This window comes from Phyllostomus hastatus, unplaced genomic scaffold (assembly GCF_019186645.2).
Source record: "Phyllostomus hastatus isolate PE091 unplaced genomic scaffold, TTU_PhHast_1.1 phas_contig_260, whole genome shotgun sequence".
Classification (NCBI taxonomy): Eukaryota; Metazoa; Chordata; class Mammalia; order Chiroptera; family Phyllostomidae; genus Phyllostomus; species Phyllostomus hastatus.
This window is the reverse complement of record NW_025333815.1, coordinates 19,969-90,017: the sequence shown is the minus strand read 5'-3', so window position 1 is coordinate 90,017 and position 70,049 is coordinate 19,969. Positions and strand designations below refer to the sequence as shown.

Sequence of the window (70,049 nt, the reverse complement as noted above, 5' to 3'; positions counted from 1 at the left end):
ACAGTCAGGTCTCCCCATCATACAGTCACCATTTGGTGTTAGTCATTCATCAGTAATTTACGGGGAGATACTCTGAGATTGTCCTGCTGTGCTCTTCACCACTTCTACACTCACCCTCCTTAGCCCCTCTCATACCTTCCACCCCAGTCAGCGAAAATATGGTGGTTGTCCTGTACTAGCCCTGAGTAGTTTTCACACGGATGTACAGTACAGCACAGGCAGTACAGTCAGTAATATTGTTGTGAATATTTATGGTGTCAGATGGGTCCTAGATTTATCACACAGATTATTCAATAAGCTATGTAAATGTTTAACCTTTGTGCTTTCCAGCTGAAACTAGTATAATATTGTATGTCAACTGTAATTGAAAAGTAAAAAAATATTCAAAGTTAAAAAAATTATAACTTGGACTTCATGCCCAATATTCTGAGAGCAGTTTTGGGGAGAAATTTGAGTATTTTGTGACAAGCCCACGAGCCACCCTGGTCTCGAGTAGACTTGGATGCACACAATCCTGTGATGCGGTAAGACCCGGGTTGGGAAAGGCCTTGAATCCACATTTCAACGTTCTTCCCACCCTCGGGAAGGAAAGGTAGTTCATAATTTGTCATACGAGGGTGGAAGGTACGTGCTGTTTTCTCTACCATGGGGTAAAGTCAAGCAGAGGATTTAGAAAGTGGCTCTCAGTTCAACATAATGAAAATCTCCAAATGCTCGCTCTCTGCGATTAACCCTCTGACTGATTTTTTTTTGGAAGAAATAATGGAATCCAAAAATTTCTACTTTAAACATAGAAGGATTTCTATGTGGGATATTGGGAGCTCACTTTATTTCAGAAAAAGCTACAGACAGACCTGAGGCCATGAGCAGCCAGAGCTGTGGAACTAGAACCCACAGAAAGACCAGTCTGGGTCACAGGGATGACGGTGTGAGGGACTTGGGGACAAGCTCTGACAAGAGAAGGAGCTGAAGGAAAGGGCCCAGCAGGAAACACCAAGATGGGAGCTGCAGGCACAGATGTCCCTGCACCCCAATGACATGTGATCTAAAGCTCAAGTTCTACCCAGGGGACAGGGGACACTTTCTGTGTCTCCTGCCCACTGCTCCTGAGGGCATCTCAGTCATTGCCATCTCTATCCATGGTCACCAGACCTGCCTGAGGGTGCCATCCTGTGGTCATGTCCTGTGTCACATGCACTGTCCTCAAGGTCTTGCCCAGCATCTCCATGGTGCTTCACCTGCACAGACACCACCAGAGGCTGCAGCACATTCACACTCCACAGCAGCCACCAGTGCCTTCCAGTGACCAGAGCCACCCACACCATCCTGATGCTGGTGGTCACCTCTGTCACATCCTACATACTGGAACCCATTTTCACTTGGGTTACATCCCTGTGTGAGTGGGATCCCCATCTCTGGTGGGTGCAGACCTCCCCTAGTTGGCTTCCTGTTCTCCTGCTCTTCGCCCCTCACTGCGGCTGCTCAGGGATCCTAGAGCTCCTGGGGTCATGAACTGTTGAAAGGGACTGTTGACAATCTAATCTGTGGGTGTCTGTTTATAATATTCTTTTTTATTATTATTTTGCAGTATTTCATTTCACTATTTTTTCTGTCTTATTTTTGTTTGAATTGTTGTTCAAGTAATAATATTCTTAATTACACTGTTTAGTGATCCTTCACTGAATGCCAATGTTGTGCATAAAATCCACAGTGAAGTGTATTTGTAACTTAAAATATAACTGACACACAACCTAGTGTAAGTGTAAGGTGCCCAGTGTGTTTATGTGATCACTTACATTCACTCATGTGCCACCTAACGGTGGTGATCCGCCCTGAGAAGCGTGTGGTTGTGTGATGTTGTGGTTGTGTGAACAGCACAGAGGACCCTCACACCTGGATGGTCTCCCTACTGCTCACCTGGACTGCAGGGCTCAGCCTGTTGCTCCTGGGCTGCAAGCCCGCACAGCACGTTACTGCACAAAACAACACAAGATTAAATCAACACGGGAAAATGACGCCCTCAGGAGACTCAGTAAACACATGTAAGAGGCTGCGGCAACCATAAAAAGCACACTGTTTACTGCAAAATGTTTTTTAAATCTTCAACCAAGGAGGTGTTTATTGATGAGAGACAGAGAGAGAGAGAAACATAGATCAGTTGCCTTTACTTCCTTGCGGCCAACTCCTGTTTGCATGTGAGTGGGCTTTAACGTGCACAGATGAACGAATCCCTTTAGTAAGAATTTCTCATTTACAAGGTTAACATTTTAAATTTTTACAGTGAATATACATTCATCATATGAATTGTTTATTATCTATGTTCACATAATTAATTTAAAAAGCATTGTTGACATGCATAAAAGGGAAAACAGATGGGGAGGAAAGTCAAGAGCTCAGCCCAGGGCTGACAGTGCTGGGCTCCATGTCTGGGCTCTGGGCAATGAACTTGCACACCTTCCCCCACTCCTCACTCAGGGCGCTGCCCTCTGTGGAGGACAGCTGGGTCTTTCCCTTCTTTTGAGGCATGGTCATTAGTATCTCATCAACTCTTTGTTGCTTTTAAGAAGTTGGTCTTTTTATTACACATGGCATTTTTAGCTAGTTTCAGGGGGAGGATTTGTCCACACCATCTAGTTCCCTTGTTCAGGAATGGGATTTCTAAGGCAAACCGTTAGTCCTAGAGGACATGGTCAGAATCTGATCTGAAATCACAATCTGAGGATGATCTGTCAGGAGATTTATAAGTGCAGAGATTTGATGTAATTTGTTCTTTAAAACATTATTCATCCCAGCCAGGGTACATGGCTGGGTTGCAGGCCCATAACCCCCCAGCAACTGCACATTGATGTTTCTCTCTCTCTATCTCCCTCCCTTCCCTCTCTAAAAATAAATAAATAAAATCTTTAAAAAAAACATTATTCATGTGCATACAAGAGTTTTCAAAAGACACCCAAGAATATAAAAATTAAATAAGTCACATGTCCCCCTGCTCCCTCAGTCACTGAACTTGTCTACCTACAAATAATCACAGTGAGTCACTTCTGATTTCTCCTCCCAGCAAAAATACATCTGTGCACTGATGTTGCTGTTATGTCTGTGAAAATAGCTCAGGCCACAGACTGGGAGAAAATGTTTACAAACCACTTGTTTTAGACTACACATAAGAATTCTCAAACTCAATAATAAGGTAACAATAACTCAATAAAAATTGATGAAAATTCTTAACAGACACTTCACCAAAGAATTACATCAGCCCTGGGTGGGTGGCTGGGTTGGTTGGAGTGTTGTCCCATGTGGCAAAGGGTTGTGGCTTCGCTGCCTGCTCAGGGCACATTCCTGGGTGTAGTGTCCGACCCCCATCCAGGTGCCCATGGGAAGCAACCTATCGATGTTTCTCTCTCACATCAATGTTTTCCTCTCTCCCTTTTCCTCTCTCTGAAAGCAATGGAAAAAAAGTCCATGCCAGTGGGGAAAAAAATGTCCTTCAGTGAGAATAAAAAAGAGGACAACAGAAAAGAAAATAAGGAAGTAAAGTTTTATTCAAGGAAGTGGCACCAAACCCAGAGTCACAGGAGAGTTGTTGCTCTTAAGACCTGGCTCCCTAATGGCTTCTAGGGGACTGAGGGACTTAGGGCCAAGGTCTCCACTGATTGGTCAGAACTCCAGGGAGGGGTGGGTATCATTGCATCTGGTTCTATGTCACCAATGTGGCCATTCTGTCTGGTTTTACAAGTTCATTCTACTACTCTCCCCAGAGTCTAAATCTTCATGAGCACGTATTTGAACACATTGGTTATTCAACCACCTCCATCTCTGCAGACACCTGTCACAGCCCTCAGTGTTCCCACAGGTGCACTGGCTCCCACACACCTGGAGCCAGGAGACACCCTGGATGTCTTCGCCTCACCCAAGGCAGCCCTGGCCTGTCCTGCTCTGGCTCCCTCGTCACCTGGATCCCACGTGTTCTTTTTTTCTTTTTTTTTCTGGCTTTGCTTCCTCATTTTTCCCAGTTCACCTGATAGTATTTTCCAAAAGAGAACATGGAAACTTAACCATTAAAACTCTAAACACATGAGGAAACTTAAGTCACTTTAACCCTTATTCTCATCTTCACTTGATACAGAACTCTGCATTGGAAATATGTTTTTCTTCAGAAACTGGAAGGAATTGCTTCAATGTCTCCTAGTCTCCAGGCACACATTGGCTGCCTCTTGAAGTTTTCAAAATCTCTCCCACCCTGTTTCTGAAATTCTGTTGTGATGATCCCAACAGGTTTGCTCTGAAGATTACACTTGACCCTCTATGTAGATCTCATGGTAACACTGCCTGAGACACCTTGAGCATTCCTCTGTCCATAGTTACCATCATTCTAGCAATTAGAGCATTTAGATACATGTGATCCTTTTGCTTTTATAAAACTATAATACAAGAAACATTCTTCTATCTGTATATAGATGAGGAGAATGTATGATTATCTTCTTAGGATAAATTCCCAAAAGAGGAATTTCTGTGTCAAATGCAAACACATTTAAATTGCTGAGACCTTTTGCAAAAGCATCTTTCAGGAGTTTTGTCCCTGGTTTTCAACCCCTTCAACCTTCACAACAGAATGTGTTCCCCACCCTCGGGCTGAAACCTCATCATTTGCTTTCATCTTTGCCCAAATGATAGATTTTTATTTTAGCTCCTACTTTTCTTAACACACATTCTCATTTTTATTTATATGTATTTATTACAAATATAGTTGTTTGACATTTGCATTTCTTCTTTTCCAAACTGTTTTCTAATATTCTTTATTTTTGAGTGGGTTGTAGATATATTTAAATGTTGAATTTAAGAAGAAAGGAAAAGCAGCCCCGAACATTAGAATTTGTCTGGCACTTAGAGGGAGGCCCCGTGTTGCCCGAAGCCAGCCTGGTGCTCACTGCTAGGTGGGGTTACTCTCTGGTTGGACATACACGGTCTCATGGAACATCAGCATCAGACAAGGACATCCCAAGAGCACAGCAACAGGATACAAAACAACACCACACTGTGTGTGGTCTCAGCACACATAGAAAGGAGACAATGGTGCAGCTCACACACTACCAAGCAGCTCCCGGGCTGGCCAACAGAAGGGAAGACAGCGTCTTTCCTATCACCCCTCACCCTCATCCCCATCTTCCTCATCCAGTCATCTTCTGTCTGGGACAGAAATACACATGAAGCTGCTGTATAACAAACAAAACTAGGTTTCTGTGGGTCTCGTGACTTTGAGCACAGGCTATAATCAGTTCCAAACAGAAAACACCTGTCCCCCCACCTGCCTTCCCAGACTGAGGACACTCTCTGAAATCTTATTTCCAGGGGGTGAGCTTTCTTCTAGAAGAACCCAGGGGCAATGTTTTCAGCAGAGTGTGGTGATGCACGGCTGCCACCTCAAGGAGAGGGGTTCTAGGAAGTGAGGAGGACAGTGGGGAGACTCCCCATGGTTTATCCAGAACAACCATTCTCAAAGTGTGCTCTGTGGAACCCTTGAAGTTTCTCAGACCCTTTCACGGGATCTATAAGGTCAAAACTATTTTCATAGGTTAAGGACATCCTTGCTTTGTCACTGTGCCCACATGTGCACAGAGGTAAACTTAGCAAGAACAGAGACTGGGACACCCAACTACATTAGCAGGCATTCCTCACTACGACTCCCTCACAGACTAGACAACAAAACCAGTGTCACTTTACAACGACATGGTTGAAGGATTGAAAAATATTACTTTTACTAAATCATCTTCCTTGAATCAACAGTTTTAAAAATCTTGGTTTCCAGTCAAGATGGCTATGAAGATAAATGGAGTGCTTTCATGACCCTACAGCTACATCAGAATCACAACTGCACTGCAAACAACCATCATTCAGAACCATGATCTTCGTCCAGGTGACAAACCCGAGTTAGAGCACTGAGTTCAGCATGCTGGGCAGATTTTACCTCCAGTTGATGAGAGCTCTCAATTATGTCCACCATGGACGTTACTGGATGTTCTGCTCGCTAATGTCCCTGGTCATCTCTCAGATAACATCCCTCTGTAACCAACTTAAAGCAGCAGCATCAATAGGAGTTTTCTGTAAATCATTCCTAGGAAGCAGTAGGTGGTCAGTCAGCACAACACAACTGTCTCCATGCTGTAAAGGGGGTAACAGGTGCAGGGTTAAGGTGATCACACCGAGTTCAAGTGACATCAGGTGCAGAGAGCAGGACACTTCCTGAGAAGCCAAAGGACAGGCGGAGACGTGGTGAGTGGGATGAGAGGTCAGTGAAGAGTCAGCAGAATGAGGAACACAAATACTTAAGAGAACACCACAACTGTCACTTGTGTCTGGTTATGGAGCTTAGAGGTAGCAGACCTGGGTCTCCCCCCACCCCCACACCCACCCCCACAGGGAGGTGGAAAGAGTCCACGAGAAAGGCTCAGGGCACAGTTCTGGGTTCCCCAGCCCTGCGGGCCTCATGAGGCTGACTCAGTTCCCGCCCCCGTGGGCACCTGAATAATAGAGCAACCAATTCTTCTCACTATGGTTTCAGTAACAAGTCCTCAAGATAACGGTTCTCTGTCTCCCAGACCCGCGTGATATGGGTCATGAGACCCAGACCCCTGCTCCTGCTGCTCCTGAGGGTCCTGGCGCTGACCAAGACCTGGGCTGGTGAGTGCGGGGTCGGGAGGGAATGGCCAGGGTGCGGGGCTGGAGCGTGGGGACTCGGAGGGGACACAGCACCCCGGACCCAGACCCCAGGAGCTCGGACTTCTGCCCCAGCCCTGTCCCCTTCCCCCGCCCCTCCTTTCAACCGCAGCCCCCCCTTTCGTTCCGCCCCCGACCCCATGGGGCCCCTGCCCCTGCCGGCCCCACCGGGGACCCAGGACAAACGTCCTACCCGCCCCCAGACCCCCACAGCCTAAGATACTTGCACACCGCCTTGTACGGACCCGGCCGCGGACAGTACCGGTACATCGTCGTCATCTACGTGGACGACTCGGAGATCCTGCGGTTCGACAGCGACGCCGCGAGTCCCAGGCTGCAGCCTCGGGTGCAGTGGATGGAGCAGCCGTGGGTGGAGCAGGAGGGCGCACAATTTTGGGAGCAGCAGACTCGGGAAATCAAGCACAACGAGCAGTGGAGCAGAGCGAACCTGAACGAGCTGAGCGCCCACTACAACCAGAGCGACAACGGTGAGCCACACGCGCCCGGGTTGTGGCGATGCCCCCATCCCCATGGACGGGCCGCCTTCACCCCGAATCTGAGAGTCTCAGCGTTACCCCGACCAGGGATGGGACCCGCACGTGTCCCAACCCCGAACGAACACCACGCGGGGATTTTGAGTCTGTATCACTTTCAGTTTAGGATTACTGCAGGGGGCACTGGGTCAGGAGGAACTTTCCTAGGAGCCTGTTTCATTGGTCGCTGCTGACCTGGGGGCGGGGTCAGTGTCCCCCACTTGGCAGGAAGCGACAGGCTGCGTTGTGGAGTCAGAGGACCGGCGCTTCCTCCACGGATTCAGTCAGTTCGCCTACAACAGCGCCGACTACGTCGCCCTGAACCAGGACCTGCGCTACTGGAATGCAGCTGCCGGGATCAGCTGGAGCAACATTGTGCGGGTCCCTGACGCGGACGTTCAGAGGGTCTTCCTGGAGGACACGTGTGTGCACCGGCTCCGCCTGTTCCTGGAGAAGGGGAAGGGGACTCTGCTCCGAGCAGGTACCAGGGCGCGGGCCTCCCCGAGGAGGGGATCTGAGGGCTGGGGCGGCTTCCTACAAGGAGAGGAGGGAACTGGGGCAGTATCAGAATCCCCCTCCTTCTCCGGAGAGGGAAGAGTCCCCCGGATTTCCTTATTCTGTGACTCCCCCACCAGCCCAACTTTCCCTAAAGGACAATAAGGGACCCAGCCTCTCCCTGAAACACCCCAGAGCAGTTCCCTCACACCCTGCAGCACCTGGTGCACCAGGACACTCTCCCTGGTTCTCAGGCTGAGACCCTCTCTGGAGGCCTGATTTGGGCTTTTCTGAGTCATCAGCCTCCCCCTGAGTCTGTGTCTCCACACAGAGACCTGGACACTCCTACCCTAGGTTCTCACCATGAGTCTGGAACGTTCCAGGAAATAAGAAATGATCCCAGATGACTGTCCAGGCTGGTGTCTGGGTGGTGAGCTCCCTTCACCCACCCCGTGTCCACTCTCAGGGTGGTCACAGGAGCACTGATGGAGTGTCCCATGACCATGCAAAGTTCCTGAATTTTCTCACTGTCCCCCTCAGACCCTCCAAAAACACTCCTGACCCACCACCCCATTTCTGACCATGAGGGTCACCCTGAAGTGCTGGGCCCTGGGCTTCTACCCCTGCTGACATCACCCTGACCTGGCAGCGTGAAGGGGGAGGACCTGACCCGAGGACATGGACCTGGTGGACACCAGGCCTGCAGGGGACGGGACCTTCCAGAAGTGGGCAGCTCTGACTGTGCCCCCTGGAGAGGAGCAGAGATACATGTGCCATGTGCAGCACCAGGGGCTGCCCGAGCCCCTGACCCTGAGATGGGGTGAGGAGGGGATGTGGGCACAGAGCCTCTCCTCAGGGTGTCCCTGAGCAGGGTCAGGACTCAGGCCTGAAGTTGAGCTCTCACCTTCCCCTTGTAGACCCCTCTCCTCAGACCACCATCACCATCATGGGCATTGCTGCTGTCCTGGGTCTCCTTGGAGCTGTGGTCACTGGAGCTGTGCTGTGGGAGGGAGGAAGAGCTCAGGTGGGCAAGGGGTGGGGCTGAGTTCCCTGTCCCCCTGGGGGTCAAGCCCAGGTGGAAGAGAGTTCTGCCTCATTAAAGGGCATCATGTCCCCACACTGGTGCTTGTCCATATGGGGCCTGTTTCCTAACACTGACTCTTTAGTGAGGCCCGTGGGAAAGTGACAGACACATTTATCACCTGATGATTCTAGCAATGAGGACTGATATGCAGCTGTCCCAGGTCAGAGGGAAAGGTCCCTGCTGAGGACAGATGTCCAGAGGGGTGTTATGTTCAGTCCCGGCACATGTACTTTCCCTGTATTTCCTGATCCTACTCTTGCTGTTGAATCACTGTTCTGAAACCTTCCTCATGGTTCAGGAGTGGGGCTCCTTTAGGGTCACAGGACCCAGTCTTTCCTCTGACATCACACAGTAGATTTTCTTCACACAGGCAGAGTCAGGGAGAAAGACGCTCAGGCTGCCTGTAAGTCTGGGTGTTGGGAGGTGACATCTGGGTCCCTTGGGAGAGTGTGGGCTGGATCTGTGAGGTGGGCTTCCCCACCCATAACTCTGCTGTTGTGTCTTCCCCAGGCAGTGACAGTGCCCAGGGCTCTGATGTGTCTCTCACAGCTCCTGACAGTGAGACCCTGAGGGCAGGAAGTGGGATTTGGACCGAGGAGCACAACTCGATTTTGGGGATCCCCACAGTGGGACAATTGAGCCGCGGTGGCTGTGGGAGAATGTGACACTTCTGAGACTGACCTGAGTTTGTTCACGACAACTTTCTTTCCCAGCGTGACAGAGCTGCCTTGTCCTGGTTTGGTGCTAAAACAGCCACTGCAGCCTCCCCTTGGGACTTTCAGGATCCCTCACTACTGTTTCTGCAACCAACATCAGAATGTGTCTGCATTTTCATCAGTATTATGTGAGGAGCAGGTCACCAGGCCACCCTCCCCACAGAGACCTGTGTCCTCTCATCTGGGTCCTGTCCTGTCCTAGCAGAGCTGGAGTGAGACCATCCCCATCCTGGTCATTTCTCATCTGGGTCATCTTTGTTGCTCCTTTGTCTTTGCCATTTCAGGAGAACCTTGTCCCACTAGGACCTGGGATCCCAGGTACTTCAATGTCACCCAGGGCCTTGTCCTCACTCTAGGACTGTGCTCAGTGAGGGCTTCCTGTGACCGTGTCAGCCTGGGCTCAGGCCTGGGTCTGGCCCTCAGCCTCTGTTTTGGGTATTTTATTGTTTCTTTCTTTTTGTACATGTTGTATGTACTCTTATTTTCTTATTAAATTAATGGCACATTTTTATTAGATTATTGGGGTGTGTTTTTATTATATGTATTGGGGTACATTGGTTAAGAGGATCATGTAGGTTTCAGATGCACATTTCTACAATACAGGATCTGTACATTGCACTGTGTGCCCACCTCCCAAGTCAAACCATCTTCCCTCACCAGGTATTAGGCCCCTCCTTCCCCAACCCCCTTCCCTCTGGGGGCCACCACACTGCTGTCTGTGTCCATGAGTTTCAAGTTTATGTCCCACATGTGAGAGAAATCATGGGGTTCTTAGCTTTTTCTCACTGACCTATTTCACTTAGCATGATATTCCCGAGGTCCATCCATGTTGTTGCAAAGGGCAGTATTTTGTCATTTCTTAGGGCTAAGTACCTCCTCCTCAGGGAACTTAGAACATTTTCCCTGTCTCCTGCCCACTGCTCCTGAGGGACATCTCAGTAATGACCATCTCAGTCCCTACTATGGAGACCTGCCTGACTGTGCCTGCCCTCATGGGGTCATGTCCTGTGTCACGTTCACTGTCCTCACAGTCTGGTCCAGCATCTCCACGGTGCTTCCCCGCACAGACACCTCCAGAGGCTTCAGCACATTCATACCCCTGTAGCCACCAATGCCCTCCAGTGACCAGAGCCACCCACATTGTGCTCATGCTGGTGGTCACCTGTGTCACCTCCCATGCACTAAATTCTATTTCCAGTTTTTCCATCACTGTATGAGAGGGCCCCCATCTCTGGTGGGTGCAGACCTCCCCTAGTAGGCTTGCTGTTCTCCTGCTCCTCACCCCTCATGGCAGATGCTCAGGGATCCTAGAGATCCTGGGGTCATGAACTGTTGGAAGTGGCTGTTGACAATCTCATCTGTGGGTGTCAGTGTTTACAATATTCTTAATTACATTGTTCAGTGATCCTTCACGGAATGCCAAAGTTGTACATAAAACCCATTAGAACTTTATTTTTAAGTTAAAATATAACTGACACACAACCTGTGTAAGTGTAAGGTGCCCAGTGTGTTTATTTCATGCACTTATATCACTCATGTGCCCCCTAAAGGTGTTGATGTACCCTGAGAAATGTGTGGTTGTGCGATGTTGTGGTTGTGTGAACAGCACAGAGGCTCTCACACCTGGATGGTCTCCCTACTGCTCACCTGGACTGCAGGGCTCAGCCTGTTGCTTCTGGGCTGCAAGCCTGCACAGCACATTGTTCTATAGAGCAACTTGTACACTTTTACTTTAGTTGTAATTTCTCATTTATAGGTTTTAACATTTTATAATTTTTATAGGGAATATGCATGCATCATAGAAATTGCCTATTATCTATATGCACATAATTAATTTAAAAAGTGTTGTTTACATGTATAGAAGGGAAGGCAGACAGGGAGGAAAGTGAAGAGCTCAGCTCAGGGCTGACAATGCTGGGCTCCATGTCTGGGCTCTGGGCAATGAACCTGCAAACCTTCCCCCACTCCTCACTCAGGGCGCTGCCCTCTGTGGAGGCCAACCTGGGTCATTTCCTTCTTTTGGGCCATGGTCATCCTCAATGATCTGTTGCTTTTAAGAGGTGACTTTTTTTTATTACACATTGCATTTTTACCCTTTTTCAGTGGGAGGATTTGGGCACACCCTGTAGCCCTTTTTGTCAGGAAAGGAATTTCTGAGGCCAATGGTTTGTCCCAGTGAAGAGGGTCAGAATCTGAATCTTAAGTCGTGATGTGAGGATGACCTGTCAGGAGTTTCATAAGTGAAGGGATTTTATGTAACTTGTTCTTTGAAAACATTACTCATGCACATATAGGAGTACTCAAAAGACCCTCAAGAGGGGTAGAAGATATGGAGAATAAATAGCATAGATGGTAGGTAGAAAATAGACAGGGGGAGGGCATGAGTAGTATGGGAAATATAGAAGCTAAAGAACTTATGATACATGGACATGAACTAAAGGGGGGAATGTGGGTGGGAGAAGGTGTGCAAGGTGGAGGGGAGTGAAGTGGGGGAAATGGGACAACTGTAATAGCATAATCAATAAAATATATTTTTAAAAAAGACTCTCAAGAATATACAAAATTGAATGAGTTACACTGTCCCCCTGCCCCCTCAGTCACCTCAGTCCTCTACCAGGAAACCATCTCAGTGAGTCACTTCTGCTTCCTCCCCCCAGGAAAATCCACCTGTACATTAATGTTGCTGTTACGTGTGTAAAAACAGCTCAGGCCACAGACTGGGAGAAAATGTTTGCAAATCATTGTTTTAGAATATACATAAGAATCCTGACACTCAACAAGAAGAAAACAACAACTCAATACAAAGTGATCAGTACTCTAGACAGACACTTCACCAAAGAATCTATGTCAGCCCTGGGTGGGTGGCTCAGTGAGTTGGAGTATTGTCCCATGCAACCATAGGTTCTGGGTTTGACCCCTAGTCAGGACACATAGGTAGGTTTAATGTACGATCCCCAGTCCAGAAGCCCATCGGTGTTTCCCTCACAGCCCAGTTCTCTGACCCACCAGACTGCTCATGACTCAGTGGTCCCAACTCATTTGGTAGCCGACGCTTAATCAAAACTCTCTCACACCTCCCCCAATACACATCTGATGCCAACTCTAATGGCTGGTGCTCAGACAAACCTTCCTGTACCTGGGAGTAGCCTGGCTCTTTAGCTTCCCTACAGCCCTGGCTCACATCCTCCAACCCTGAGAAAACAGCCCAGAAGAACAAGACAATAAATCTTCCCCTACCTCCCTACAACCCCTGTGCTTTCTCTTTTAAAAACCCCATTCTTGCCTCCCTCCACCCCCAACCAGGCTGCAGTCTGGTCCAACTCAGCCCCCCTGTAAATGCAGCATCAAATAAAGGCACTTGGATTAGATTATCCAGCTCCTCCTGCCTCTACCTCTTGCACATGTCTAACAATCTGTGTAGATCCCAGAGTGCTGCCTGAGTCACCATGAGCAATCCTGTGTGTGCAGTTACCATCATTCTGTTGATTGGAGCATTTGGAGACATTACACCCTTTTGCTTCCATAAAACCACAACACAACAATCATCCATAAGTGTGTGTGTGTGTGTGTGTGTGTACATATATATATATATATATATATATATATATATATATATATATATATATATATATAGAGAGAGAGAGAGAGAGAGAGAGAGAGATGTCATTATGTTCTTAGGACAAATTCCTATAAGAGGAATCTGTGTCAAAATGTAAGCACATTGAAATTGCTGTCTCCTTTTGCAAAAGCATCCTTCAAGAGTTTGTCCCAGTTTTCAACCCCTTCAACCTTTTGCAAAAGAATGTGTTCCCCACCCTTGGGCTGATAAGCTGATCATTGGCTTTCATCTTTGCCAAACTGATAGATTTTTATTTTATTCCTATTTTTCTTATTCTGCATTCTCATTTTTGCTTACATGCATTTACTACAAATGTAATTGTTTACCATAGGCATTTATTCTTTTTCAAGTTGTTTCTTAATCTTCTTTATCTTTTGGCTGAGTTGTAAACTTTTTCTTATTTTTAGAGACAGAGGAAGGGGGGAAGAAAACCAGGGAGAGAAACATGAATGTGTGATTCCTTCTTCTGTGCCCCCTACTGGGGACCTGGCCAGCAAGGCAAGCATGAGCCCTGACTGGTACTGAATTGGCGTCCCTTTGCTTAGCAGTCCAGCACTCAATCCACTGACCCTCACCAGCCTGGGCTGAATATCTAAATATTTTAGATAGTCAATTGAAGAAGGACAAAGAAAATGCCAGAATAATAAAGTGCTTCCCAGAACAGAAAAAGCCAAAGGACTTTATCACCACCAAACCAGTATCACAAGAAATGTCAAAGGGTCTTCTTTGAGAACAACAAGAAGAAGAAAATAAAAATACCCATAATGAAATAGCAAAAAATACACGTAAATCCAAATTTACTGTAAGTGAAAATGGATTAATTGCTCTAAATAGGAAAAGAAGACCCTCACCTGTGCTGTCCACAGGAGACTCAGTCTGAAGGACACACACACAGACTGGAAGAGGAGGAATGTAAAGTACATTTCAGGGAAATGGAAACCAAGAAACAAACAAAGCTGGGATAGCAATGTGTACACCAGACAACACAGACTTGAAAACAAAGGTGACATAAGTTGACACAGAGAAGGACCCAGCATTTCCACTTCTGGGTATTTATCTGAAGAAACCCAGATCAGTACACGGAAAAGACATACACATCCATATGTTCACTCTAGCCTTATTTACCACAGCCAAGATATGGAAGCAACCTAAGCGTCCTTCAATAGATGAATGGAAAACACAGAGTGGTTCATCTACACTACAGAGTATGACTCAGCCACAAACATGCATGAAATCTCTTCATTGGCAACAACATGCATGGACGGTGTTGTGCTGAGTGAAATACATCACACAGAGAAAGACAAATGCCAGGTGATTACACTTCCATGTGGAATCTACAAATTAAGTCATCAAGCAGAACAGAGACTCACAGATACAGGGAACAGACTGATGTTTGCCAGATGGGTGGGGGTGAGTGGGCCTGGTAAAAATGGTGACGAGATTAAGCAGTACAAATTGGTCATTACAAAATAATCAGTGGGATGAAAAGTCCAGCATAGGGAATATAGTCATTAATAGTTTAATAACTAAAAATGGTGTCAGATGGGTACTAGATTTATGGGCAACATCAGTTTGTAATTTATATACATGTCTAACCACAGAGTTGTACAGAAACTAATATAATATTGTACATCAACTGTACATGAGAAAGAAGGACTTCTGACCAAGATGGAGGTGTAGGTAGACACACTGTGCCTCCTCCCACAACCAACAGAAGGACAACAACAATTTAAAAACAAGAAACAACCAAAACTGACAGAAAATCAAACTGTATGGAAGCCCCACAGCCGAGGAGTTAAAGAAGAAACATTCATACAAATGGATAGGAGGGGCAGAGATGGGCAGCCAGGGTGGACAGGACTCACAGAAAGGTGGTGGCTAGTGGACCCAGCAAGGCAGCGTATCATGAAGGGGCAAGGCACACAAGGCAGCTGGTGGACCAGGCAGTCACACATTCACATGCAGATGAACCAGGGGAAACTGGGGAGGTGAACAGACAGCACAACCCAAGGCCCCAGTGTGGGAAATAAAGCCTCAAACCTCTGACTGCAGACACCTATGGGGGTTGAGGTGGCAGGGGGAGAGACTCTCAGCCTCACAGCAGAGTTCATTGGAGGGATCCACAGGGTCCTAGAATGTGCACAAACCCACCAACCTGGGAATCAGCATCAGAAGGGCCCAATTTGCTTGGGGGAAGTAGGGGAAGTGACTGAAATCCAGCAGAGAGCAGAGCAAGGGCCATTGTTCCCTCTAGGACCCCTGCCCTACATACAGCATCACTACCCAGCAACGTGGATTGCCCTGCCCTGGTGAACACCTAAGGCTCCACTCCTCATACGTAATACGTACAACAAGACAAAAAAAAAATGGCCCAAATGAAAGAACATATCTAAGCTCAGGAAAAAATACAACAAAGCAACAAAGAGGCAGCCAACCTATCAGATGCACATTCCAAACACTGGTAATCAGGATGCTCACAGAATTGGTTGAATTTGGTCACAAATTAGAGGAAAAAATGCAGACTATGCTAAGTGAAACAATGGAAAATGTACAGGGAACCAATAGTGATGGGAAGGAAATGGGCTCAAATCAGTGCTGTAGACCAGAAGGAAGAAAGGAACATCCAATCAGAAAAGAAGGAAGACATAAGAATTCAAAAAAATGAGGAGAGGCTTAGGAACCTCCAGGACATCTTTAAACGTTCCAACATCTAAATTATAGGAGTACCACCAGGAGAGGAGGGATAGCAACAAGTGGAAAAGTTATTTGAACAAATGATAAAGGAGAATTTCTCAATCTGGCTAAGGAAATAGACTTCCAGGAAGTACAGGAAGCCCAGAGAGTCCCAAAGAAGTTGGGCCCAAGAAGCAACACACCAAGGCACATCATAATTACATTACCCAACATTAAAATTAAGGAAAGAGTCCTAGAAGCAGCAAAAGATGAGGAGACAGTCACCTACAAAGGAGTTCCCATCAGACTGTCAGCTGATTTCTCAAAAGACACCTTATAAGCAAGAGGAGGCTGGAAAGAAGTATTCCAAGTCATGAAAGGCAAGGACCTACATCCAAGATTGCTCTATCCAGCAAAGCTTTCATTTAGAATGGAAGGGCAGATAATGTGCTTCTCAGATAAGGTCAAGTTAAAGGAGTTCATCATCACCAAGCCTTTACTATATGAAATGTTAAAGGGACTTATCTAACAAAAAGAAGATAAAAATATGAACAGTAAAAAGACAGCAAACTCACAGTTATTAACAACCACACCTAAAACAAAAACAAAAACAAACTAAGCAAACAACTAGAACAGGAACAGAACCACAGAAATGGAGATCACATGGAGGGTTAGCAACAGGCGAGTGAGAGGGGGAGAGAGGGGAGAAAGGTACAGAGAATAAGTAGCATAGATGGTAGGTAGAACATAGACAGGGGGAGGGTAAGAATAGTATGGGAAATGTAGAAGCCACAGAACTTATTATATATGTGACCCATGGACATGAACTAGAGGTGAGCAATGTGGGTGGGAGGGGGTGTGCAGGGTGCAGGGGAGTGAAAGGGGTAAATGGTACAACTGTAATAGCATAATCAATAAAATATATTTAAAAAAATAAAAATACTTAAAAAGAAGATAAATATATCTGGAATTCCTTTAGAAATAGATTAACCAATTAATTGTATTTAATGATAATAAAGAATAAAAAAATAATATCTCCCATGATGACTGGGAAAGTGCACAAACACACTTTTGCTACATTCATTCCCAAGCACCATGGGCCCAGGAAAGTGACCTGTGAGGGCTGAGTCAGCCTCTTCTGTGCAGAACAGGAAGTTGACTTAAGAAATGAGAGACATAGAAGCTGTGATGACTGAGGCTTGGTGAACTGCTGAACACTTCTTCAAAAATGAAAGTGTGCTTATCCCTCAAGAAATGTCAACAGGCAGTTGACAACTGACAGAACTTGTTTGGATTACATGCAAGCTCTGAGGAGAAAAAACAGAATTGTGGAAAACCTCTGTGTCACCATGTAAGCCAGACAGCTTCCCAGAGCTGGCAACCATTTCCAGTGGTAATGTTAACAATTGTGATTTTTGATGATGTGCAATTAAATGCAGCAACACTGGAAGATCTCTATCATTAGTGAAATGATGCATTACTTTAAATAATCCTGCATCAGTACAAGAGCCAGTCAAGTAACGTAACAGAATAGGAAATACTCAATGGATTTGTTTCAGGTTCCACTTTCCCAAGAGCTTTTCAGGAACTACCACTTGTGTAGCTTCAGTGAACCATCAAAGATGAATATTCACACTTAATCTAAAAATGTTATTAAAATGCTTCTCCTACATATTTGTATGAAGCTGTGTATTTTTCATGTAAAAAAACCAAAATAGTAAATGAAACACAGCAGGAAATATGAAAATCCAGCAGTCTCCTAGTGATACTGGCAAGCACTGAGACTTGCAAAAAAATGTAATATGTAAGCAGACCCACTCTTCTCACTACTTTTTATTTGGGGAATAGTTATATTTTTGTAAAAATATTATCCCTGTTAACATGTCATAGGTTGTCAAAGTTATTCTAAATAATTTTTTCAAACTATTTTTCCCTATGGTAATACTGACAGCTATAACGCACACAAACACAATTATTCTGGCCGTCCTCCCTATTTTGTAAGGCAATATAGATGTTCTGAAACCAAAATGTGTGAGACGCCATGACTAAAACAGCCCGTGGGCCGGGACTCAGGGAGACTGAGGGACAGAGACTTCTCCATGTAGGAGGGGGCTCAGCGAAAAGTCCCGGGTCCCCAGACCTGGCTGCAGGGTCTTAGCATGAGACCTGGAGGACAGAAATGGGGTGAGGGGGGTACTCACAGGATTGAGGAGTCCCCTTCTCCTCTGGGTTTCACTTCTCCCTCTTACAACCTATGTCAGGTCCTACCTTCAGGATACACATGACGCTTCCACAGTTCTCGCTCACATTGAATGTCAGAACATTAGAGAAGCCAATCAGCGTCACCGTGGTTCTGTGTATAAAGTCTTCACCGACCACGAGAACTCAATTCTCCCCAGACGCTCAGCGTCTGGGTCATGGGGCCCCGAGGCCTGCTCCTGCTTCTCTCTGGTGGGGGGCGGGGCGGGGGTCGGGGCCTGGCCCTGGCCCTGGCCCTGGCCCTGGCCCTGACCAAGACCTGGGTCGGTTAGTGAGGGGTCGAGAGGGATGGACTGTGCGGGGCAGGAACCAGGAGCCCAGACGCAGACACAGGACACGGGGAAAGCGCGCCTCCAGCACCAGCGGCTCAGACCACCGACCCCCCACTCCAGTCTCCCCCCCCCCTTCCCTTCCCCCTCCTCTCACCACTCACCCTCTTTCCTTTCCCGGGACTCGTGCCCTTAACTGCCCGACTGCCAAGGACCCAGGATGAGTGTCCTTCCTGCCCCCAGGGCCCCACAGCCTGAAAATTTTCACCAGCTCCGTGTCTGGACCCGGCCGCAGGAAATCTCAGTTCATAGTCTAGGGCTACGTGGACGACACGGAGACTGTGAGGTTCGACAGCGACGCCACAAGGCAGAGGCTGGAGCCCCGGGTGCCGTGGATGGAGCAGTCATGGGTGGAGCAGGAGCATCCACAGTTTTGGGACTACTACACGCGGGGCATCAAAAAGTATGAGAAGATGTACGGAGGGAACGTGAACAACCTGAGCGCCCACTACAACCAGAGTGAGGACCGTGAGCCACGTGTGCCAGTTACCGGCCCTCATCCCCTCAGAAAGGCCGGGTCGCCCCGACTATCCGACTATCCGGGTCCCAGCGTCACTCAGTGGCTGTGGGGTGCGCGCAACATCCAACCCAGAAGGAATCCATGGGGACTTAACCAGTTTGAATTCTCAGTTTGGGTTCAACATCATGAGTCGGGAGTCGGGTCCTCAGTAGTCTGGTCCCGGGCAGACTCCTGGTTGGGGTGGGAATAAGCGGAGGGACCTCATGCCAGGGCGGTGTCAGGGGCTCACACCTTTCAGGAAATGAGGGGCTGCGTGGTGAGGTCAGACGGGCACTTCTTCCGTGGATACACTCAGTTCGCCTACGACAGTACAGACTTCATCGCCCTGAACCAGGACCTGGACTCCTGGACCGCAACCGACACAGCAGCCCGAATCCCTTAGAGCCAGTTGGTGGAGCGCCCTGCAGCAGAGCGATGGCTGGGAGTCCTAGGGGACCTGTGCATGTGCCGGCTCCGCCTGTTCCTACAAAACAGAAAGGAGACCCTGCTCCGAGCAGGTACCAGGGCAGGGGCCTCCCGAAGAGGGGATCTGTGGGCCTGGGTGGCTTCCTACACGGAGAGGAGGGGGATGGGGCAGTGTCAAAACCTCCTCCTGCTACGAGGTGAAAGAGTTGCCCAGGTTTCCTTATTCTGTTACTCATCACTAGCCCAGCTTTCTCTAATGGACCATAAGGGACCTAACCTCTCCCTGAAACACCCCACAGCGGTTCCCTCACACCCTGCAGCACCTGGTGCACCAGGACCCTCTCCCTGGTTGTGGGGCTGAGACCCTCTCTGGAGGCCTGACTCAGGGTTTTCTGAGTCATCAGCCTCCACCTAAATCTCTCTTTGCTTAGAGGCCTTAGAGGCTCAGGGTGTCCCTGAGCAGGGTCAGGAATCAGGCCTGAGGTTGACCTCTCACCTTTCTCTCCCAGAACCCCCTTTCCTCAGACCACTGTCATCACTGTGGGCATCACTGCTGTCCTGAGTCTCCTTGGAGCTGTGGTCACTGCAGCTGTGCTGTGAAGGAGGAAGTGCTCAGGTGGGCAAGGGGTGAGGCTGAGTTTCCTGTCCCCTGGGGGTCAGCCCAGGTGGAAATGTGCTCTGCCTTTTTAATGGGCATCATATCCCCACATGGGTGCTTGTCCATCACTTACCTATAGCCTATATCCTAACACTCACTCTTTAGTGAGGCCTGTGGGAAAGTGAAGGACACATTTATCACCTGATGATTCTAGCTATGGGGACTGATTCCCAGCTGTCAGATATCAGAGGGAAAGGTCCATGGTGAGGACTGACGTCCAGACAGGCAGTTGGTCCAGTCCCTGCACATGTACTTTTTTTGTATTTCCTGATCCTACCCTGGGTGTTCAGTCAGAGTTCTCAGAACTTCTCTGTGCTTCAGAACTATGCGGCTTCTTTCCAGTGTGTTCCCACAGGCAACTCAGGCTGCCTGTAAGTCTGGGTGTTGGGGATATGGGGTGATACCTGTGACCTTTGGGAGAGTATAGACTGGAGTCTAGGAGGGGAGCTCCTCCACCCCCTAACTCTTCTGTTGTATTCTTCCCAGGGCAAATTTTTTTCATCCAAGATTTTTTGAATCCAGTGGGACCACATGAGTCCCATGACTGTCTGGTCTGGGCTCTTGCACCCATTCCAGGGGCCATGGTTTCGTAGCTAGTTCTGACTGCGTCTGCATCAATATGGACAACAGGCCTGTGGAGTTCGGATGCAGGCAGGTCCCACTGCTGGGTCTGGGCCTGAGTTTCTATAGTCTGTTCAGTCTATTTGTCCATGGAGCTCAGGCCTCACTGTCCTTCTGTGCTGCTTTCCCCTCTTATCCTGCTTCTGGAACAGCACTCCCTCTACAGGACCTACTTTAAGTAAAGGGTCTTTTCTAATGAATGATGTTCTTCATTGACTGCAAGTTCAGCTTGTCCCAAAACACCAAGGCCAGCCCCTAACCCTTGTAGAACCCACATTTTATTTCTTTTAGAGGGCCAGTGGGGTTGGATCCCAGATGGACAAGCAAGCACCTGTGTGAGGATATGATGCCCATTAATGAGGCAGAATATTGGATGTTGTTGCCATTGGGCAGCCATGACCAGGGAACAGCTGGGGTGCACTGAATGCACCCACAACTGTTGAGTTTCCCACCCACAGTTAAATGGGCAGTGGTAACCCCAAAATGAGCTAGAGGTTGGCTATTCCATAGGGCCTCCCACAAGCATCCAGGGTGCAATGAGGCTGGGGTATTTACAGACATATCTGCCCTGTGGTGTTGGGGATGGTTCCTCTGCCAACAGTAATAACAAACATTTTTAAAATGGGGACCCACTGATGTTGGTCCTGTTTCACAGACATGCAGCCACAAGACCATGGCTGCTGACTCTCTTTCCTTCCCCCATAGCTGTCTGTTGAGACTGTAAATGATCATCTTCTGTTGATTGAATACAACATTCTTGGGTCTGGATAACGTGTCTATTCAATGCCACCTACCTAGCTTCTGTGTTGGCAAAATGACTTCCTTTCCCTTCCATGGTGGCAGCTTTAGAATGCCCTGGAATTTTGATAATGGCCCATTGTTTTTGGGTCCTATGTGGCATCTAATAATCCTGCAACCATTTTTCCATTTCTTTGGGGGCTGCCCTGAGGAAGTGAGGAGGCCTCCCCACTTCCACATCATCCCACAGTCACAGCTAGCTACACCAGGTGCACACAGCTCTCAGGTTAAACATTGGCTACTGGACCTTCGTCCAGGTGACAAGTGTGAGTTAGAGCACTGAGTTCAGCGTGCTGGGCAGATTTTACCTCCAGTTGATGAGAGCTCTCGATTATGTCCATCATGGAAGTTAGTGCATGTCCCTCTCAGTAATATCCCCATTCATCTCTCAGATAAGATCCCTCTGTAACCAAATTACAGCAGTAGCATCAATAGGAGTTTCCTGTAAATCACTCCCAGGAACCAGCAGGTAGTCAGTCAGCACAACACAACTGTCTTCATGGTGTAAAGGGGGTAACAGGTGCAAGGTTAAGGTGATCACACCAAGTTAAAGTGGTATCAGGTACAGAGAGCGGGACACTTCCTAAGAAGCCAAACAACTATCAGGGATGTGTTGAGCGGGCTGAGAGGACAATAAAGAGTCAACGGAATGAGGAACATAAATCATAAAAGTGTGACCTGAACCCCTTCCTTTCTAAATAGCAAAGAAAGAGCCGAGCTGGCCTTCCTGCAGGAAAAACGCCCAAAGTTGTCTTTGTGGGAGGATCTGTAAAGTTGCCAAACTCCTGACTGCTCCGTATGCCATTGGCTGAACGGACTCTAGAGCAGCCAATCAGCGTCACGCTGGTTCCCCGAGGCTATATAAAGCCTCACCCACAACCAGCTCTCATTCACCCGTGACTCAAAATTTCTACTAATGGCACAGACAATTCTCCTGCTGCTCTCCGGAACCCTGACCCTGACCGAGACCTGGGCAGGTGAGTGCGGGATCGGGAGGGTACCGCCTCTGCGGGGGAGGAGCCAGCAGACCCCGCGGGGTCACAGGACCCCGGACTGCTATAACCCAGCACCCTCCGCCCAGACCCCAAATCGGACCCTCCTCGGCCCTGTCCCCTCCTCTCATTCACGGAGGGGGGTGTTCCTTCTCCCCTTCCACCCACCCCCAGCAGCCCCCTGTCCCTACCTGACCCACAGCAAACCAAGGACCCGCGTCCTCCCTCTCCCAGGCCCACACAGCCTGAGCTATTCCCACACGGCTGTGTACCAACCGGGCAGCGGGAAGAACCGGTACATCGTCGTCAGCTATGTGGACCACACGGAGATCTTGCGGTTTGATAGTGACCACGCCGCGAATCCAAAGTGGGAACCGCGGGTACTGTGGCTGCAGCAGACGTGGGTGGAGCAGGAGGACCCAGATTTTTGGAAGGACCAGATGGTGGAAATCAAGCACAACGAACAGACCTCCCGGGAAAACCTGAAGAAGCTGCGCGCCCACTACAACCAGAGCGAGGACGGTGAGCAGGCATGCTGGGTCCTGGTACAAGCCCCATCCCCATGGACAGGCCCGAGTCTCCCGGGTCTCCAAGTCTGTGCAACACCCCCGGGCTGCGGCGTGGAAATGGTGGGGCTCAGTAGTGTGGTGATGACAACAGTGGCGGGTGGGGTCAGGGTCTCACACCCTCCAGGAAATGACCGGCTGCGTGGTGAGGTCAGACGGGAGCTTCCTCCGCGGGTACAGCCAGTTCGCCTACAACGGTGTGGACTACATCTACCTGAACGAGGACCTGCGCTCCTGGACCACGGCCGACACAGTGGACCAGATCACCGGGCGCAACTTGGTGCAGGTCCCCGAGGCGGACCTCACGAGATTGTTCCTGAAGGTCACGTGTGCACGCCGCCTCCAGCTGCTTTTGGAGAAGGGGAAGGAGGCCCTGCAAAGAGCAGGTGCCAGGGCGAGGCCTCCCTGAGGAGGGGATCTGTGGGCTGGGGCGGCTTTCTACAAGGAAAGGAGGGCAATGAGATAGTGACAGAATGTCCCTCCTGCTCCGGAGAGGAAATGGTGCCCCAGGTTTCCTTATTCTGTGACTCACCCACCTTCACAGCTTTCCCTAAAGAACAATTAAGGCCCCAGCCTCTCCCTGAAACACCCACAGCGGTTCCCTCACACCCTGCAGCACCTGGTGCACCAGGACACTCTCCCTGGTTGTCTGGTTGAGACCCTCTCTGGAGGCCTGGCTCTGGTTTTTGTGAGTCATTTAGCCTCCACCTGAGTCTGTGTCTCCCCTTAGAGACCTGGACACTCCTACCCTAGGTTCTCTCCCATCCCAGGTGCCTCTGTCCAGGCTGCTGTCTGGGTGGTGATCTCCCTTCCCCCACCCCCACTGTCCTGTCCACTCTCAGGGTGGTCACAGGAGCACTGCTGGAGTGTCCCATGACCATGCAAAGTTCCTGATTTTTCTCACCTGTCCCCTCAGACCCTCCAAAGACACTCCTCACCCACCACCCCATCTCTGACCATGAGGTCACCCTGAAGTGCTGGGCCCTGGGCTTCTACCCTGCGGACATCACCCTGACCTGGCAGCGTGATGGGGAGGACCTAACCCAGGACATGGAGCTTGTGGAGACCAGGCCTGCAGGGGACGGGACCTTCCAGACGTGGGCAGTTGTGGCCGTGCCCCCTGGAGAGGAGCAGAGATACACGTGCCATGTGCAGCACCAGGGGCTGCCTGAGCCCCTGACCCTGAGATGGGGTGAGGAGGGTGCATGGGCACAGAGCCTCTCCTCAGGGTGTCCCTGAGCAGGGTCAGGACTCAGGCCTGAGGTTGACTTCTCACCTTTCCCTTGCAGAACCCACTCCAGAGACCAACACAGACCCCCCTCCTCAGACCACCATCACCATTGTGGGCATCATTGCTGCCCTGGGTCTCCTTGCAGCTGTGGTCACTGGAGCTGTGCTGTGGAGGAGGAAGAGCTCAGGTGGGCAAGGGGTGGGGCTGAGTTCCCTGTCCCCCTGGTCAAGCCCAGGTAGAAGTGTGCTCTGCCTTTTTAATGGGCATCGTATCCCCACATGGGTGCTTGTCCATCTGGGGCCTATTTCCTAACACTGACCCTTTAGTGAGGCCCATAGGAAAGTGAAGGACACATCAGCTGATGATTCTAGCGATAGGGACTGATTCGCAGCTGTCACAGGTCATAGCAGGTGGTCACTGCTGAGGACACACATCCAGACAGGCAGTTGGTCCAGTCCCCACACATGCACTTTCGCAGATTTCCGGATCCTACCCTGGGTGTTCAGTCACAGTTCTGGAACCTTCCCTGTGCTTCAGGAGTATGGGGTTCCTTTAAGGTCACAGGACCCAGCCTTCCCCCTGACTTCTCACAGAACATTTTCTTCCCTCAGGCAGAGGCAGGGAGAGCTACACTCAGGCTGCCTGTAAGTCTGGGTGTTGGAGAGGTGACATCTGGGACCCTTGGGAGAGTGTGGGCTGGATCTGTGAGGGGCGCTCCCCCACCGTGTAACTCTGCTATTGTGTCTTCCCCAGACAGCAACAGTGCCCAGGGCTCTGACGTGTCTCTCACAGCTCCTAAGGGTGAGACCCTGAGAGCAGGAAGTGGGGGGCATTGGGACCTAGGGGCACAAATGGGTTTGGGGGATTGCCACAGTGGCACATTTGGAACATGAGGTGGCTGTGGGACAATGAGACACTTCTGAGACTGACCTGAATTTATTTATGACAACTTTCTTTCCCAGGCTGACAGACCTGCCTTGTCCAGGACTTGGTGCTAAAACACTCACTGCAGCCTCCCCTTGGGACTTTCGGGAGCCCTGACTGCTGTTTCTGACCAGCATCAGAATGTGTTTGCATTTTCATCAGTATTGTGTGAGGAGCTGCTCACCAGTCCACTCTCCCAGAGGGTCCTGGTCCTCTCCCCTGGGGACAGTCCTGTCCTAGCAGAGTTAGGGTGAGGCCATCCCCAACCTGGTCATTCCTCGGCTGGGTCATCTTTCTTGTGATTTTATCCTTCCCACTTGAGGAGAACCTTGTCCCACCAGGACCTGGGATCTCAGGGACTTGAATGTCACCCTGGCCTTGTGGTGGCTCCAGGACTGTGCTCAGTGAGGGCCACAGGAGGCCACATCACCCTGGGTCTGGCCTTCAGCCCCTGTTTTGGGTATTTTATTGTTTCTTTCTTTTCTACATGTTATATGTATTCATTTTCTTAATTAAATTATTAGAGTATTTTTATTAAATGTATTGTGATGTGTTCTTATTAAATATATTGGGGTACACTGGTTCAGAGGATCATGTAGGTTTCAGGTGCACATTTCTATGATACAGGATCTGTACATTGCACTGTTTGCCTACCTCCCAAAGCCAAACCATCTTCCCTCACCAGGTATGAGGCCCCTCCTCCCCCAACCCCCTTCCCTCTGGGAACCAGCACTCTGCTGTCTGTGTCCATGAGTTTCAGGTTTATGGCCCACGTGTGAGAGAAATCAAAGGGATCTTAGCTTTTTCTCACTGACTTATTTCACTCAGCATGATATTCCCAAGTTCCATCCATGCTGTTGCAAAGGGCAGTATTTCCTCAAGGGCTGAGTACCTCCTCCCTAGGGAACTTGCGACATTTTCCTGTCTCCTGCCCACTGCTTCTGAGGGACATCTCAGTAATGACCATCTCTGTCCCTACTGTCCAGACCTGCCTGAGTATGTCCGCCATCATGGGGTCATGTCCTGTGTCACATTCACTGTCCTCGAGCTCTGGTCCAGCATCTCCATGGTGCTTCACCTGCTCAGACACCTCCAGAGACTGCAGCACATTCATACCTCGGCAGCCACCACCAATGACCTCCAGTGACCAGAGCCACCCACACCGTCATGATGCTGGTGGTCACCTATGTCAGCTCCTATGTGTTGAATTCTTTTCACTTTTAACATCCCTGTGTGAGTGGGCCCCCATCTCTGGTGGGTGCAGGCCTCCCCTGGTTGACTTCTCGTTTTCTTGCTCTTTACCCCTCACTGAGCATACTCAGGGATCCTAGAGCTCCTGGGGTCATGAGCTGTTGGAAGCAGCTGTTGAAAAGCTAATCTGTGGATGTCAGTGTGTATAATATTCTTAATTACACTGTTTAGTGATCCTTCACTGAATACCAATGTTGTGCATAAAATCCACAGTTTATTTTTAAGTTAAAATAGAATTGACACACAACATTGTGTAAGGGTAAGATGTCCACCGTGTTTATTTGATGCACTTACATTCACTCATGTACCACCTAGTGGTGGTGATCCACCCTGAGAAACATGTAGTTGTGCGAAGTTGTGGTTGTGTGAACAGCACAGAGGCACTCACACCTGGATGGTCTCCCTACTGCTCACGTGGACTGCAGGGCTCAGCCTGTTGCTTCTGGGCTGAAAGTCTGCACAGCACGTTGCTCTACAGAGCAACTTGTACAATAATCAACACAGCAGAAAATGAAAACTTCAAGAGACTGTAAAGAGGAAGTGTAGGATTTGGTTCAAACTTTGAGCAAACTTTCCTACCTCAAAGGTTTTCCTTTTGGAACCTTAACCTGAAGGTGTGGTTATTGATATGAGAGTGAGAGAGACTGAGAGAGAGAAACAGACCAGGAGCCTTTACTCTTTTTGATGAAAACTCCTAGCAGCATCATATCGGGCTTTCGTGTCACAGATGAACAAACTCCTTTACTTTAGTGATAATTTCTCATTTATAGGTTTTAACATTTTATAATTTTTACAGGGAATATGCATTCACCATATAAATTGCCTGTTATCTATATGGACATAATTAATTTTAAAAACTTTATTGACATGTGTAGAAGGGAAGGCTGATGGGGAGGAAAGTCAAGAGCTCAGCTCAGGGCTGACAGTGCTGGGCTCCATGTCTGGGCTCTGGGCAGTGACCCTGCACACCTTCCACCACTCCTCACTCAGGGCACTGCTCTCTGTGGAGGCCAAGCTGGGTCATTTCCTTCTTCTTGGGCATGGTCACTCTTATCTCCTCAATACTCTGTTGCTTTTAAGAAGTAACTTTTTATTAAACATTCTATTTTTACCCTTTTTCAGTGGGAGGATTTGCCCACACACTCTAGCTCCCCTTGTCAGGAAAGGAATTTCTAAGGCAAATGGTTGGTCCCGGTGAAGAGGGTCAGAATCTGAATCTTAAGTCGTGATGTGAGGATGATCTGTCAGGAGTTTCATAAGTGAAGGGATTTTATGTAACTTGTTCTTTGAAAACATTACTCATGCACATATAGGAGTACTCAAAAGACTCTCAAGAGGGGGAGAAGGTACGGAGAATAAGTAGCATAGATGGTAGGTAGAAAATAGACAGGGGGAGGGCATGAGTAGTATGGGAAATGTAGAAGCTGAAGAACTTATGACACAGGGACATGAACTAAAGGGGGGAATGTGGGTGGGAGAAGGTATGCAAGGTGGAGGGGAATGAAGTGGGGGAAATGGGACAACTGTAATATCATAATCAATAAAGTATATATTCTTAAAAAAGACTCTCAAGAATACACAAAATTAAATGAGACACATTGTCCCCCTGACCCCTCAGTCACCTCAGTCCTCTACCAGGAAACCATCACAGTGAGTCACTTCTGCTTCCTCCTCCCAGGAAAGTCTACCTGTACATTAATGTTGCTGTTATGTCTGTAAAAAGAGCTCAGGCCACAGACTGGGAGACAAATGGTTGCATTTCACTTGTTTTAGGATATACATAACAATCCTCAAACTCAACGAGAACAAAACAATTCAATACAAAGTGATCAATATTCTAGATAGACATTTCACCAAAGAACCTATGTCAGCCCTGGGTGGGTGGCTCAGTGGGTTGGAGTGTTGTCCCCTGCAGCCATAGGTTGTAGGTTTGACCCCTGGTCAGGGCACATAGGCAGGTTTAGTGTTCGATCCACAGTCATGGCACCCATGGGAGGCAACTGGTTGGTATTTCTCCCTCACATCACTGTTTCCCTCTCAGCCCAGTTCTCTGGCCCACCAGACTGCTCATGACTCAGTGGTCCCAACTCACTTGGTAGCCTGAGGCTTAATCGAAACTCTCTCCCACCTCCCCCAAAACACATCTGATGCCAGCTCTAATGGCTGGTGCTCACACTGACCTTCCTATCCCTGGGAACACCCTGGTGTTTAGCTAACTTACTGCCCTGGTTCACATCCTGCAACCCTGAAGCAGCAGCTCAAAAGAACAAGACAAGAACCCCTCCCCTACCCCCCTACAGCCCTTGTGTTTTCTCTTTTAAAAAACCCCATTCTTGCCTGCCCCACCCCCCACACTGCAGTCTGGTCAGACTCAGCCCCCCTGTAAACCCAGCATCAAATGAAGGCACTTGGATTAGATTATCCAGCTCCTCCTACCTCTACCTCTTGCACATTTCTAACAGTCTCTGTGTAGATCCCAGGGTGCTGCCTGAGACACTGTGAGCAATCCTGTGTGCACAGTTACCATCATTCTGTTGACTGGAGCATTTGGAGACATTCCACCCTTTCACCTCCATTAAACCACCACACAACAAACATCCGTGTGTGTGTGTGTGTGTGTGTGTGTGTGAGAGAGAGAGAGAGAGAGAGAGAGAGAGAGAGAGAGAGAGATTATCTTCTTAGGACAAATTCCTAAAGTGGGACTTTGTGTATCAAAATGTAAGCACATTTAAATTGCTCATACCTTTTGCAAAAGCATCCTTCAGGAATTTTGTCCCAGTTTTCAACCCCTTCAACCTTTGCAAAAGAATGTGTTCCCCACCCTCAGGCTGATAAGCTGATCATTGGCTTTCACCTTTGCCAAACTGCTAGATTTTCATTTTATTCCTATTTTTCTTATTCTGCATTCTAGTTTTTGCTTACATGCATTTATTACAAATGTAATTGTTTACCATAGGCATTTATTCTTTTTCAAATTGTTTCTTAATATTCTTTATGTTTTGGCTAAGTTGTAATTTTTTTTTAATTTTTAGAGAGAGGGGAAGGGAGGGAGAAAGACAGGGAGAGAAACATCAATGTGTGGTTGCTTCTTGTGTGCCCCCTACTGGGGACCTGGCCAGAAAGGCAGGCATGGGCCCTGACTGCTATTGAATTGGAAACCCTTTGCTTAGCAGTCCAGCACTTAATCCACCTAGCCACACCAGCCTGGGTTGAGTTGTAAATATTTTAGATATTGAATTGAAGAAGGACAAATAAAACGCCAGAATAATAAAGCACTTCCCAGACTAGAGAAAAGTGAAAGGACTTTATCACCACCAAGCCAGTATCACAAGAAATGTCAAAGGGTCTTCTTTGAGAACAACAACAAGAAGAACATAAAAATACCCATAATGAAATGGCAAAAAATACATGTCTATCAAGATTTATTGTAAATAAAAATGGATTAATTGCTCTAAATAGGAAAACAAGACCCTCACCTGTGCTGTCTTCAGGAGACTCAGTCTGAAGGACACACACACAGACTGGAAGAGGAGGAATGTAAAGTACATTTCAGGGAAATGGAAACCAAGAAACAAACAAAGCTGGGATAGCAATGTGTACACCAGACAACACAGACTTGAAAACAAAGGTGACATAAGTTGACACAGAGAAGGACCCAGCATTTCCACTTCTGGGTATTTATCTGAAGAAACCCAAATTGCTACACAGAAAAGACATACACATCCATGTGTTCACTGCAGCCTTATTTACAAAAGCCATAATATGGAAACAACCTAAGCGTCCTCCAATAGATGAATGGAAAACACAGAAGTAGTGCATCTACACCACAGAATATGAGTCAGCCACAAAAAATGTGTGAAATCTCTCCATTGGCAACAACATGCATGGACGGTATGGTGCTGAGTGAAATATGTCACAAGAGAGAGACAAATACCAGATGATTGCACTTCCATGTAGAATCTAAAAATTAAGTCATCAAGCAGAACAGAAACAGACTCATAGATGCAGGGAACAGACTGATGTTTGCCAGATGGGAGGGGGTGAGTGGGCTGGGTGAAAGTGGTGGAAGGATTAAGCAGTACAAATTGGTCGTTACAGGATAATCAGGGGGATGTAAAGTGCAGCACAGGGAATATAGTCATTAATAGTTTAATAACTACAAGTGGTGTCAGATGGGTACTAGATTTATCGAGGATATCAGTTTATAATTTATATAAATGTCGAATCACATAGTTGTGCAGAAACTAATATAATATTGTACATCAACTCTTCATGAGAAAGAAGGACTTCTGGCCAAGATGGAGGTGTAGGTAGACACACTGTGCCTCCCCACACAACCAAAAGAAGGACAACCACAACTTAAAAAGAAAAAACAACCAGAACTGACAAAAAATCGAACTGTATGGAAGCTCCACAACCAAGGAGTTAAAGAAGAAACATTCATACAGACCACTAAGAGGGGCGGAGATGGGCACCTGGGGCGGAGAGGACTCGTTATAAGGTAGCAGCAGGCGGACCCCTCGAGGCAGCTGATTGTGGAGGGGCTCAGCACAAAGGTGGCTGATGGATTGGGTGTCCCACATTCACTTGCAGATAATCCAGGCGAAACTGGGGAGTGGAACAGACCACGCAACTGAGGGCCCCAGTGCAGGGAAATAAAGCTTCAAACATGGATTGAAAACACCTGTGGGGGTTGAGGTGGCTGTGGGAGAAATTCCCAGCCTCACAGGAGAGTTCCGTGGAGAGACCCACAGTGTCCTAGAACGTACACACACACACACACACACACCAGAATCAGCACCAGAAGGGCCCAATTGCCTGTGGGAAGCAGGGCAAGTGACTGAAATCCAGCAGCATGTAGAACAAGCACCATTGTTCCCTCTCAGACCCCTGCCTCACACACAGCATCACAACCCAGTGATGTGGGTTGCCCCCTGCCCAAAACACCTAACACCTAACGCTCCACCCCTCACTATGTAACAGGCACATCAGGACAAAAAAAAATTGCCCAAATGAAAGAACAGATCAAAACTCCAAAAAAAAAAAATACAACTAACGGATAAAGAGATAGGCAACCTATCAGATGCAGAGTTCAAAGCACTGGTGATCAGGATGCTCACAGAACTGGTTGAATTTGGTCTCAAGTTACATGAAAAAATGAAGGCTATGCTAAGTGAAATAAAGGAAAATGTACAGGGAACCAATAGTGATGGGAAGGAAACTGGGGCTCAAATCAATGGTGTGGACCAGAAGGAAGAAAGAAACATCCAATCAGAAAAGAATGAAGAAAAATGAATTCAAAAAAATGGAGAGAGGCTTAAGAACCTCCAGGACATTTTTAAACATTCCAACATAAGAATTATAGGGGTACCAGAAGGAGAAGAGGAACAGCAACAAGTGGAAAAGTTAGTTGAACAAATAATAAAGGAGAACTTCCCCAATCTGGAGAAGGAAATAGACTTGCAGGAAGTCCAGGAAGCTCAGAGAGTCCCAAAGAAGTTGGACCCAAGGAGGAACACACCAAGGCACATCATAATTACATTACCCAAGATTAAAGATAAGGAAACAAACCTAGAAATGTTACAGTACAAAAGGGGTGGGGCCAAGGGCAGCTGAGGCAATATACTATTACCTGAAAGGAACCCCCCCAGGTTCGTTATGTCCACCGCCAGAGGAAAGACTTCTCTCAATGCCAGAGATGAAAAGGAAAAGGAAAGGAAGTGAAAAGGAAAGGAATTTAGTATTCATTTGAAATAACACGAGCTAAAGTTCCCCACAAATGCACACAGTCCTCCCAGCACCCTCCACGTGGCAAAAGGGAGCACTTCCAAAGCCTCATGGTCCCAACCAAGACACCAAAGCTGCGAGGTCCTAAACAGATGTGTGGTCCCAAAAAGAGAGATGCCCAATGGCTGCTGTGCCTCCATTTAAATCCCAGCACTAATCTTCCTCTGCAGCCCCATTTCTGGCTTTTCTCACAATTGGCCACAGCTGCCAGCATTCTGGGCAGGTGTGGCCCTGTGGTGTGGAGCCAATTACCTCCAAGTTCTTCTGGACTCCGTTACAAATCCCCTCTTGGGCTCCCCTCTTGGCTGCACCCTGCTACAATAGCATAATCAATAAAATGTATTTTTAAAAGAAATAAAGATATTTAAAAGAAGATAAATATATCTGGAATTCATTTAGAAAGGCATTAACTGCTTAACTGTCTTTAATGAAAATGAAGAATAAAAAATAAAATATCTCCTATGAGGACCAGGAAAGTGCACAAACACATTTCTGCTACATTCCTTCCCAAGTACCATGAGCCCAGCAAAGTGACCTGTGAGGGCTGAGTCAGCCTCTTTTTTATGGAACAGCAAGTTCACTTAAGAAATGAGAGACACAGAAGCTGTGATGACTGAGGTGTGGTGAACTGGCAAACACTCTCAAATGAACATGAGCTTCTCCCTCAAGGAGAGTCAACGGGCAGTAGACAACTGACAAAACTTGTTTGGATTAAATGCAGGCTCTAAGGAGAAAAAAACAGATTTTGGAAAACCTCTGTGTCACCATGTAAGCCAGACAGCTTCCCAGAGCTGACAACTGTTTCCAGTGGGATCTGTGGTAATGTTAACAATTGTGATTTTTGATGATGTGCAATTAAATGCAGCAACACTGGAAGATCTCTATTATTAGTGAAACGATGCATTACTTTAAATAATCCTGCATCAGTACAAGAGCCACTCAAGTAATGTAACAAAATAGGAAATACTCAATGGATTTGTTTCAGGTTCCACTTTCCCAAGAGCTTTTCAGGAACTACCACTTGTGAAGCTTCAGTGAACCATCAAAGATGAATATCCACACTTATCTAAAAAGGTTATTAAAATGATCCTCCTACATATTTGTATGAAGCTGTGTATTTTTCATATACAAAAACCAAAACAGTAAGTGAAACACAGCAGCAAATATGAAAATCCAGCGATAAATATGAAAATTGTCTTCTGGTGATAGAGACAAGCTCTGAGACTTGCAAAAAAAATGTAACATGTAAGCAGACCCACTCATCTCATTACTCTTTATTTGGGGAATAGTTACTTGTTATAAAAATATTATCCCTGTTAAAATGTCATAGGTTGTCAAAGTTATTCTAAATAATTTTTCAAACTATTTTTTCCTTATGGTAATACTGGCAGCTATAACGCACACAAACACAATTATTCTGGCAGTCCTCCCTATTTTGTAAGGCAGTATAGATGTTCTGAAACCAAAATGTATGAGACGCGATGAATTAAACAGCCTGTGGGCCAGGACTCAGGGGGACTGAGGGACAGAGACTTCTCCGTGTAGGAGGGGGCTCAGTGCAAAGTCCCGGGTCCCCAGGCCTGGCTGCAGGGTCTTAGCGTGAGACCTGGAGGACGAGATGGGGTGAGGGGGGTACTCACAGGTTTGAGGAGTCCCCTTCTCCTGTGGGTTTCACTTCTCCCTCTTACAACCTTGGTCAGGTCCTACCTTCGGGATACACAAGACGCTTCCGCAGTTCTTGCTCCCATTGGATGCGCGAACATTAGAGCAGCCAATCAGCGTCACCGTGGTTCTGGGCACAAAGTCTCACAAACAACCAGAGCTGACTCTCCCAGATGCTCAGGGTGGGTCATGGGGCCCCCCACCGCTGCTCCTGCTGCTCTCGGGGGCCCTGGCCCTGACCGAGACCTGGGCGGGTTAGTGCGGGTTCAGGAGGGACGGCCTGTGCGGGGCAGGAGCTGGGGGACCATGCACGGACACAGGACCCGGGGAATGCACGCCTCCAGCACCCGCAACTCACAGACTGCAGATCCCCAACTCCCACCTCGGACCCCCTTCCCCCTCCTGTCACCACCCACCCTCTTTCCTTTCCCAGGACTCATGCCCTGAACCACCCGACCGCCTAGGGCCCAGAACGAGTGTCCTTCCCGCCACCAGAGCCCCACACGCTGACAGTCTTCAGCACCCCTACGTCCGGACCCGGCCGCAGGAAGTCCCGGTACCTCGTCGTGGGCTACTCGGAAGACAAGGAGATCCTGCGGTTCGACAGCGACACCGCGAGGCAGAGGCTGGAGCCGCGGGTGCCGAGGACGGAGCAGCCGTGGGTGGAGCAGGAGCACCCACAATTTTGGGACGACTACACGCGGGACACCAAAAACTACGAGAAGATGTATGGAGGGAACATGAACAACCTGCACGCCTACTACCACCAGAGCGAGGACGGTGAGTCACGTGCGCGCAAATACACACCGACCCTCATCCCCACCAAAAGGCCGGGGTCGCCCCGACCATCCGGGTCCGAGATCACTCAGTGGCTGCAGGGGGCGCGGGACATCCAACCCAGAAGGAATCCATGGGGACTTTAACCCGTTTGAATTCTCAGTTTGGTTTCAACTCCGTGAGTCGGGTCCTCACTAGTCCGCTCTCGGGCAGACTCCTGCTCCGGGTGGGAATAAGTGGAGGGACCTGACGCCGGGGCGGGGTCAGGGCCTCACACCTTCCAGGAAATGAGGGGCTGCGTGGTGAGATGGGACGGGCGCTTCCTCTGTGGATACACTCAGTTCGCCTACGACAGCACCGACCACATGGCCCTGAACACTGACCTGCGCTCCTGGACCGAAGCCCACACGCGGCCGGGATCACCTGATGCAAGTTGGCGGAGCTCCCTGCAGCACAGCCACGGAGGCAGTACTAGAAGACCCGTGCATGCGCTGGCTCCTCCTCTTCCTAGAAAACGGGAGAGAGACGCAGCTTCGAGCAGGTACCAGGGCGCGGGCCTCAAGGAGGAGGGGATCTGTGGGCTGCTGCAGCTTCCTACTAGGAGAGGAGGACAATGGGATAGTGTTAGAATGTCCCTCCTGCTCCGAGGTGAAAGACTCACCCAGGTTTGTTATTCTATGACTTACCCGCGGGCCCAGCTTTCTATACAGGGCAGTAAGGGGCCCAGCCTGTCCCTGAAACACCCCACAGTTGTTCCCTCATACCCTGCAGCACCTGGTGCACCAGGACGCTCTCCCTGGTTCTGGGGCTGAGACAATTCTCCAGGAGACCTGACTCCAGCACTGGTGACTCACTCTGCCTCCACCTAAGGCTGTGTCACCACTTAAAGGCCTGGGCACTGTTACCCTGGGTTCTTGCCCTGATTCTGCAACTTTTCAGGACTAAGAGAATATCTGCCCAGGCAGGTGACTGGGTGTTGCTCTCCCTTCTCCCACCCCCTCTGTCCTGTCCACTCTCAGGGTGGTCACATGAGCACTGCTGGAGTGTCCCATGACCATGCAAAGTTCCTGAATTTTCTTACCCTCCCCTCAGACCCTCCAAAGACACATGTGACCTACGACCCCATCTCTGATCGTGAGGTCACCCTGAGGTGCTGGGCCCTGGGCTTCTACCCTGCAGACATCACCCTGACCTGCCAGCATGAAGGGGAGGACCTGACCCAGGACATGGAGCTGGTACAGACCAGGCCTGAAGGGGACAGGACCTTCCAGAAGTTGTTGGCTGTGGCCGTGCCCCTGGAGAGGAGCACAGATACACATGCCATGCACAGCACCACACAATGCCTGAGCCCCTGACCCTGAGATGGGGTGAGGAGGGGGTGTGGGCACAGAGCCTCTCCTCAGGGCGTTCCTGAGCAGGGTCAGGACTCAGGCCTGAGGTTGACCTCTCACCTTCCACTCGCAGACCCCCCTCCTCAGACCACCATCACCATCTTGGGCATTGCTGCTGCCCTGAGTCTCCTTGGAGCTGTGGCTGCTGGAGCTGTGGTGTGGAGGAGGAAGTGCTCAGGTGGGCAAGGGGCAGGGGCTGAGTTTTCTGTCCCCTGGGGGTCAAGTCCAGGAGGAAGTGTGCTCTGCCCCCTTAATGGGCATCGTGTCCCCACATGGGTGCTTGTCCATCTTGGACCTATTTGCCAACACTGACTCTTTAGTGAGGCCTGTGGGAAAGTGAGGGACACATTTATCACCTGATGGTTCTAGTGATGGGGACTGACTCCCAGCTGTCACAGGTCAGAGGGGAAGGAGCCTGCTGAGTGAAGACATGCAGACAAGTGGTGGTCCAGATCCAGCACACATACTTTCCCTGTATTCCTTATCCTACCCTGGGTGTTCAGTCACAGTTCTGGAAACTTTTCTACCCTTCAGGAGTGTGGGGCTCCTTTAGGGTCATGGGACCCAGCCTTCCCCCTGACTTCTCACGGAATGTTTTCTTCCCACAGGCAGAGGCAGGGAGACCTACACTCAGGCTGCTTTTTAGTCTGGGTGTTGGGGAAGTGACGTCTGGGACCCTTGGGAGAGTGTGGGCTGGAGTCTGTGAGGGGGGCTCCCCCACCCTGTAACTCTGCTGTTGTGTCTTCCCCAGGCAGGGACAGTGCCCAGGGCTCTGATGTGTCTCTCACAGCTCCTGATGGTGAGACCCTGAGGGCAGGAAGTGGGGGGCATTGGGTCCGAGGGGCAAGATTGGGTTTGGGGGGTTCTCAGAGTGGGACATTCCGAGCATGCTGTGGACTGTGGGGGAATGTGACACTTCTGAGACTGACCTGAATTTGCTCATGGCAACTTTCTTTCCCAGTATGACAGAGCTGCTTTCTACAGGACTTTTGCTAAAACAGTCACTACAGCTTTCCCTGGGGACTTCTTCAAGGATCCCTGACTGCTGTTTCTGCACCCAGCATTGGAATGTTATTTAGTCATCTCAGTGTGTCTGCATTAATTTAATATTACTCATAAATATATATATAAGTAAATCAGAAGTGATTTAGATTAAAAGCTCCAAGGTGTATTGTTTCTAGTAGGTATTATTCTGCCTACACCTTCACCCTGTTTCTTAACCTGTTCTAAGTCACTTTATGTTCATACACTTACCATGGGGTGTGGAGACAGCACAGGAGGGACAGACTGTGTGCCTCGGGACAGGGGGACCTCACGGCTCCCCAGTAATGTGCCCTGTGACCACCCTGTGATCACCCTGTGAACCTGGTTCTCAGTTCAACATCATCCCAAGTGCTCCCTCTCTGCAATTATTCCCCTGGTTGATTTCTGGAGGAAATAAGAGACCCCAAACATTTCTACTTTAAACTTAGAAGGATTTCTATGTGGGATATTGGGGGCTCACTTTATTTCAGGAGAAGACACAGAACAGACCTGAGGCCATGAGCAGTGAGAGCTGTGGGACCAGAACCCACAGGCAGACCAGCCCCGGGTCACAGGGGTGACAGTGTGAGGGACTTGGGGACGGGGTTCTGAGAAGAGAAGTTGCTGAAGGAAAGGGCCCAGCAGGAAACACCGAGGCTGGAGCTCCTGGTGCAGATGCCTCTGCACCCCTGTGACAACGTGACCCTAAGTCAGCTCCACCCAGGGAACAGGGGACACTTTCTCTGCCTCCTGCCTGCTGCCCCTGAGGGCTTCTCAGTGATGCCCATCTCTGGCCCCAGTCTCTAGATGTGGCTGAGGGCACCATCCTGTGGTTATATCCTGATGCCACGCCCATTGTCCTGGGTCTGGCCCAGGGTCTCCATGGTGCTTCTCCTGCAGAGACACCCCCAGAAGCTGCAGCACATTCTCACCCTGCAGCCGCCACCAATGCCCTCCAGAGACTGATGCTGGAGGTCACCTGTGCCCCCTCCTACATGGTGAATTCCATTTTTACACTGATGTCACTGTCCTTTTACACTCTCATCTATAGTTGTTGCAGCCAAGGTTTTGGTTTCCTGCATCCTCAGTGTCAGCCCCTCCCTGCTGGTCCTCAGGGACCTAGAACTCCTACTGTGCTCTTGTGGTGTGGAAACCACAGCTGAGAAGATAAATCGGAAGTCAGCTTCAATAATAACTTTAATTGTTTTATTAAGTAATTATTTACTCAGTACCATTTCTTAGATAAAATCCACAACGATCTTGGAAGCTGTTTGAAACTGGTGCTTCATGGGAAGATCTTTAAGTCAATCCAGAGTATGATGAGCTTGAAAAAGATCCATAAAATTATAGAAGAAATATGTTTCCCCACTGACCAGGGCAGCTGTTGAAGGGAATCTCCTTTCTTTAAAGACACTGAAGTGTCTCCAGAAATTTCATTTTAACGTGAATGTGGGCAATACCTGTCCAAAAAACAATGCAGATTTTATCCCCTCGATGAAGACAATCAATCCTAGAGAATGGAGATGTGCTTTCTATATGGGAGAAACCGCGTGCTATCTCTCCCATATGCTGGCATGGTACACATAAAATAAGGGTTGTTCCATGGAGATGCTACTTTCCACAGGTGAAGATTTCTTTGAAAATCCTCACTTTAGATATCTTCACCAATGCGGGGGGAGGGGAGAGAGGGAAAGGAGCATTCAACAGTTGCCTCTCACCTGTGTCTGGATGGAGGATCACACTCACAACCAAGGTAGGTGCCCTGACTGAGTCTCTGACCCACAACATTTACTGTAATAAGGATGCTCCTGTGAACTGAGCCACACAGCCAGGATTGAAGGGGTTTTTTTTTGTTTTTTCTTTTTCTTTTTGTTTTTTTACAGTTGATTCTCTATGAAGTTTTTGATTGAATAGATGAAATGCTATTAACCCTCCAAGCACCCCCTTTTATTTCTTTTAGATGGCCCGTGTGGTCGGATCCACCAGGAATATTGTTGCCATTGGGCAGCCATGGCCAGGGAGCAGCTGGGGTGCACTGGATGGACCCAGAAATGTTGAGTTTCCCACCCACAGTTAAATGGGCCATGGTAAAACCAAATGAGGTAGAGGCTGGGTATGCCATAGGGCCTCCCACAAGTGTCCAAGATGCAGTGAGGCTGGGGTATTTACAGACATCTCTGCCCGGTGGTGTTCAGAATGGTTTCTCTGCGAACAGTAATAACAACAACTTTTGAAATCGGGACCCATTGATACTTCTCTTGTTTCACAGACATGCAGCCACAAGACAGTGGCTGCTGACTCTCTTTTCTCCTTCCATAGTTGTCTGTTAAAACTGTAAATGATCATCTTCTACTGATTAAATACAACATTCTTGGGTCTGGATAATGTATCTGTTCAATGTCACCTGCCTAGGTTCAGTGTCGGTAAAATGACTTCCTTTCCCTTCCATGGTGGCAGCTTTAGAATGCCCCAGAATTTTGATAGTGGCCTATTGTTTTTGGGTCCTATGTGGCATCTAATAATCCTGCAACCATTTTTCCATTTCTTTGGGGGCTTCCCTGAGGAAGTGAGGAGGCCTCCCCACTTCCCCATCATCCCACAGTCATGGCTGCACCAGGTGCACACGACTCTGAGGGTAAACATGGGCTACTGGACCTTCGTCCAGGCAACAAGCCCAAGTTAGAGCAGTGAGTTCAGCGTGCTGGCCAGATTTCATTTCCAGTGGATGAGAGCTCTCGATTGTGTCCACCATGGAAGTCACTGCATGTCCCTCTCAGTAATATCCCTGGTCATCCTTCAGATAAGATCCCTCTGTAACCAAATTAAAGCAGCACCATCAATAGGAGTTTCCTGTAAATCAATCCTGGGAACCAGTAGGTGGTCAGTCAGCACAACACAACTGTCTCCATGGTGTAAAGGGGGTAACAGGTGCAGGGTTAAGGTGATCACACCGAGTTAAAGTGACATCAGGTGCAGAGAGCGGGACACCTACTGAAAAGCCAAACAACTGTCAGGGACGTGTTGAGTGTGATGAGAGGAGAGGAGTCAGCGGAATGAGGATCATAAATAGTTAAATGTGCTACCTGGACCCCTTCGTTTTGAATTAGCAAAGAGAAAGCAGAGGTGGCCCTCCCACAGGGAAGAGGCAGGTGGGTCTCTGTAGGAGGACAGGTTAAGAAACAGGTTAAGTCCCCAGTAAGAAACTCCGGACTCTCCTCCGAATACTATTGGGCGAACGAACTCTGGGGCAGCCAATCACCATCACAGTGGTGTCGTGTATATAAAACCCGCACCAAGAACCGGAACTCCTTCTCCATTGACTTTCCATTTCTGGTGATGGCGCTGATAATTGTCCTGCTGCTCTTCGGATCCCTGGCCCTGACCGAGACCTGGGCCAGTGAGTGCGGGGTCGGGAGGGACGGCCTCTGCGGGGCAGGAGCGAGGGGATCCGGCGATAACCCAGCACCCTCCGCCTAGACCCCAAACCCTGACTCCCTCCTCGGCCCCGCCCCCTCCTCTCAATCACCGCCCCCTTTTCCTTGTCTCCTCCCACCTCACCCACCGCAGCCTGCCCCTACTGGACTGCAAGGTGAACCTAGGACCCTTGTCCTCCCCGCTCCCAGGTCCCCACAGCCTGAGCAAATTCCCACACCGCCGTGTACGAACCCGGCGGCGGGAAGAAGCGGTACATCGTCGTCGGCTACGTGGACAACACGGAGATTTTGCGGTTCCACAGCGACGCCGCGAACCCGAAGTTGGAGCCGCGGGTACCAGAGCTGGCGCAAGCGTGGGTGGAGCAGGAGGGCCCAGATTTTTGGAAGGACCAGAGGGTGCAAATCAAGCAAGATCAGCGGATGAACACAGCGAACCTGAACAACCTGCGAGCCCACTACAACCAGAGCGAGGACGGTGAGCGGGCGCGCTGGGTCCGGGTACAAGCCCCATCCCCACGGACGGGCGAGGGTCGCCCCGGGTCTTCGCATCTGTGCAACACCCCCAGGCTGCGGCGTGGAAATGGTGGAGCTCAGTGGTGCGGTGATGACCACAGGGGCTGGCGGGGTCAGGGTCTCACACCCTGCAGGAAATGACCAGCAGCGTCCTGGGCTCCAGCTGGCGCTTCCTCCGGGGATTCAGTCAGTTCGCCTACGACGGTGCCGACTACGTCTTCCTGAACCAGGACCTGCGCTCCTGGACAACGGCCGGCCGCCAAAGTGGACCCACTCTCCGGGAGCAACTTGGTGCAGGTCCCTGAGGCGGACGTCAGGAGGTTGTTCCTGAAGGTCATATGTGTGCGCTGCCTCCAGCTGCTCCTGCAGAAGGGGAAGGAGATGCTGCAAAGAGCAGGTGCCAGGGCGCGGGCCTTGCAGAGGAGGGGATCTGTGGGCTGGGGCGGCTTCCTACAAGGAGAAGAGGGGAATGAGGCAGTGACAGAATGTCCCTCAGTCTCCGAAGATGGAAGAGTCCAGGTTTCCTTATTCTGTGACTGCCCCACGGGCCCAGCTTTCTCCAAAGGACAATAAGGGACCCAGCGTCTCCCTGAAACACCCCAGAGCGGTTCCCTCACACCCTGCAGCACCTGGTGCACTAGAACTCTCTCCCTGGTTCTCTGGCTGAGTGGGTTTGTGGAGGCCCGACTCTGGCTTTTCTGAGTTATTCATCCTCTGCCTGAGTCTGTGTCTCCCTTAAATACCTGGACACTCCTATACAAGGTTATGGATCTGAGTCTACACCATTCAAGGAAATAGGAGATTATCCTAGATGCCTCTGCCAGGCTGGTGTCTGGGTGGTGCTCTCACTCCCCCCTGCCCCCCGCTGTCCTGTCCACTCTCAGGGTGGTCACATGAGCACTGCTGGACTGTCCCATGGCCATGCAAAGTTTCCAAATTTTCCCACCCACCCCTCAGACGCTCCAAAGACACACCTGACCCACCACCCCATCTCTCACCGTGAGGTCACCCTGAGGTGCTGGGCCCTGGGCTTCTACCCTGCGGACATCACCCTGACCTGGCAGTATGAAGGGGAGGACCTGACCCAGGACACGGAGCTTGTGGGGACCAGGCCTGCTGGGGACAGGACCTTCCAGAAGTGGGCAGCCATGGTCGTGCCCCCTGGAGAGGAGCAGAGATACACGTGCCATGTGCAGCACCAAGGGCTGCCTGAGCCCCTGACCCTGAGATGGGGTGAGGAGGTGTGGGCACAGACAGTCTCCTCAGGGGTCCCTGAACAGGTCAGGACTCAGGCCTGAGGTTGGCCTCTCACCTTCACTCCCAGTGCCCGCTCCTCAGACCACCATCATCATCATCGTCAGCATCACTGCTGTCGTGGGTCTCCTTGGAGCTGTGGCTGCTGGAGCTGTGCTGTGGAGCAGAAAGTGCTCAGGTGGGCAAGGGGTGGGGTCTGAGTTTCCTGTACCCCTGGGGGTCAAGCCAAGGTGGAAGTGTGCTCTGCCCCCTTAATGGGCATGGTGTCCTTACACGGGTGCTTGTCCATCTGGGGCGTGTTTGCTAACACTGACTCTTTAGTGAGGCCCATGGGAAAGTAAAGTACACATTCATTACCTAATAATTATAGTGATGGGGACTGATTCCCAGCTCTCACAGTCAGAGGGGAAGGTCCCTGCTGAAGACACGGCAGCATACACTGGGCAGCTGGTCTAGTACCTGCACACATACTTTCTCTGTATTTCCTGGTCCTACCCTGAGTGTTCAGTCACAGCTCTGGAAACTTCCCTCTGCTTCAGAAGTGTGGAGTTCTATTAGGGTCACAGGACCCAGCTTTCCCCCTGACTTCTCACAGAACATTTTCTTCCCACAGGCAGAGGCAGGGAGAGCTACACTAAGGCTGCCTGTAAGTCTGGGTGTTGGGAGGTGATGTCTGGGACCCTTGGGAGAGTGTGGGCTGGAGTCTATGAGGGGGGCTCCCCCATCCCATAACTGCTGTTGTGTCTTCCCCAGGCAGCAACAGTGCCCAGAGCTCTCAAATGTTTCTCACAGCTTCTAATGGTGAGACCCTGAGGGCATGAAGTGGTGGTCATTGGGATCGAGGGGCACAGCTGGGTTTTGGGGATTCTCAGAGTAGGCTGTAGGAGAAAGTGACACTTCTGAAACTGGCCTGAGTTTGTTCATGACAACTCTCTTTCCCAGTGTGACAGAGCTTCGTTCCTTGGACTCGGTGCTAAAACAGTCACTACAGCCTCCCCTTGGGACTTTAAGGATCCCTGACTCCTGTTTCTGCAGCTGGCATTGGAATGTGTCTATGTTTTTATCAGTATCATGTCAGGAGGTGGTCACCAGGCTGCTCTCCCTACAGCGACCTGTGTCCTCTCTCCTGCGGACAGTCCTGTCCTAGTAGAGTTGGGGTGAGACCATCCCCATCTTGCTCATTCCTCGTCTAGGTTATCTATATTCCTCTTTTGTCCTTGCCACTTCAGGAGAACCTTGTCCCACGAGGATCTGGGATCCCAGGGACTTGAGGGTCACGCATCTCTTGTGGTGGCTCCAGGGCTGTGCTCAGTGAGGGCTTCCTGTGGCTGCGACAGCCTGGGCTCAGGCCTAGGTCTGTCCTGCAACCCCCATCTTTTGAGTACTTGTGCTTTTTTTATTTTTGCAGATATTGTACCTTTTCTGACTATTTAAAAATAAGTTATTGCAGTATTTATATTAAATGATAGGGGTATGTCTTTTTATTAAATGTATTGGGGTGCACTTATTCATAGGATGGTATAGGTTTGAGGTGCACATTTCTACAATACAGGATCTGTACATTGCACTGTGTGCCCACCCCCGAGAGTCAAACCATCCTCTCTCACCAGGTATGAGGCCCCTCCTCCCCCAACCCCCTTCCCTCTGGGAACCACCACACTGTTGTCTGTGCCCATGAGTTTCAGGTTTATGTCCCACGTGTGAGAGAAATCGCAGGGTTCTTAGCTTTTTCTGACCAAGTCACTAAGCATAATATTCTCCAGGCCCACCCATGTTGTTACAGAGGGCAGTATTCTGTGTTTTCCTGTAGCAGAATAGTTCTTCTCATCTCATCCTCCTCTGGGTGTCCCCATCTGACAGCAACAGGAGGCATTTTGCCTGTCATTGTCCCCAAGTGGCCAGGGTGGCCCCTGCACTCAGGAATCTGTGGTGTCGAGAGTGGAAGTTTCAGACTCATCCTGCTCTTACCTCCCTGGGGGTGATTATTCTCCCACCTTTCCCCAGCCTCCTCCAGGGAACCGGATTCTGGAATCAGCAGAGAGCAGGGGGCCTGTAATGTCTCATCTCAGACACGTTCCTGCTGCAACTCTGCTCTGCTCGGCCGCCGCCTCCCCCAGCCCTTCGCTCTAGTGGGGGCCCCAGTACAAACTGGGGGATTCACAGAGCAGAGGCCCCTGCAGGTTTAGGGGGGCAGCACTGTGGGGACATGTGGGGGCATCAATGGCAGCATAAGTGCAGGTTGTGCTGTGGCTGCCACAGCAGAGGTGGGGGCTGGGCCACATCAATAAAGACACTGTCACTAGAACAGGGAGCTGTCCTACAGTGATGGGTCAGTTAAATAGTAGTTTTGAGTACCATGTAGATGACACACCATTTTTACATCTGCAATATAGAAATACTTTGAAGATGTTTCTGGTTCAAGTCCAAACCACCACAATAAAGCAAATATCCCACTGAAGTGAGTCACAAAATTTTTTTGGTTTCCTTATGAATATAAGTGTTAGGCTTACACTGTACTGTAGTCTATTATGGGTTCAATACTGTTATGTCTAAAAGGTAATGAACACGCCTTTATTAAAATACATGTTCTTGTTAATAAAAATGCTCACAATCATTCGAGCCTCTAATTAGTTGTAATCATTTTGCTGCTGGGAAATCTTACCTTCAGTTGTAATACAAACATAGCCTGGCTGGGGGGCTCGGCTGGAGCGTCGCCCACACACCAAAAGGTTACGGATTCGATCTCTGTTAAGAGCATGTGCCTGGCTTGCATTTCAATTTGTGTTTGGGGCGGATACATGAGGCAACCGATCAATGTTTCTCTCACATCAATATTTCTCTCTCTCTTTCTTCCTTCCTCTCTCTGTAAAATCAGTAACAACAACTCTCAGGTGAGTGTTCAATTAAAAACTGCAGTATCAGTGAAGTGCAATAGCATGCTGCACCCCTGTATGTCAGTGAACTCAACATAGTCCAAATTGCCGACCTCACAGAACACATGTTGTACTGCTCACCAACCTATCACCCGTTTACTAAGCCATTTCCAGTCACTTTAAGGTCATAAGTGTACAACGAGGTGTGAGACAACCCAGGAGGGACAGACTGTGTGCCACAAGACAAGGGGACCACATGGCTCCCCATTGATGTTCCCTGTGACCATCAGAGCTCCATGGGAAATTAAGGGTTCCTTCCTGCACATCTGAATGTACCTCTTGGAGCTTCTGGCCATGGCTGGTTGAGTGCCCTGATTCTAATGGAGTGCCTCTTTGTAGCCTAGGAGTCACCCCAAGCTTTCCCAGGGCCCCCTGTCTTGTAGACCTCAGGGGTGTCCATGTGGAGTCAGAGAGCTGACCAATCAGAAGGTGAGAACACCTGCTTAAAGCAGGAACTGTTCCAGCATTCACTATCCTTAATCCACTGCAGACACTGTCCTCATTCTGCAGATGCTGAGTCCTGGAAGGCCATAGCCAAGGAGATGAAGTCCTCAGTGGCTTCCTCTGAAAGTTCCTCCCCAACAGAGAGCCCTGGGGCCACCGGGTCAGTCTGGCTGCTGGGCTGAGAACAGAATCAGGAGACAAGGGACCAGCCAGGCAGGAGGGAAAGGTGTGGGGAAGCTCCCATGGTTCCAGGCTGCAGGTGCTGGATGTTCCAACAGGGCTGTGAGCGGTGGAAACAGTGGGAAGGGACTGGACACTGAATGCATTTGGAAGATGGATTTCACAGCATTTCATAAAGATTAAATCTGGGATGTGGGGAAGGAGTCAAGAAGGGTACCCCACATTTGTACTGTGCCAGCAGAAAGGTGGGGTTACATCAGCAGAGAGGGGGAAGACGCTGGCAGGAGCATGTGTGGGGGAGGGGTGGGCATTTCAAGCTTTCAGCTGAAGAGAAGGTCAAGGTGAGATGTGTGTTAGACACACCAGTGAGGTGTCAGTTTGGACAGATGAGTGTGGGAACATTGAGGAGAAATGTCGGCTGGAGACACAGATGTGGAGGTGATGCTACGAGAATGACATTTAAATCTGTGAGCGTGGATCAGGCCACCAAGGGAGCCAGGACTGTGGAAGAAGAAAGAACAAGGACTGGACACTGTACCCACCTGTCCCAACAGTGGGTACATTCATCCTGGTGACTCATCAGGTTGGTGAGGGCCAGGTCTACCCATCATACATTCACCATTTGGTGATTGTCATTCATCAGTAATTTACGGGGAGATACTCTGAGATTGTCCTGCTGTGCTCTTCACCACTTCTCCACTCACCCTCCCTAGCTCCTCTCATAACTTCCACCCAAGTCAATGACAATGTGCTGGTTGTCCCATATCTGTCCTCAACATTTATTACTAGCGTGTAAGTACAGCTTAGGGAAAATAGTCAATAACATCATCATAAATATGTATGGTGTCAGATGGGAGCTAGAATTATCAGGGATATTACTGAATAAGCTATATACATGTTTAATAGGTATATATATTTTAACTCATGGACACAGACAACATATCATAATATGGAGGCTGGGGTTGGTGCAGGTGGGAGAGGGAATGTGGGGATAAATATTGATGGGAAAATAAAAAGAAAATTATTTTAAGTTGAAAAAGGTGCTAACTTGGACATCATGCCCAACATTCTGACAACAGTTTTTCAGGAGAAATTCGAGTAGATCTTGACAAGCCCACAAGCCATCCTGACCTCAGACAGATTTTGAACCATGCAATTCTGTGATGTGGTAGGGCCCAGGGTGGGGAAAGGACTTAAATGCACGTTTAAGGGTTTTTTGGTTTTTGTTTTTTTCTGGGTGGGGAAAGGTCATTCACATGTGGTCACATGATATGAAAGGCACAGCATTTTCTCTACAGTGGGGTAAAGTCAAGCAGAAGATTGAGAAAGTGGCTCTCAGGTCAGCACAATGAAAATCTCAGAATGTGCGCTCTCTGGGATTACTGCCTGAGTGATTTCTGGAGCTTAATGGTCCCAAATGTTTTCTAATCAAAATAATAAAAGGATTTCCATGTGGGATATTGGGGGTTCGCTCTGTTTCAGGAAAAGCCACAGAACAGAAGAGAGGTGTGACCAGCAAGAGCTGTGGGACTAGAACCCACAGGAAGACCAGCCTGGGTCACAGGGATGAGAGTGTGAGGGACTTGGGGATGGGGTACTGAGAAGAAAAGGAGTTGAAGGAAAGAGGCCAGTGGGAAACACCATGACATGAGCTCCTGGCCCAGATGTCCCTGCATCCCAATGACATGTGACTCTAAGCTCAGCTCCTCCCCAGGAACAGGGGAGACTTTCTCTGCCTCCTCCCCACTGCTCCTGAGGACATCTCAATACTGACCATCACTGTCCCCAGTCACCAGATGTGCCTGAGGGGGATCTGCATGGGACAAGTTGCTGTAATTTAGAGACACCCCAGATTCCTCACCCAGATGGTATCACTGACAGAACAAATGACATTGTAGTGGCATATCTGTGGGGAGATCAGGACCACACACTCTGTCCCTGCAACTGGGGTCAGAAGCCACCCTCCCTGAGGAATCCCTGCACAGAGCTGTGGATCTCAGACCAGCCAGGTGAGGGCTGCCTTGTGTCCACTCTCAGGGCAGAACCAGGAGGGGTCAGCCCAAGAGGGACTGGGACCTGTGGGTGGGCAGCACCCTGAGTGGGACTGTGCTGAGCCTGCCTGGTCCTGAAGTATCCCTCCTGCCTGGGCTGGGCAGGTGGGAGATGAGGAAGTGCTGGCAGTGTTTCAGGTGGGGCCAGACTCAGGAGGGTCCCTGCGGGTCTTTATGCCCCAGTTAGTGAGTCCCAGTTAGTGAGAGAAAAGGGATGGTCCCTTGCAACCTGGGTGCAGCCTTGTATGTTAAGAGCCATGGAGCTCCTCCACCCTGAACAAAATTCCACTTTTCTTAGACCTCCCAGGTTTATGGTCAGGTGTGAGGAGAAGAGTGTGAATTGCCATGCAGTATTCAGTTGTGACTTAAAAATCCTGGGTCATGAAATGAGATCCAATGACTGACACACACGCAGCTACAGACAGAAGGACACAGAGAAGTGTCTGCCCTTCAGTGACGCCCCCCCCACACACACACACTTTTCCTGTTTCAAATCCCCCTGCAGGAGGTGCCAGCTTCTCAGGAAGTTCTGCCGGGGCGTCGTCACCTCCTGTGTGATTACTGTGTGTGTGTGTGAGTGTCTCTCATGTTTCTGTCTCTCATTGAATGTGGACGCCTCTCTGACCTCTCATAGCCCAAGGCAGCAGAGAAGGAAAAAGAATTTAGAATGAGATGAAGACCCATTATTTTCCAAGTCTGCCAGAATTGGTGCATGTTATGAAAATAACTAATATATGGGGGATTTTTTAATACAATCATGAATCAGACAATTCCTTCCTCAGTAATTTAACAGGGTGCTTCATATTTGGAAATACGGTGGACCAAATGCACCTTGGGCCATGCTGTGGTCTGTGTGTTTGTGACAATCAGTCCATGTGCTGAATTTATAACCCCCAGCCCTGGCCAGTAGCTCAGTTGGATGCAGGTTGGATCATGGATACATGGATAAGTTCAACAACCAATCAGTGTCTCTCTGTCTGTCTGTATGTCTGTCTCTCTTGCTCTCTTCCCATCTCTGTCTCTTTCCTTCCCTCTCTTTTGTAAAATCAATTAATAAATTGCTTTTTTAAAAATAGATGATAAATCCCACACATATTATAAGAGGTGGGGCACTGGCAGGAGCTCAGATCATGAGAGCGGAGCAGTTGTGAGTGGGATGCGTTTCTTAGAGAAGAGGCTCCAGAGAGACGTCTTGTCCCTTCCCCTCCTGTGAAGTGACGACACAGGAAGGCCCCCACCTGTACGTGGCCGTGCAGGAGCCTTGATCCAGGACTCACAGCGTCCAGAACTGTGAGCCACACACAGTGTTGCCTCCAAGTCACCTGGTCGGTGGTATTTTGTTACAGCGACTCAGAGGGACCAAGACAGGCCAATACTGAAAGGGGCTTGAGGCCCAAGCCCAGAGCTCCCTCAGAGGTCACCATGGGGGACAGGAGGGAAGGGTTGTGCAGGTCCACACTAAAGAAAAGTCCTTCCCCTCATCTGCCGGCTCTGAAGCTGCCCCTCCATCCAGGGCCCGCCTCCTGCGTCTGTGGCCCTGGGCACAGGATGGACTCTGTAGCCGGGCTTTTCTGTTCTCCCAAAGAGGGGAACATCATTAGGTTCTTGGCTATAAATATTATCATTTCCCCTCACCTTCTGGGCAAAGGTAATTAAAATAATCATAAAGAATACTTACAGCCCTGGTGGGGTGGCTCAGTTGGTTGGAGCATTGTCCCTCAAAGCAAAAGTTTGGGTGTTGGATCCCTGGCCAGGGCACACAGCCAGGTTGCTGCTTTGACCCCCAGTCGGGCATGTGTGGGAGGCAAACCATCAATGTTTCTCTCTCACATCCACCTTCTCTCCATGTCTCATTCTCTCTCTCCTCTTCCCTCTCTCTAAAGTCAACAAAACATGTCCTCAGGTGAGGATTAAATGTAAAAACAATGAAAGGAAGCAATACAAAATATGAGGATATTTTGTATTATATTTAAAATAAAGAAACTTGGGGCTTCCCCTACCCCATCTGTAAGGACCAATCACCATCTTCCAAATGAACCTGTTGGCCACAAATTAGAATTACAGAGTTGTTTTTTCTTTTTCCCCACCAGTTGAAGAAAAAACAAAAAGACAAGATCCCGTCAGGTATCACACACATTGCTGATCCCTGGATGGGAGGAGGTTTGTGGGGCTGGGTGGAAAAAGTGAAGGGATTCAAAAGTACAGATTGGTAGTTACAGAGCAGTCACAGGGATGTGAAGGACAACTGCCACGCCCTCTTCCAACCATGTTTTTTGACAAGGTCTGAACATGGAAAGAGGGCATTCAAGGAATCCATCTTCCTGGAAGAGAGCATGGCATACAAAGGGGGGTGGTAATTTTTCTGGGGATTGCTTTTAATAATTTCTTTGCTAAATTAATCATGGTCTTACTTTGTACCCTGATTCGCATAAGAACAGGCTATGAGAAGAAAGAGGCTCGAAAAGAGTCAATGATTGATTTTGAGGGGAATTCTGAAGGGACAACTAGTTCTCCCTAGACTATTGAATTACGGCCAAATTGTTTTAAATGTGTTTATAAACCTGAGTAAGAAATTATCCCCGATTGTTCCCATAAAAAGAATTCATAAATCAGTTACAATAGGTTGAATTATTGGCGGACTTTCCCATGCCTGTTCCTTACCCATAGATACAAAGAGTCTTTCAAGAAAACGAGAAAAAAATATATAGACCCCTACCCACAGTCCAAAGACACCCCTGGGTAGCATATTAGATTATTGGCAAATTATGGTATCCCCCAAAAGGAGCTAATTGTCTCCAGAGGTTTCCAGATCTCCCATTGCCTTATACAGGAGCATATAATGAGGGTGGCATTAGAATGGTCAATAAGGATGAAGTTCAAGTTCCTTATAATAGTCTAAATTTCATGGAAAGGCCAGCTCAAAGCAGACCTCCCTGGTGTTTATTAACTAAGGAATAAAAAGGGTTTATTGTAGCTGAATTTCCTGTTTATCTCTCCTTACATGTTTGTTTTGGAGATTAAAAGGTGGTGGGATTGTCAGATACCTATATCTCAGGTTTATTGATTTGCATAATTCCAATGAAGTTGTATAAAATAATTTCTTGACCAGAGAATAAAATCCCCTCTAATGAAATAGCCCCTGAGTGTCTAAAAGTTGTTGGAGTAACAGCCCTGCCTTTACCTTGAATAGGAATATATATCAAGTAGAATTAGACAGGCAAAGAAATAAGAAAAGCTGGTTAACTATTATAAGTTAAGCACGTAGAAACAGTTACCAGGGAGTTAGAGTCCATGGTACATAGAGAAATATTTTAGACAGAAAAGGTAAATAGGTAAGTTAGACATCACAAAGGCCTTATAATAAATTTCCTATAACCTCTATTCAATTTAGCATATCCTTTTGCCCCATAACAAATTCTGAGAACTTTAATAAACAATAAGACATTTAAACTCTGTACATACAGCTATTTCTAATCGTCTGATTTATGGCTCTTCTGGTTAAAATAATCTTTGTTTAATACAACTGAATCTATGGGAATTTTTGTACTTTTCCTGGTTACCTTTGTATTAATTTTTTTCTGCTTTACCTAATCGCAAATGTCAATCACTGCTAAAAATGAAAGTATAAAAACCTGCTTGTACTTGCAATAAACGGAACAGAGCATCACTGTCCTCTGAGGCGTGTTGTCATCTGTCTCCCATCTCCGACACCTTACCCACCTTTCAGGAAACCCTGGACCTAGCTGAGGCTGGACCGCAGCAGATAACCTAGGGAATATATTCGGTAACATTGTAATAGCTCTGCATGGTGCCAGGTGACAATTAGACCTAATGAGGGGATCACTTGGTAAATTATATAAATATCGAATCACTGCTACACACCTAACACTCCTATAATATTGTGTGACCATTGTAAAAAAAGAAAAGAAAAAGACACCAGGATCCCTTTATTAAAAAATGCTTTAGGCCCTTGCTGGGAAGTTCAATTGTTCAGACTGTCGTCCCCATACGCCAAGGTTGTGGATTTCATCCCAGGTCAGGGCACGTACAAGAATCATCCAATGAATGTAAATGAGTGGAACAACTAATCTCTCTTTCTCTCTCTTTCTCTCCCTCCCTCTGCCTTTCTCTGAAATCAGTTTTTTAAAAAAAGTCTAAAAAAAGAATCAGCTAATGCAGAAAAGAGTCATCTGGCCAAGATGGAGGCATAGGTAGATATAGTTTGCCTCCTCCCACAACCAAAAGAAGGAAAACAACAAATTTAAAAACAAAAAAATAACCAGAACTGTGAGAAAATCGAACTGTATGGAATTCCAACAACCAAGAAGTTAAAGAGGAAATATCCATCCAGACCTTAGTGAGGGGCAGAGATGGGCAGCCTGGCAGAGAGGACTCACTGCAAGGCGGGGGCTGAAGGACTTGAGTGGGAGAGACAGCCACAAGCAGACTGTGGGGCAGGGACTGGAGGAGCAGGAGTCCCACATTTGCACGTAGATACAGCAGGAGGAATGACTGGGGTGCGAGACAGACCAAGCAACCCAGGATTCCAGTGTGGGGAAATAGAGACTCAAAACCTTTGACTAAAAGCCTGTGAGGGTTGTGGTAATGGTGGGAGAAACTCCCAGCCTCACAGGAGAGTTTGCAGGGGAGACCTACGGGGTCCCAGAATGTACACAACCACCCTACCTAGGAATCAGCACCAGAAGGGTCCAATTTGCTTATGGGAAGTGGGGGAAGTGACTGAACGTGGGGTGAGAGCTGAGCAAACAGCACTGTTCCCTCTCGAACCTTTTCTACCTTCCCAGAAGCCTGAGCTCTCCATGCCATGTGAAGTCTCCACTAGATTCCTAAAAATTTACTAACCTCCTGTGCAATTTCTGAAATGAATGCAGGTCTATTATCACTCTGGATGCTGCCACAGAGGCCAAAGCAAAGTATTATTTCCCTCAGTAAGACTTCTACTGCTTTAGAGGATTTCTCTGGTCTGGTAGGATAGGTTTCTACCCATCCTGAAAAGGTGTCAACAACGACCAGCAAATATTTCCACCCTTGGACCCTTGGCATCTGGGTAAGGGACAATTTGCAGGTCCTCAAATGGGCTCTTTCTTTGGTATTGTTTACCTTCTTTCTTTCGCTGGGGATCTGTCTTGGGGTTGTACTTCTGGCACACAACACACCCGGCAATTACTTATTGTGTGGCCTTAGAAATTCCAGGACCTGTGAGCCACAGCTTGCCATAGGTGGTTAATGAGCCCCTTCCCTAGTGAGTGGCCTCGTGCAAATGCTTCATGACTGGCTCTACTAAATGTTCAGGAAGCAGTGTGATTCCTTTCTTAGTCTCTTTCCATCTACTGTGAGGACCTTCTTCATCAAAACCCCAGCTCTTGTCTTTCTCCAAGTCTGCAGTTGAATATTCAGAGTCAAATTGTGACAAGTCCAGAAGAGGTACCAAAGGCATTGTAAGTGTTCCTTTAGCAGCCTCTTTTGCTGCTCCATCAGCCAGAATGTTTCCTCTAGCCACTCCAGTGTCCTCTTTCTAATGTCCTGGGCACTGCATGACTGACACCTGTAAAGGTACCTGAACAGCCCATAATAATTTTAAAATTTCTGCTGCTTGCTTAATTTCCTTTTTATTGGATGTCAATAGTCATCTTTCCTTCCAGATGGAACCATGCACAAGCCAGATCAGGACAGTGTACTTCGAAGAGGTACACCCAATCACTCTCTTTTCATGTGACAGCTCCAGCGTCCTCCTCAATGCAATCAGTGCAGCTTTCTGAGCAGAGGTTTCTGGCAGCAAGTCCTGGGCCTCCACTCCTCCTTCAAAACTCACTACCGCATACCCAGCCTCTGTGTTTCCTGTGTCCATGTAACTGCTTCCATCTGCACAGAGAGTCAAGTCTGCTTCTTCTGGAGGATGGTCCTGTACATCAATTCTACTAGAATACACCTCATCAGTTATCTCAGCACAGTCATGTATTAGCACAGCTGAGTCAGGGTCTGGGAGAAGAGAGGCATAATTCAGCTTAAAGTTTTGAGGGAGACATTGAGACTTTTGCTGCACAGCCTGCACCATACTCAGACTTTTCTGCTCAGGGACTCCTTTCCCCATTCCCTCAAGGAGGCATCTCTTATAATGCCCTAAGAGAGGAAGGCCATCCCCATCAGGGTCCTAGTTTGACTCGGTTGGAGGTGTTGCCCTGGGAGGCCCCAGAGCCCCATCTGGATTTTCTTGGTACAACCTCCGAGCCTCTTCATTTGCCTTATCCAACACTAGTCTCCGCTCATCCCCCATAAGCAAAATGCTTAATAAACTTCTATGTCTGCCCAATTGGGGTGATGAGTGACAAAAACTGATGCAACCAAATCAGTCATTGTAGCAGGATCATGTCCATAAGAAGGGTTTGAGCTTTTCCAGTTTGACAGATCTGATATAGAAAACAGAGTATGTGCCCAAAAATATCCATCAGGCTGGCCCTCTGGCTCTAGTCCCACTGGAAGTCTCTGAAAAGGATATTACCCTGTCCTGGTAGGGGCCTTTCCTCCACCAAATTTGATTCCTTGACCTATTTGAGATGGTGATGCCGGTTCAGGCACACTTTCCCCAGTTCACTCATCAGAGTGGATCCCCTGGGGCTGCAGGAACACTGACCAGCTTGCAGCAGTCATAATATCTAGATCTTCCTGGCTCCTCTCCCAGATCTGAGTTTCTATCTTTCACATGAAAATTCCCTTTTCTCTGAACCATTAACTTATTTCCTTTTAATTTTGCCTCTTTATCATGTAAACTCAAAACAACTTTTAGGTAAGGCATTTTGTCCCACTTTCCTAATTTTTGACAAAACAAGTCTAGTTACAGTATAATACAGTGATTTAAAGACCCATTCAGTGACCAGCACTCTCCTGAGTCTAAATTATACAATACATAAGTCAACCAGTATTACAATAAAACCACACACACACTAGATATATGCTCATAAGTTGACAAATTGGCCAGAACTGGCCCCAAAGTGCTGTTTCCCAGAACAGAAGCTTTCCCCCCACATTCTACCAGATGGAGCTCCAAACAGAGGGTAACCAAACCAGATCAAAAGATGTCCTTTTCCAGAAGGAGCTCCTTCAGACAGAAAGTACCCAAACCAGATCGGACGTCCTTTTACAGACTCAGCTCTGTAACCCAGAAAGGTACCTTTGCCAGATGACCTATGTCATGACCTGGGATTTTAACCTGAACCAGAAAGCACAATGATTCAATCAAATATGATAAACGACAAGAATTGCCGGGAGTTGGGGGGAGAATCCCCAAGTGAAATCACTGGCAGCTCCTTGGAACCCCCAGAACCTCTCAGCCCAGGCAGCCAATGAGACTCCCTGTCACATACCCAGACTTACCAGAGAGTCCCAAAGTCTGTCCCACCAGAGTCACCAAAATATGAAACTGGAAAAGACACCAGAGTTTGTGCTGCCTGTCACTACCAAACTCACTAAGCAGAGACAGGGACTGAATCTTTATGGGTGCTTTATTCAGATGGCCAGTGATCTGAGAAGATGGTGGGTTCATACCCTAACAGACCATCTTGTCTTGTCTTTCCAGGCCAAAGTTTTTATAGCAGGGAATAAACAAGGTGAGGTAAGGGGTTTTGAAATTCAGGGTTTTCCCTGAATTGAATTAGAAAAAAAACAACTTCAGCATTCTCATCCTGAGTGGTGGTCTTAAGCTGTGCCCCAGGCGGTCTTTAGCTGTGTCCTGGGCTGGCAGTCATCTCACCCTGGAGTACAGTGGCTCAGCTATCACCTTGAATTGTTTGCAGTCTTTCTGAGGAACAAAGATGAAACTGCTTATGGTCTCCTGGAGTCATACCTTCAAGTTCCTGGAACAAAAGCCTTTACATGCATTGATTACTAAGCTTATTAGCTTTCATATAAACTAAAATTTTCCAACTCTTATGACCCCTATCAGTTTGACAAGTTCTGAAGCTGACAAGTACCTAGGTACCATTGCACATGGGAGGCCTTGAAATCTACCTGGATGATGAACTTGACTGTAGTCTGATTAGCTAAGGTATGCAACCCCTCGATGTCCTCCTGAGCTCTGAGCCAAGTAGCCCCCTATCACAGAACATTCTTGATCATTGCAACAGTTCACTTGCATGGAGTGCAGAGTCACAATGAGGCAGGATAGTAAGAAGTTAGGAAAAATCCTAAAAAAGTGGAATGGGGGAACTGAGACAAGAAAATTAAGCAAGGCCAAACGATTTGAACTTGGATCCAGCTGGTGAATCACAAGACCTTATCTCCTCTAACCAAGACACTTGAGAGCAAATGGTTTATACCTGTGCTCCCCAACCAAAGAGTACATAGCATATGTCACTCATATCAGGGAAAATAAATGGTGGAGGCCCAATTAATGTCGTTTGTACCATCAAACCCAAGAACAGATGGTGTCAAAGGAACAAATAAGAAACAAAAAATGATTAGAGCCAGACAGACTCAAGATAAAGGTAAAGCAGTGAAGCAGACCAAAGAATATTCCCAAAAGCTCAATACTGTCCTTTTTATGCATCAGTGTATTAAAAAATGCACCTGGAAAAGCAGTGAATATTCTGCTGAAACCCTCTCCTAAGACCCTCACCCACAGCAGAGAGATAAAACCCTCAGAACAAAAACTCAGGGCAGGCTCACTCTACAGCACCCATGCCCCTTCCTGGGCATGCACCTTTTACTTCCTCCTACACTCTAAGGTCCCCATCAGACTTGCAACCAGAAGAGCAGGGGCAGTTCCTCCCAGGCTAACCCACCCATCCAGCTCCAAGGCCCCCTTTTCTCTGATTTCCCAGTGAGGTAGAAGCAGTCCAGCCCTTTTCTGTTTCTGGCCTTAGTTCCCTGGGAGCTGACAGCAGCCACACCTTGGCTCGTTCCTTCCCTTTGTCTTCCCTTGGGAGGCAAAGTATGGCCACACCCTCTCCTATTGCTTTTTGTTTCACTTTCCTCATTTTTAATAAACATCCTCTTAAAGTCCCCTGGACTACAGATGTGAAAACTTTCCCTTCATGAAGTAAGCATTAGTACACTACCCAACCCCACCCCAGGGAGGACTGTTCAGGCTGGGGCACGTCCTGGGACATCAGCTGCCAAGGGACCCAAAGAAAGCAATTGAGTTGTAGATATCTTAAAATATTGAATTTAAGAAGAAGCAAAAAGCAGCCCCAACACTGGAACTGGTCTGGTGCTTAGAGCGAGACCCAGTGTTGCCAGGAGTCGGTCTGCAGCTCACTGATGGGCCGGGTGATTCTCCAGTTGGATGCACTCGGTCTCTCAGAACATCAGCATCAGACAAGGACATCCCGAGACCACGGGGAAGTGAGACAAACCCACGCCACACTGCCTGTGGTCTCAGCACGGACAGAAAGGAGACACGGTGCAGCTCACACACTACCAAGCAGCTCGGGGGCCGGCCAACAGAAGGGAAGGCAGTGTCTTTCCTATCCCCCCTCACCCTCGCTCCTGTCTGCTGAGTCCCTACACATTTTCTAAGATGCCCAGTCACAGATTTGCCCCCACGTCCTCACGACACCAATCCAGAGGGGCCCCTGCATTCACAGATCCTCTTGAGATCACTGTCCAGAGCACATGTCCTGGGCATGTCCTGCCTCATATCAGGATGAAATCAGGACTTTTGAAGAAGCAGAAAACACACAATCAGAACTGCAAAGAAGAAAGGAAAGAAAAAGGAACAGAAAAGGAAAGAAAACAATTCAAAATAATGAGGATAGTATATGGAGCCTCTGGGATAACTTTCTGCACACTAACTTTCGTAACATGGGGGTACCCACAAGAGAAGACAGAGCACAAGGAATTGAAACACCATTTAAGGAAACAATGACAGAGAATTTCCTTAACCTGGTGAAGGAAGTAGACATACAAGTCCAGAGTGCAGAGTCCCATACAAGGGGCCCACACCAAGACACATCATAATTTAAATGTGAAAGGCTAAAGACAAAGAGAGAATTATAAAAACAATAAGATAAAAGCACTGACTTTCCTGCAATGGCATTCCCATAAGATGGTCAGCTGTTTTCTCAAAAGAAACTTTGCCTGCAGGAAGGGACTGGCAAGATGTATTCAAAGAGATGAAAAGCAAGGAGCTATCATTTTTAATCGAAGGACAAATAAAGAGCTTTACAGACAAGAAATAGCTAACAGCAGTTTATCACCACCAAACCAGTATTACAAGAAACATGTAAGGGTCTTCTTTAAGAAGGAGAAATAATTTTTTAAATATGAATAATAAAATGGCAATAACTACATATCTATCAAAATATACTTTAAATGCAGATGAATTCATTGCTCTAATCCAAAGACATAAGGTGACTGAAAGGATAGGAAAACAAGACCCATACATGTGCTGTCTACAAGACTCAATTCAGGCCGATAGACACACAGACTGAAAGTAAAGGGATGGAAAAAGAAATTTTGTGAGAATGAAAACAAACAAGCAAAAAACTAGGGTAGAAATACTTATAGCACACCACACAGATTTTAAAACAAAAAATATATGACAACAGACAAAAAGAACCCAGCCATTCCACTTTTGAATATTTACCTAAAGAAGCCCAAAACACAATCATAAAGACATCCACACCCACATGTTCATTTCAGCAGTATTTACAAAAGCCAAGATGTGGAAGACACCTAGTGTGCCTCAATAGGTGAGTGGATAAAAGAGAGATGGTCCATGTATACCACCAGGTATAACTCAGCCATAATAAAAAATGATTGGTTGCCATCACCAAAACCACGGGTGGAAGGTAGTGTGTTGAGTGAAATAAGTCAGACAGAGAAAAACAAATGCCAGATGATTGCACTTATATGTGGAATCTGAAAAATAAAGTCATCCAGCCCTGGCTGGTGTGGCTCAGTGGATTGAGTGCTGGCCTTCGAACCAAACGGTCAGCAGTTCAATTTCCAGTCGGAACATGACTGGGTTGCAGGCCAAGTCCCCAGTGTAGGGCACAGGAGAGGCAACCACACATTGATGTCTCTTTTTCTCTCTTTCCCTGTCTCTAAAAATAAATAAAGTCTTTTAAAAAATAAAAATAAAGTCATACAGCTGAACAGAAACAGACTCACAGATACAGGGAACAGACTGATGGTTTTCAGATGGGAGGGAAATTAGGGGGCTGGTTGTAAAGGTGATGGGAGTAAGAAGTACACACTGGTTGTTACAGAACAGTCACCAGGAAGTAAAGTGCAGCACAGGGAATAGAGTCATTAATATTTTAATAACAACAAATGGTGCGAGATGGGTACTAAGTTTATTGGTGTAAAAATTTGTGTTTTTTATAAATGTCTAATCACAGAATTCTGCATAAACTAATGTAATACTGTACATCAACTATAACTGAAAAATTAAAAATACATAAAAAGAAGATAAACATATCTTGAGTTCATTATACAAATGGATTAATTTCTTAACTATCCTTAATGAAAATGGAGAAAAATGAATTATCTCCTATGATGACCAGGAAAGTGCACAAACACACTTCTGCTACATTCATTCCCAAGTACCATGAGCCCAGGAAAGTGACCTGTGAGGGCTGAGTCAGCCTCTTCTTCACAGAACAATAAGTTCTCTTAAGAGAATGAGAGACACAGAACCTGTGATGACTGAGGTGTGCTGAACTGGCAACACTCTCTCAAATGAACGTGAGCTTCTCCCTCAGGGAGAGTCAATGGGCAGTTGACCCTGACAGCACTTGTTGTCTGGATGGAGTGGAAGCTCTCAGAGGAAAACCAGGATTCTGGCAAACGTGTGTCTCCCCACGGCAGCCAGACAGCTTCCCAGAGCTGACAACCATTTCCAGTGGGGTCTGCGGTAACGTTAATAAATGTGGTTTTTGGTGTTGTGTAATTAAATGCACCCACACTGGGAGATGTCCATGACTTAGTGAAACAATGCATTACTTTCAAACTATCAAATAATCCTGCATCAGTACAAGAGTTACTCAAGTAATGTAATGGGCGTGGCTCTCAGGACCTCAGCCTGACGACAGAGTCTGGGGCAGTTAAAGATCACTATTGTAGGTCTGCTCAGCACACGGGGCCGGGGGGAGGGGGGCGGGGGGGGGGCGTCTGGGGCAGGTTCTTTCACCCTCTCACAACCTGCCTCAGGTCCTACATCCTGGATACCCATGACGCTTCCCCAGTTCTCACTCTCATTGGGTTTTGGGAGTCTAGAGCAGCCAATCAGCGTCACCGTGCTCTCGGGTAGACAATGCCATCTGTCAACCGGAATGCATTCTCCCCAAACCCTCAGGGTCTGATAGGTAATGGGATTTCAAGCCCTGCTGCTGCTGCTCTTCCAGGCCCTGGCCCTGACCGAGACCTGGGCGGGTGAGTGTGGGGTCCGGAGGGAACAGCCTCCTCGGGGCAGGAACCAGGGGGCCGGCGAGGGCGTAGGAACCCAGCACTGTGTGACTCCAGTGCTGGGGCCCAGACCCGCAGACCGACTACCGCCCCCATCCCGGCCCTCCCCTTTCCACCCCACCTTCCGCTTCTGGACCCTTTACTGTCTCCCGCACCTCCTGCCCCTATGGGATGACCCAGGGCGCGCGTCCTCCCTGCCCGGCAGACACTCACTCCCTGAGATATATCAGCACCGCTGTGTCCGGACCGGGCCGTGGGAAGTCCCGGTACGTCGTCGTCGGCTATGTGGACGACACGGAGATCGTGCGGTTCGACAGCGACGCTGCGAGTACCAGGCTGGAGGCGCCCGCACCGTGTTCCGAGCGGCCATGGTCGGAGCAAGAAAAGCCAAACTATTGGTACCATCGGTCAAGCGTTTGCGCGCACAACGCGCGTATTAACGAAGGGAACCTGAACAAGCTGCGAGCCTACTTCAACCACAGCGAGGATGGTGAGCCACGCGCGTGGGTCTGGGACAAACCGCGTCCCCAAGGTCCGGCTGACGTCGCAGGGAGTCCCCGCATCCTGGCATCACCTGGGGCTGTGGGGCTCATCCTGCCCCATCCCCCGGAGATTTTTGAAAGATTTCCTTGTGTTTAGAGAGAGAAAGGGAGGCAGAAGGGGAGAGAAACATAAATGTGTAGTTGTCTCACGCGCGCCCCCTACAGGGGACCTGGCCCGCAACCCAGGCATGTGCCCTGACTGAAAATCAACCAGAGACCCTTTGATTCGCAGACCTGCACTCAATCCACTGAGCCACACCAGACGGAGCAGATTTTCAGTTTACGTGTAATCACAGTGGGTCGGAGCTGGACAGGTGAGGGCAGGTTAAGTGGGCAGGACTGACCTCAGAGAGGGGTTAGTGTCTCACACTTTCCAGGCAATGAGTGGCTGCACCCTGGGGCCAGACGGGAGCTTCCTTCGCGGGTACACGCAGTTCGCCTACGACGGCACGGACTTCATCGGCCTGAACGAGGACCTGAGCTCCTGGACCGCGGCCCGGGACACCTGGCACAAGTTGGTGCAGGTCCCTGATGTGGACGTCAGGAGGTTCTTCCTGGAGGATACATGCGTGCGCCTGCTCCAACTGTACCTGGAGAAGGGGAAGAAGATGCTCCTACGAGCAGGTAGGGCGAAGGCAGCCCGGGGAGGGGATCTGTGGGCTGGGGCGGCTTCCTACAAGGAGAGGAGGAAAATGGGGCAGTGTCAGAATGTCCCTCTGCTCAGGAAAGGGAAGAGTCCCCCAGGTCTCTTCATTCAGTGGCTCACCCACGGGCCCAGCTTTCTCTAAAGGACAGTAAGGGACCCAGACCCTCCCTGAAACATCCCACAGCGGTTCCCTCACACCCTGCAGCACCTGATGCACCAGGATTCTCTCCCTGGTTCTCCACTGAGACCTTCTCTGGATGCCTGACTCCTGCTTTTCTGAGTCATCAGCCTCCACCTGAGTCTGTGTCTCCCCTTAGAGACTTGGACACTCCTACCCTAGATTCTCACCCTGATTCTGGAAATTTCCAAGAAATAGGGGATTATCCCAGGTGCCTCTGTCCAGGCTGGTGTCTGAGTGTTGCTCTCCCTTCCCCCACCCCCACTGTCCAGTCCACTCTCAGGGTGGTCACATGAGCACTGCTGGACTGTCCCACGACCATGCAGAATTCCTGAATTTTCTCACCCTCTCCTCAGACCCTCCAAAGACACACGTGACCCACCACCCCATCTCTGACCATGAGGTCACCCTGAGGTGCTGGGCCCTGGGCTTCTACCCTGCGGACATCACCCTGACCTGGCAGCATGAAGGGGAGGACCTGACCCAGGACATGGAGCTGGTGGAGACCAGGCCTGCGGGGGACGGGACCTTCCAGAAGTGGGCAGCTGTGGCTGTGCCCCCTGGAGAGGAGCAGAGATACACGTGCCATGTGCAGCACCAGGGGCTGCCTGAGCCCCTGACCCTGAGATGGGGTGAGGAGGGGGTGTGGGCACAGAGCCTCTCCTCAGGGTGTCCCTGAGCAGGGTCAGGACTCAGGCCTGAAGTTGACCTCTCACCTTCCCCTCACAGACCACCCTCCTCAGACCACCGCAGACCCCCCTCCTCAGACCACCATTGCCATCGTGGGCATCACTGCTGCCCTGGGTCTCCTTGGAGCTGTGGTCACTGGAGCTGTGCTGTGTTGGAGGAAGTTCTCAGGTGGGTAAGGAGTGGGGCTGAGTTCCTTGACCCCCTGGGGCTCAAGCCCACATGGAAATGTGCTCTGCCTCTTTAATGGGCATCATATCCCCACATGGGTGCTTGTCCATCTGGGGCCTATTTGCTATCACTGACTCTTTAGTGAGGCCCGTGGCAAAGTGAAGGACACATCACCTGATGATTCTAGTGATTGGGACTGATTCCCAGGTGTCCCAGATCAGTGGGGAAGGTCCCTCCTGAGGAGAGATGTCCACAGGGGTATAGGTCAAGTCCCAGCACATGTACTCTCCCTGTATTTCCTGATCCTACCCTTGCTGTTCAATCACAGTTCTGGAACCTTCCCTGTGCTTCAGGAGTGTGGGGCTCCTTTAGGGTAATGGGACCCAGTCTTCCCCCTGAGTTCTCACAGAACATTTTCTTCCCACAGACAGAGGAAGGAAGAGATGTGCTCAGGCTGCCTGTAAGTCTGGGTGTTGGGGAGGTGATGTCTGGGACCCTTGGGAGAGTGTGGGCTGGAGTCTGTGAGGGGGGCTTCCCCACCCATAACTCTGCTGTTGTTCTTCTCCAGGCAACGACAGTGCCCAGGGCTATGATGTGTGTCTCACAGCTCCTGATGGTGAGACCCTGAGGACAGGAAGTGGGGGGCATTGAGACTGAGGGGCACAGCTGTGTTTTGGGGATTCTCAGAGAGGGACATTCTGAGCATGCATTTGGGCTGTGAGAGAATGTGACACTTCTGAGACTGACCTGTGTTTATTCATGACAACTTTCTTTCCAGTGTGACAGAGCTGCTATGTCCAGGACTTGGTGGTAAAACAGTCACTGCAGCCTCCCCTTGGGACTTTAAGGATCCCTGACTGCTGTTTCTGCAACTGGCATTGGAATGTGTCTGTGTTCTTATCAGCACCAGTGAGGAGCTGGTCATCAGGCCACCCTCCCCACAAAGATCTGCGTCCTCTCCCTTGGGGACTGTCCTGTTACCAGAGTTGGGGTGAGGCCACCCCATCCTTATTATTCCTTGGCTGGATGATCTTTGTTGCTCCTTTCTCCTTGCTGCTTCAGGAGAACCTTGTCCCACCAGGACCTGGGATCTCAGGGACATGAGCATCACCTGGGCCTTGTTGTGGCTCCAGGACTGTGCTCAGTGAGGGCTTCCTGCGGCCACGTCAGCCTGGGCTCAGGCCTGGGTCTGGTCCTCAGCCTGTATCTATTTGCTGTTTCTTTTTTATTGTAGATACTGTAACTATTGTATTTAAAAATAAAGTTATGGGAGTATTTATATTAAATGATAGGGGTGTGTCTTTTTATTGAATGTATTGGGGTGCATTGGTTAAGAGGATCATTCAGTGCCCACTACCCAAAGTCGAACCATCTTTCCCTCACCAGGTATGAGGCCCCTCGTCCCACCAACCCCCCTTCCCTCTGGGAACCACCACACTGCTGTCTGTGTCCATGAGTTTCAGGTTTATATCCCACTTGTGAGTGACATCATAGAGTTCTTAGCTTTTTGCTGACCAAGCTATTTCACTTAGCATGATATTCTCACAGTCCATCCATGTTGTCACAAAGGGCAATATTTTGTTTTTCCTATGGATGAATAGGTTTGGTGTATGAGTTTTCATCTCATCCTCCTCTGGGTGTCCCCCTCTGACAGCAACAGGAGGCATTTTGTCTGTCATTGTCCCCACAAGGCCGAGGGTGGCCCCTGCATGCAGGAATCTGTGGTGTTGAGAGGGGAAGTTTCAGACGCATCCTGCTCTTACCTCCCTGGGCGTGATTGTTCTCCCACCTTTTCCCAGCCTCCTCCGGGGAACTGGGTTCTGGAATCAGCAGAGAGCAGGGGGCCTGTAATGTCTCACCTCAGACACGTTCCTGCTGCGATTCTGCTCTGCTCAGCTGCCGTCTCCCCCCACCCCCCCCCTTCGCGCTAGTGGAAGCTCCAGTGCAAAATCAGGGATTCACAGAGCAGAGGCCCCGGCAGGGTTAGGCGAGCAGCACTGTGGGGACATGGGGGGGGGGCATTGGTAGCAGCGTGAGTACAGGTTGTGCTGTGGCTGCCACAGCACAGGTAGGGGCTGGGGCCATATCAGTAAAGACACTGTCACTACAATAGGAAGGTGTCTTACAGTGATGGGTCACTCAACTAGTAGTTTTTGAGTACCGGGTAGATGACATACCATTTTTACATCTGGAATACCAACATATGGAGATATTTCAAATTCGGGTCCAAACCACCGCAATAAAGTAAATATCGAAATAAACTGAGTTACACAAAATGTTTGGTTTCCCTGTGCACATACAAGACTTAAGCTGTACAGGAGTGTATTAAGTGTTTAATAGTATTATGCCTTAAAAGTAATGTGCACACCTTCATTAAAATAGGCTTTATTGTAAAAAAAAATGCTAACTATCATCTGAGTCTTTAGTGACTTGTTCTTTTTGCTGGCGGAAAATCTCAACTTCAATTAAAAACACACAGAGCCCTGGGCAGGTGGTTCAGTTGTTGGAGCATCGCTTCATACAGAAAAGTTTGTGGGTTCCATCCCCGTTCTGGGCACATACTGGGTCGTGGGTTCAATTTTTCAACAGGGTGCATACAGGAGGCAAACGATTAATGTTTCTCTCTCCCTGTCTCCCTCTCTCTGTCTCTCTCTCTCCTCTCTCAAATCAATAAAAACATATGCTTGAGTAAGGATTTAAAAAAATACATCTGTGAAGTGCTATAAAATGCAGCAGTTCTGTGTATTGGGGAACTAAGAAGGGGCCGAATTGCTAGCCTGCATTAGTTCTCCAATACATGTGCCCTGTAAGGGCACAAGACACTTGTATTGGGGAAACTAAAAACACAGGTACCATTGCAAAATGACAAACTGAACTGTGACCACAGTCAGTGAGAAAAGAGTTCCCATCAGAAGGCAGGAGGTGCTGTGGAGAAGGGGATGCACTGGGGTGTGTTGGGAGAGGCAGGAGGTCTGTTAGAATTCAGGTGGTCAGTGTGGGCCTCACAGGAAGGTGGCCTTGGGGGAGAGATGAGAAGGACACAGCAATTGCCCAGCAGGAGGTCTGGGGCAGGCTCCTTCCAGGCAGGAAGCCTCCCATGCACACGCACTGGGGAGGGAGCCTCTGCATGTGGTTTTGGAACAGCCGGAGCCAGTATGGCTGCAGCAGAGTCCTGGGAGGGGTCAGATTCTGGCCACATCATGCAGACCTGGGAGAGGTTGGAAGGGTTTTGAGCTTGATTAAAACAATTTTGAACAAAGACAAATATGGTGGATTTTTTAAATGTTATTTTATTCATAACAGAAATATTTTAAAATTAGCCACATATATACACATATACATATATATTAGAAGTGATTTAGAGTAAAACTCCAAGGTGTATGGTTATCAGCAGGTATTTTTCTATCTACACCAGCACCCATTCATTAAGCCATTTCAAGTAACTTTAAGTTCATAAATGTGCAATGAGATATGTAGCCGATCCAGGAGGGACAGACTGTGTGTGATGTAACAAGGGGGACCTCATGGCTCCCCACTGATGTTCCCTGTGACCACTTGTGCTCCATGCACAATTCAGGGTTTCTTCCCACACATCCGAATGTGATGTTTTAGGGCCTCTGGCTGTGGCTGGTTAAGTCCCCTGATTCTAACCAAGTGCTGCCATGTTGCCTAGGAGTAAACCCCAAGCTTCCAGGGCCCCCTCTTGTAGTCCTCAGTGTGTCTATGTGGGGTCAGAGAGCTAACCAATCAGAAGGTGAGAACACCTGCTTCAAGTAAGAGCTGTTCCAGTGTGCACTGTCCTTAATCCATTGTAGACATTGTTCTAATTCTATGGATGCTGAGTCCTAGATGGTCATGGCCAATGAGCTGATGTCCTTAGTGGCTTCCTCTGAGAGTTTCTCCCCACTAGAGAGCCCTTGGGCCACAGGGTCAGTCTGGCTGCTGGGCTGAGGACAGAATCAGGAGACAAGGGACCAGTGAGGCAGGAGGGAAACGTGTGGGGAAGCTCCCATGGTTCCAGGCTGCAGGTGCTGGGTGTTCTGACGGGGCTGTGAGTGGTGGAAACAGTGGGAAGGGACTGAACACTGAATGCATTGGGAAGATGGATTTCACAGCATTTCCTAGTGATTCAATCTGGGGTGTGGGAAAGGAGTCAAGGAGGACACCCACATGTGTACTGTGCCAGCAGAAAGATGGGGTTTTATCAGCAGAGAGGGAGAAGACCCTGGCAGGAGCATGTGTGGGAGAGGGATGGGTTTTTCAAAAGTTCAGCCGAAGAGGAGGTCAAGGTGAGATGTGTGTTAGGAACACCAGTGAGGTGTCAGGTTGGACAGATGAGTGTGGGGACCTTGAGGAGAAATGTCTGAGCTCGAGACATAGATGTGGAGGTGATGTTATGAGAATGACATTAAATCTGTGAGCATGAATGAGGCCACCAAGGGAGCCAGGACTGCAGATGAGGAAAGAACAAGGACTGGACACTGCACCCACCTGTCCTGACAGGGGGGATGTTTATCCTGGTAACTCACCCAGGTTGGTGGCAGTCAGTTCTCCCCATTATAAATTCACCATTTGGTTAATGTCATTCATTAGTAATTTACAGGAGATATTCTGAGATCGTCCTGCTGTGCTTTTCATCACTTCTACACTCACCTTCCTTTGCCCCTCTATTAACATCTACCCAAGTCAAGAAGAATATGATGGTTGTACTGTACCTGCCCTGAGTATTTTTTTTACTAGGATGTACAGTACAGCACAGGGAATATGGTCAATAATATTGTTGTGAATATTTACAGTATCAAATGGGTCCTAGATTTATCACTGAGATTACTTAACAAGCTATGTAAATGTTTAACCTTTGTGCTTTCAAGCTGAAACTGGTATAATATTATATGTCAAATATTATTGAAAAGTAAAAAAATATTAAAAGTTAAAAAAGTTATAACTTGCACTTCATGCCCAATATTCTGAGAGCAGTTTTGGGGAGAAACGTGAGTATTTTGTGACAAGCCCCTGAGCCACCCTGGTCTCGAGTAGACTTGGATGCACACAATCCTGTGATGCAGTAAGACCCGGGTTGGGAAAGGCCTTGAATCCACATTTCAATGTTCTTCCCACCCTCAGGAAGGAAAGGTAGTTCATAATTTGTCAGATGAGGGTGGAAGGTACATGCTGTTTTCTCTGCCGCGGGGTAAAGTCAAGTAGAAGATTTAGAAAGTGGCTCTCAGTCCAATGTAATGAAAATCTCAGAATGCTCATTCTCTGCAATTAACCCCCTGACTGATTTCTTGAAAGAAGTAATAGAATCCAAAAATTTCTACTTTAAACATAGAAGGATTTCTATGTGGGATATTGGGAGCTCATTTTATTTCAGGAAAAAGCCACAGAACAGACCTGGGGCTGTGAGCAGCGAGAGCTGTGAGACTAGAACCCACAGGCAGACCAGCCTGGGTCACAGGGATGACGGTGTGAGGGACATGGGGACAGGGTTCTAGAAGACAAGGAGATGAAGGAAAGGGCCCAACAGGAAACACTGTGAGGGAAGCTATTGGTGCAGATGTCCCTGCACCCCAATGACATGTGACTCTAAGTCAGCTCCACCCAGGGAACAAGGGACACTTTCTCTGTCTCCTGCCCACATGCTCCTGAGGGCATCTCAGTCATTGCCATCTCTATTCGTGGTCACCAGACCTGCCTCAGGTTGCCATCCTGTGGTCATGTCCTGTGTCACATGCACTGACCTCAAGGTCTGGCCCGCCATCTCCATGGTGCCTCACCTGCACAGACACCTCCAGAGGCTGCAGCACATTCACACCCCCCCGCAGCCACCACCAGTGTCCTCCAGACACCAGAGCCACCCACATTGTCCTGATCCTGGTGGTCACCTGTGTCACCACCTACGTGCTGAATTCCATTCTTCTGTTCACATCACTGCCTTTTTACACTCTCATCTGTGGTTGATGCAGACAGCTCAGTTTCTGCTTTCCTGTTTCCCCAGCATCAGGCCCCTCCCTGCTAGTCCTCAGGGACCTAGAACTACTGGGTGTGCTCTTGAAGTGTCGAAACCACTGTTGAGACAGTAAATATATAGAATAGAGCTTCAGTAGTAACCATAACTACTCAGTTCAGCAATTATGTCTTCAATACTATTTATTACATAAAATCTGTAATGACCTTAGAAGCTCAGTTTGAACTGGTGCTTCACTGGAAGATCTTCAAGTCAATCCAGAATATGATGAGCTTGATAAAGACCCATAAAATTATAGAGAAATTAGGTTCTCCACTGACCCGGGTAGCTGTTGAAGGGAATCTTCTACCTTCAGGAACATTGAATTTTTGCATAAATTTCATTTTGATGTACATGTGGTAAAATCTGTCCAAAAAATGATGCAAATTTTGTCCCCTCAATGAAGACAGTCCTAGGAAATGGAGATGTGCTTTCTACATGACTCTGTGTCTTTATTTTTTCATATTTCTCCCATATGCTGGCGTGTTACACATAAAATAAGGGTTCTTCCAATGAGGTGCTACTTTTGACATGGGAAGATTTTTTTTAGATTCTCTCCCAAGGATATGTTTACTGATTTTGGAGGGAGGAGGGGACAGAGAGAAAGAGGGACAGAAACATTGACCAGTAGCCTCTCACCTGTGCCTGGGTGAAGGATCACAGCCACAATCTAGGTAAGTGCCCTGAGTGGGACTCTGACCCACAACCTTTAGGTGTACAGACAGCACTCCAGTGAACTGAGCCACAGGGCCAGGGTTCAAGTGGTTTTGGTTTCTTACTTTGTTTTTACAGTCAACCCTCTGTGAAGTTTTTTTGATTGAATGGATGAAGTGCTATTAAGATACCTTAAAGCTGCCATTTATAGATTTGTTGACAGAAGTCTTACTTTATGGATGAGAAATAGAAGTGGACTTTGTTTTCTTTTTGTGCTATTTTTTTCTTTTGTGGCTATCTGGTATTTTTTAATATTTTATAAGTTATTGATGTTAAATTATATCTTTCTCCATGGTTGTTGTAGCCATTATAAAATGCATTTCCAAAGTATTATAATGTAGTTAGAACTGCTGTTGACCATTTCAAAGAATATGTAAAAATTCTACATTAGTGTAATTCTGTATACCTCTTCACAAACTGGGAAATAGATTTTGTGTATTTTTATTCTATGTTATTACCCACAATAAATATTATTTTTGACTTCCGGCCAAGATGGAGGCATAGGTAGACACACTGTGCCTCCTTGCACAACCAAAATAAGGACAACAACAATTTAGAAACAAAAAACAACCAGTACTGACAGAAAATTGAACTCTATGGAAGTCCAACAACCAAGGAGTTAAAGTAGACACATTCATCCTGACAGGTAGGAGGGGCAGAGTTGGTCAGCTGGGCAGCGAGGGGTCTTAGCAAAGCAGTGGCTGGCAGACCAGGCAGTCCCACATTCTCATGCAAATAAACCAGGTGAAACTGGGGAGTAAGACATACCACGCAACCCAGGGTCCCAGTGCAGGGAAATAAGCCTCAAAACACCTATTGAAAACACCTGTGGGTGTTGAGGCAG

At 48.5% G+C, this 70,049-nt stretch overlaps 3 protein-coding genes and 2 pseudogenes across 7 annotated transcripts; all 5 read left to right on the top strand.

Moving 5' to 3' along the window:
• Positions 1 to 4,006: 4,006 nt before the first annotated feature.
• On the top strand, positions 4,007 to 9,891 carry LOC123818213 (class I histocompatibility antigen, Gogo-C*0202 alpha chain-like). Of its 2 annotated transcripts, XM_045838200.1 has the most exons (6): positions 4,007 to 5,911; positions 6,594 to 6,675; positions 6,915 to 7,199; positions 7,456 to 7,725; positions 8,657 to 8,763; positions 9,334 to 9,891. In XM_045838200.1, the coding sequence occupies exons 1-6, from the start codon at positions 5,825 to 5,827 to the stop codon at positions 9,391 to 9,393; spliced, it is 891 nt and encodes a 296-aa protein (XP_045694156.1). In that variant the 5' UTR covers positions 4,007 to 5,824; the 3' UTR covers positions 9,394 to 9,891. The 2 variants fall into 2 exon arrangements, with proteins under 2 accessions (XP_045694156.1, XP_045694155.1); XM_045838199.1 differs by lacking the exons at positions 8,657 to 8,763; positions 9,334 to 9,891 and having other exon boundaries at positions 7,456 to 7,936.
• Positions 9,892 to 22,299: 12,408 nt separating this feature from the next.
• On the top strand, positions 22,300 to 25,646 carry LOC123818211 (patr class I histocompatibility antigen, A-2 alpha chain-like). Of its 3 annotated transcripts, XM_045838194.1 has the most exons (8): positions 22,300 to 22,398; positions 22,648 to 22,935; positions 23,090 to 23,365; positions 23,896 to 24,171; positions 24,269 to 24,397; positions 24,822 to 24,854; positions 24,964 to 25,011; positions 25,173 to 25,646. In XM_045838194.1, the coding sequence occupies exons 1-8, from the start codon at positions 22,338 to 22,340 to the stop codon at positions 25,175 to 25,177; spliced, it is 1,116 nt and encodes a 371-aa protein (XP_045694150.1). In that variant the 5' UTR covers positions 22,300 to 22,337; the 3' UTR covers positions 25,178 to 25,646. The 3 variants fall into 3 exon arrangements, with proteins under 3 accessions (XP_045694150.1, XP_045694152.1, XP_045694153.1); XM_045838196.1 differs by lacking the exon at positions 24,964 to 25,011; XM_045838197.1 differs by lacking the exons at positions 24,822 to 24,854; positions 24,964 to 25,011.
• Positions 25,647 to 30,269: 4,623 nt separating this feature from the next.
• Positions 30,270 to 37,991, top strand: LOC123818215 (annotated as a pseudogene).
• A 2,370-nt stretch (positions 37,992 to 40,361) lies between these two features.
• On the top strand, positions 40,362 to 43,233 carry LOC123818208 (annotated as a pseudogene).
• Positions 43,234 to 60,108: 16,875 nt separating this feature from the next.
• On the top strand, positions 60,109 to 63,751 carry LOC123818217 (class I histocompatibility antigen, Gogo-B*0102 alpha chain-like). Of its 2 annotated transcripts, none has more exons than XM_045838201.1 (8): positions 60,109 to 60,227; positions 60,466 to 60,750; positions 61,163 to 61,426; positions 61,983 to 62,258; positions 62,356 to 62,484; positions 62,912 to 62,944; positions 63,053 to 63,100; positions 63,263 to 63,751. In XM_045838201.1, exons 1-8 carry the CDS (start codon positions 60,164 to 60,166, stop codon positions 63,265 to 63,267), a joined length of 1,104 nt encoding a protein of 367 aa, XP_045694157.1. In that variant the 5' UTR covers positions 60,109 to 60,163; the 3' UTR covers positions 63,268 to 63,751. The 2 variants fall into 2 exon arrangements, with proteins under 2 accessions (XP_045694157.1, XP_045694158.1); XM_045838202.1 differs by having other exon boundaries at positions 60,126 to 60,227; positions 62,380 to 62,484.
• Positions 63,752 to 70,049: the final 6,298 nt, after the last annotated feature.

What these genes read in the sequence shown, in the direction of transcription:
- LOC123818211 (XM_045838194.1), top strand. Translation starts at nt 22,338, where the DNA reads ATGGCACAGACAATTCTCCTGCTGCTCTCCGGAACCCTGACCCTGACC. An exon ending in CTACAACCAGAGCGAGGACG is followed by an intron (nt 22,936 to 23,089) that starts GTGAGCAGGCAT and finishes GGGTGGGGTCAG; the next exon opens with GGTCTCACACCCTCCAGGAA. An exon ending in GCCCCTGACCCTGAGATGGG is followed by an intron (nt 24,172 to 24,268) that starts GTGAGGAGGGTG and finishes TTTCCCTTGCAG; the next exon opens with AACCCACTCCAGAGACCAAC.
- LOC123818213 (XM_045838199.1), top strand. Translation starts at nt 5,825, where the DNA reads ATGGAGTGCTTTCATGACCCTACAGCTACATCAGAATCACAACTGCAC. An exon ending in GCTGACCAAGACCTGGGCTG is followed by an intron (nt 6,676 to 6,914) that starts GTGAGTGCGGGG and finishes ACCCGCCCCCAG; the next exon opens with ACCCCCACAGCCTAAGATAC. An exon ending in CTACAACCAGAGCGACAACG is followed by an intron (nt 7,200 to 7,455) that starts GTGAGCCACACG and finishes GGGCGGGGTCAG; the next exon opens with TGTCCCCCACTTGGCAGGAA.
- LOC123818217 (XM_045838201.1), top strand. Translation starts at nt 60,164, where the DNA reads ATGGGATTTCAAGCCCTGCTGCTGCTGCTCTTCCAGGCCCTGGCCCTG. An exon ending in CCTGACCGAGACCTGGGCGG is followed by an intron (nt 60,228 to 60,465) that starts GTGAGTGTGGGG and finishes CCTGCCCGGCAG; the next exon opens with ACACTCACTCCCTGAGATAT. An exon ending in GTGTTGGAGGAAGTTCTCAG is followed by an intron (nt 62,485 to 62,911) that starts GTGGGTAAGGAG and finishes TTCTTCCCACAG; the next exon opens with ACAGAGGAAGGAAGAGATGT.